A 72,089-nucleotide genomic window follows, 5' to 3' on the forward strand; every position below is an offset into this window, starting at 1 on the left:
GACAAATCACATTAACGACTCCTCGCAAAGTTTTCTTCCCAACTTGCAAAACTTTGTTAAGGACGAAGTGAAATACGATACCCTCCGTTCACTACAAGATCGCAGGCAATTAGTCTGTTTACCTTAGAAAAACAAAAGTACGGAATCTTGTACATTAACTAGATTAATTAGACTATGACAGCGCAGCTATATTCATTTTTTATATTCTTTGCGAAGCACTTGTCTGGGTCGATAAACAACTTAATTTAATTGCATCTGAATTTAAGGATGTTACCAAATTAATAATCCGATTACACGAATTATACACTGTAAAAAATTGGGTGTGGGTGAAAGTAATAAAGGTACGGAGTGAATCCAACTTATTGAATACATTTTCATTCAATATTGTGGCATTTTAATAATTTTACTCACTTGTGATATTTGAACTAAAACTGAGTACTTTCACTCAAATATGTATGTAAAATATGTAAACAAATATATAAATATGTTAAATAAATTCTGAGATAAACTCGTATTTGGTGCACTTGTAGCTAAATGGGAGTAAATGTAATCATTATTGAGTGACCCCACCTAAGTGGTGAATCTACAAATATACAGCCCGATCATGGACACTCAAAAATCATAACACGGAAAACTTACGTACTAAATATCAGTCCAAGAGCAAAATTCATAATTCTACGTCAAATGTATTTAGAGGAAATGTGATTCCTGTTGTATCTCGAAATGGAATTATTTCCAGACATTTGTTAGGTCTTATTTTGACGACTCAAATTCAAATTTTAGTTTTTCCAATTGATAAAACACGCTATTTTTGAAATTTTGTTTAAGAAAAAAATTTTTTCGAAATATGAATTAAACGATATACGGGGTGTCCCTAATTGCATACGCCGATTTTTGTTTGGTGTGAATACTTTAAAGAAAAAAGTTCTTATAAACACAGATCGTAGAACGCTTTGTTTTCGAGATTTCGACTGTGAATATTTCGAAAATTAGATATTTTATTTAATTTCACTTAAACAAATACTTTTGGAGCTATTTTCGATTTATCCGACTATGTCTGAGACTTATTTTAAATTTAAAAGAATAATAATTAAAAACTGACTCGCCTTTGCAATGGAAAACATTTTTTTCTTAGATACACGAATTAAATTCACTTATCTAATTTACAAAATATTCAGTGACGTAAAAATGTTGGGGTTCTTATTGACGATATCTCTATCAGTATTTCCGCAACTGGTTTGACAGAATTGTGTGTCAACTCGGCGAATTTTTTTGTCCAAAACCGCACCATTATCGCAAGTTTCATTAATCTACGTCAAACATTTTAAAAGATGTTTAGATAAATATGACCTATATTTTTTTATTATAAATTCCAGTGATTCCACCGCTGTCTATTTCGATTTTCTACTTTGAGGTGTTTTATCATCAAATAAGGTTTGGCTTATGCAATTCGGAACACCCTGTATGTGTCTGAATTTAAAAATAGGTCCTGTAGATAAAGGGTTGTTTCTTTCTTTAAAAGTAGGTATTCGTAGTAGTATTCGAAATCAAAGAATATATACGCATTGTATTCGATTTTGATTAAATGATTATAATTAATTTATATTAATTTAATGCCCTTATAATTATTATCGAACTAAACTCTTACACTACACAAAACAAATATAAAAAAATAATGAACTACGAAGGCATGTCTAATGTTGTTGTGGGATTTCCAACCATTCCTAACTTCGGAAATTGTATAGTTGCAAACTAAAATCTGAGTCTGAACTAGTTTTATAGTTTTGTTGTATATTTTGCTCGAATTACGCGCACATTGCTTGGTTCACATTTTAACATTAATAGAATTATAATCTGTAACTTCCCCGTGTAGTTAATTTTATGTTATGGATATGGAAATAACAACATAGTTACTGTCCCATATCCTATAGATTCCATATGAGGTGATTCGAATCAATGAATTGTCCTCGCAGTAAATCGCGTTAAAAACTTCACAGGAGGTCTGGCTGGAAAATAATAAATTTGCTGTAAACCATAGTCCAGAGGTCACATAAATTACTCAACAGTGATACCACCCACATGGCAATAAAAGAATAAAGTAGTCGCGTTAAGTAAAAGGACAAGTTTCGCACATTGACGAGGCGTATTGAATAGACGCATCAATGAACTGCCTTTATAGTAGGAGTGCATAAAAATGGAATAAATTTTCCACGCTGGACTTTATGAAAGGACTAGCGTGAATTGACCAGTTCCCTGTTTTCGATTGAAGAATTTTTGTAATAAAATACTGGGCGTTGCTTAAGGCTGATGGCACTTTGTTGAATAAGAAATTATATTCTTGCACCATTCCATCACAATGTATGATTAAATGTGTCGTTTTTCATCTTTCAGTTGGATATCTACAAGATTTTGTATTTTCCAGTTTTGAAATGATATAACAACTGCGAATAGAATAAGCAATTTGTAGTTGCGGGTGTACCTGGTACGACTACAAAAATATGGTTTACTTGATTTATGATTTGGTTAATATATTCATGTTATTTATTGTATAAATGTTTTAAGTAGCATGTTATCCACGCAAGATTGTTTAAACGCGAGAACGTAGTTCGAGCGTTTAATATTCATAAGTGGATAAAAGGCAATTAAAACACGAGTACAATACAACGTTTTATCCATAATCGCATAACAATCATATTTGTGAAGTCAGAATTATTGGAATTTAATAAAAAATATTCACACGACTTGATATTTCTTACTAGTACCTATACTCAATAAAACGTGGTAGGTTTTCTTATACCTACTGGTTGCTATGGTACAGGGTGATTCACTATATTTTGACCCCCCTTTAACTTTTTTGTTTTGAGAGTTATAAAATAATGTTAAATATAAAAGTTGCACGAGTTTTTATTAATTTTTCGAAAATGATAGTAGAAAAACAAATGAAGTTCAAACAAAATGGCCGCGGATGTTAACTTTGTTAACTTAAATGGAACACCCTGTATATTTTTACATATTTAGATAGAACGTTCCCTATCGAGCATAGTCACGTAGGGTTTGTTGGGTCCATCGGTAACAATAAGCGAGATATTATTAAAAAACGAAAAGAAGGTTTTTTATTAAGAAAATAAGACATCTTATAATTTTTAAACCTTTTTCAGGCATTTCTGCCTTTTTCCAATTACGTAAGGATTTACAGNCCACCTAAGTGGTGAATCTACAAATATACAGCCCGATCATGGACACTCAAAAATCATAACACGGAAAACTTACGTACTAAATATCAGTCCAAGAGCAAAATTCATAACTCTACGTCAAATGTATTTAGAGGAAATGTGATTCCTGTTGTATCTCGAAATGGAATTATTTCCAGACATTTGTTAGGTCTTATTTTGACGACTCAAATTCAAATTTTAGTTTTTCCAATTGATAAAACACGCTATTTTTGAAATTTTGTTTAAGAAAAAAATTTTTTCGAAATATGAATTAAACGATATACGGGGTGTCCCTAATTGCATACGCCGATTTTTGTTTGGTGTGAATACTTTAAAGAAAAAAGTTCTTATAAACACAGATCGTAGAACGCTTTGTTTTCGAGATTTCGACTGTGAATATTTCGAAAATTAGATATTTTATTTAATTTCACTTAAACAAATACTTTTGGAGCTATTTTCGATTTATCCGACTATGTCTGAGACTTATTTTAAATTTAAAAGAATAATAATTAAAAACTGACTCGCCTTTGCAATGGAAAACATTTTTTTCTTAGATACACGAATTAAATTCACTTATCTAATTTACAAAATATTCAGTGACGTAAAAATGTTGGGGTTCTTATTGACGATATCTCTATCAGTATTTCCGCAACTGGTTTGACAGAATTGTGTGTCAACTCGGCGAATTTTTTTGTCCAAAACCGCACCATTATCGCAAGTTTCATTAATCTACGTCAAACATTTTAAAAGATGTTTAGATAAATATGACCTATATTTTTTTATTATAAATTCCAGTGATTCCACCGCTGTCTATTTCGATTTTCTACTTTGAGGTGTTTTATCATCAAATAAGGTTTGGCTTATGCAATTCGGAACACCCTGTATGTGTCTGAATTTAAAAATAGGTCCTGTAGATAAAGGGTTGTTTCTTTCTTTAAAAGTAGGTATTCGTAGTAGTATTCGAAATCAAAGAATATATACGCATTGTATTCGATTTTGATTAAATGATTATAATTAATTTATATTAATTTAATGCCCTTATAATTATTATCGAACTAAACTCTTACACTACACAAAACAAATATAAAAAAATAATGAACTACGAAGGCATGTCTAATGTTGTTGTGGGATTTCCAACCATTCCTAACTTCGGAAATTGTATAGTTGCAAACTAAAATCTGAGTCTGAACTAGTTTTATAGTTTTGTTGTATATTTTGCTCGAATTACGCGCACATTGCTTGGTTCACATTTTAACATTAATAGAATTATAATCTGTAACTTCCCCGTGTAGTTAATTTTATGTTATGGATATGGAAATAACAACATAGTTACTGTCCCATATCCTATAGATTCCATATGAGGTGATTCGAATCAATGAATTGTCCTCGCAGTAAATCGCGTTAAAAACTTCACAGGAGGTCTGGCTGGAAAATAATAAATTTGCTGTAAACCATAGTCCAGAGGTCACATAAATTACTCAACAGTGATACCACCCACATGGCAATAAAAGAATAAAGTAGTCGCGTTAAGTAAAAGGACAAGTTTCGCACATTGACGAGGCGTATTGAATAGACGCATCAATGAACTGCCTTTATAGTAGGAGTGCATAAAAATGGAATAAATTTTCCACGCTGGACTTTATGAAAGGACCAGCGTGAATTGACCAGTTCCCTGTTTTCGATTGAAGAATTTTTGTAATAAAATACTGGGCGTTGCTTAAGGCTGATGGCACTTTGTTGAATAAGAAATTATATTCTTGCACCATTCCATCACAATGTATGATTAAATGTGTCGTTTTTCATCTTTCAGTTGGATATCTACAAGATTTTGTATTTTCCATTTTTGAAAAGATATAACAACTGCGAATAGAATAAGCAATTTGTAGTTGCGGGTGTACCTGGTACGACTACAAAAAAAATGGTTTACGTGATTTATGATTTGGTTAATACATTCGTTTTAATATAATAGTTACTTATTGTGTAAGTGTTTTAAGTAGCATTTTATCCACGCAAGAATGTTTAAACGCGAGGACGTAGATCGAGCGATTAATATTCTTAAGTAGATAGAAGACAATTAAAACACGAATGGAATTATACAATAATATTTGTGAAGTCAGAATTATTGGAATTTAATAAAAAAATATTCACACGACTTGATATTTCTTACTAGTACCTATACTCAATAAAACGTGGTAGGTTTTCTTATACCTACTGGTTGCTATGGTACGTTGTTTAGTATCAATTAAGTATTTAATAAACAGTTCTATCTGAATTTGGTAAAAATGCAAGAAAGTAATTGTGTTCCTGGGGCTGTTTTTGAAGAAGCTCAAGAAGCAATTTTCCATTTATTGCCAGCGAAATCTAGGATCTAGAGAACATTACGAAAAAGTGTTCGCCGAATTTAACGAATGGAGGGAAAAACGGTGAGTAATGACAATAAATGAAAAAGTAATGCTATCGTATTTTTTAAATTTGATGAAAGAATATGCAATTTCATCTATGTGGTCGAAGTATTTGATGTTGAAGGCTACTATAAAGGTCTACAAAAATATAGATGTTGGAAAATATAATAAGCTTACTGCTTATTTGAAGACTGAATCGAGAAGATACAAAGAAAAAAAGCTGCAGTATTGGAAAGAGCACATACATATTGAAGAATTTTTTACTAATGCTTCCAATATGTAATGATTAAGGTAATATTAACTTTGAACTATTTTAGGTTGCACTAATAATGGGGATTTCTGGTGCCTGTCGATGCTGCGAATTCACAAATTTGAAAATTAGTGACGTTCACGACGTTGGCAGTTATCTACATGTTGCAATACCTGATACCAATACGGGCATTTCAAGAAAATTTACAATTATAGAAGAAGGATTTTGCGTGAATGCTGTTGAAATATGCAGAAAATATATTTTTAAGATACATCAATCAAAAATGTACTTCTCAGCCTGTTGGAATCTTCGAGCATATAGTCCTAGAGGCAGCCTTCAGTGATGAGAAAGCGCGACTGGTGTGCGAGAGAGAAAGGAGAATAAAAGGACATGCTATCTCTCTCGCTCCGCGAGCTAATTGGTCGGGGCTTAGGTGCAGGACGATCACTGGCATGGAGGAGAGCACGCACCGACCAATCCAGCTCGCGGAGCGAGAGAGATAGCATGTCCTTTTATTTCCTTCCTCTCTCGCACACCAATCGCGCTTTCTCAGCACTGATGGCTGCCTCTAGGAGTATATGCTCGAAGGTTGGAATCAACACAATGCATCCTCAATAGTTGCTTCATTCCTGAATATCGCAAATCCAGAAGCATATACTGGCCATTGTATGAGGCGCACTTCACCAACTTTATTGGCCAATAAAGCAACCATCAAACGGCATGGTGGATGGAAGAGCTCCTCTGTAGCAGAAAGTTATGTTGAGGAGTCTATATCTAAAAGACTTGATATTGCAAGGAAAATCCAAAGAGCTGTTCCTTACCAAAAGAGGCATTCGTAACTTGTGCAAATTCTTCACAAACTTCGGCAGATGTTATGCGTTCTGAAAATGATGGCAACAATGCTACAAGGGTTGTTATTAACGGAAAGGTAGTTAAAGGTGATAAAACAAAAAAGAAAATGTCTATATTATAAATGTTAATGTTAATAAGTAAATAAATTAAATTAGATTTATTATAGGTTTATAACTTTTTCATTATTCTACTAGTGAAATAAGATTACTTTATTCCATTAGTGATAAAATATCATTATAGAAGGTTCATATGTGTGGATAAAAGTCCAATTATAAGGTTGATAAAATAATAAATATGAGATTTTGTTAATAAAATCTATATTACTATGAATCATATTGAGTACCACGGCAATCAATATGTAGTATTTGTAACATTAGTTTTTTTTTATTAATCCTATTTGTAATTAAACAGGTGTCTCGTTAAGAATATGATACTGCTTAAGGAGACTGACATTGACATATTACTTCGTTTTGATGTAGTGAGTGTGAAAGTCAAAAAGCGATATTTGTGTAAAACCGTCATGAGTATACGTAAAACATCCTCAGAAATAAAAAATTTGACCTTTCCAAGTTCATTTTTAATTTGAACACCCTATATTTCGGAAACCATTATGACAAACTTAAAAAGCGCCTTACTAACTTGTAAGAAAATAAAATCGATATCGCTAATTATCTATCAACTAACTTGGAAAGTGGATACGTTACTATGGAAATAAAACGCTTATTTCTATGGCAACACAACAAAAACTATGTCGCATTTAATATATTTGTCACCGACACCACTGTCACATTTTAAATTACTAATTATTTAAATAGCGATGAGCAAAATGTCTTCTTCGCTGCCTTTAGTTTCGGACCACTCGAAGGAAAAATTACAAGACGTGCCGATCAAAGTGCTGGAAATGACTAATCTGAAGATGCTTTTCCTTGAAGGAAATTTTTTGTATAAATTGCCTGAAGATTTCTTCTGGAAACTGCCAAAGCTAGTGTGGCTCGACTTGAGGAACAACCAGTTAGATTCAATACCGAAAAGTATCGCCCACCACGAGTACCTTGAGAATTTACTGTTAACGAACAATAATTTAAAAAAATTACCCAACGAATTAGGTTAGTATATATGTTCATTAAATCAAATAAAAATGTGGCAATAAATGCAATGTACGTAATGTATTTTTCATATATTAGACTATCATTCATAATAATTTATTAGTACAAGTACTATATAATTTACTAATACACAATTGTATTGGTATTTACTAGGCTTCAATGACTGTACAGTCATTGAAGCTGAATATCAACTGTAACCTCCTAATTCATTGAAACTGCATGGATTTGCATGAAAATTTAGAATAAGGGTCATCTTAAGCTCAAGTTCAAAAGTGACATAAGCCCAATTGAGCTTTTCGTTTTTTTAGGGGTAAAAACTACCCCCAAATTCAAAAAAATTGAAAAAATTAAGTTTTAAGCTTTTTATTGATAAACATCTTGTTCAAGCACAAAGATTAGATAATGTTCCTTGTTCTCAAACATGTTTTATGATATATTTGATCATTTCGACCCTTTATTTAACTCTTAAAATCTACTCCTATGCAAAAAATAATGATAAAAAATTACTTTTTAAAGATTTGGAATTATTAAATCGTGCAATTATTTAAAATAAAAGTTACCTTATAGCTAATAAAAGATTTTTTCCCCTTTAACCTCTAAAAACTACCCCTGTATTGACAAAAATGATAAAAAATTACTTTTTAAAAGCTTGGAATGTTTTAACGGTGCAATTATTTAAAATAAAAATTTCCTCATTGCTTATGAAAGAATAACACTTTTCAACCATTATAAATCACCCCTGTGCTAAAAAATGATAAAAAAATACGTTTTAAATCTTGGAATGCTATAATTGTGCAATAATTTAAAATAAAAATTTCCTTATATTGTTTATGAAAGAATATTTTACTTTTGCCATTTTCAACTCTTATAAACTACCCTTTTACCAATATTAATGTAAAATATTTTTATTATAATCGATTTTTAAATATAATCAATCATAAAAAAATTGCTACGCTGCATATAAATAATCACACTAAATTTTTTTACTTATTTTATTTGTATAATATAATGTATAACATATAAAAATGAGAAATCCTATTTTGCTCCGAAAAAATGTCATTGGTTTTTTTACCATAACTCGGTTAATTTTGAAGCTATAGTATCCTACAAAAAAGCATTTTAAAGATAATTTCAAGAGCTGTAAGATCGTTTGCATATAAAACCTTTTAAGTCCTTCGTTTTTTAAAGGGAAAGGCTCGAAGGGCTCGAGACAGGTCGTTTTTTCACTAAAATGGATAATTCAAGCGGCGATATCTCCTTTATTTTCTATGCTATAGGAATAAAAAAAAGCAAAATATTTGTTGAAAAAAAAGGTACATTTTTGTTGTCTATCATTTTGTCACGTATCTATCATAGTTTCAAAGTTATTATATAAATAAGGCAATTTTTTTTTGAATAAAATATGTTTTCAAATATTCCTGTACATTATTAAAAAAATAAGCATTCTAAAATGGTCTAACTTCAGGATCGTATGAAAAACACTAAAACAAAACTAATTAAAGGGTCTACGATTAATTTCAATTCTGATGGAAATGGTACAGCGTCTTCTGCTCATTTTTTCTTAAAAAATATGAGCAACCCATCTGTTTTTAACGATAACTTCTTCAATTTTGCTCTAATTAACTTTTATAAGTGCTCATTTTGAAGGTCTTTTTGAGTACTACAAAAAACTCCAGGAGCGTTATACACGTAAAATTAATCCTTTTTCCGTTATTTGACGTTGAATACATCGATTCGAGTATTCCCAACAAAACAAGTCCCCTTCCACTAACCATATTTCGCTTTGTATAGGACGTACAACACTTTTTAACGATTTTCTTTGTTTATTTATAGCTACATTTTTGTTCATTACACTTTTTTTAATAAAATGCGTAGTTTTTGAGTTATTCGCGAAAAGTACTTTGAAAAAGTGGTTTTTTTCACTCAAATTCCTCTCTCAAAACTCAAAGTTTTCAATCGTGAATAACTAAAAAACTATTGATTTCTCGAAAAAATTCTTCGAATATTTTTTGCTCAAAATATTTGACAAATTTCAAGTCGATCGGTTCAGTTTCAAAGAATTCGGAGGTGAAAAGCTTCAATGACTGTACTAGTTTACATTTTTAATGTTGCTTTTAAAATAGTAATTTCCCCACTTAGATAACTCAGTCGCTGAAGACAGGCAGCCTGTGCGCAAATAAATTTCAGTCTTTGCAGCCTCTATCCCTCCAATCTATTTGGATTTACGTTATTGTGTATTGTTTCTATTCCGTTTCATGTCCAGCTCTAACAAAAATTACAATTTTTTTTAATGCTCTCTTTATAATTTGCAATTTAGAATGGCTCAAGTAGATGAAATGTTGATTTTATACAAAGCTTACAAATACGTGTATTTTAAAAATTGAAAATTGGTTCAAGCATTCAAAATACGATGCTGCTCAAAGTAGAATACACACTTTCTGTAGAATTAAAAAAACGCTATAAGAAACATTGCCTGTTCACTGGGTACATTTCGTACAAATATTGAATGATAAGTTTGCTACTCGGTTTGCTTCAGCGTCAACTGAAAGTCAGAGATTTGACAAACAATGGATTCTCAAACTTTGCGTAGAAATGAATCAAATATTCATTTTGTCTGTCAATAAATCAAAATATTTTTTTCATTATATACCTATGAATTGTTAATAATATAATATTACCCGCTTATTTCTAGATAAATTTCATTATTTATTCCAATAGTATTTAAAGTTCTAAATAGAATGATTTTTTTACCCTTAAGGTTTGCTATCAAAACTGAAAGCTCTTCAAGTATCTGAAAACCCCCTAATATATCCATCCAGAAAGGTTGTAGTAGAAGGAACCAAAGCAATTAAAACGTACCTAAAGAAACAATATGAAAAATCACTCCACGTCACAAAACCGCCAGAGGAATCCAGAAAGGAGAGAAGTGAAAAAGATCAGGAAAAAGAGGAACTGATAAAAGTTCAAAATTTCACAAGTAGCGAAGAAAGTGTGTCTGTCAAACCCAAATACAATAAAGCTAAGAAAAAAAAGGAATCTAGCAAAGAAATAAAGGAAGCCATAAAAAAGAAAATGGCTGACCCACGTGGCTTACAGCCAACTTTGAAAGTCAAGAAGCTGTCTCATACCAGTATATCTAAAACATTGGACAAGAACGAAGGGGAAAAGAAGATCAATGAACCCTTGAAGATTGTTCACAAAATCAGCAGAACTTGTGACACTATTTCATTGACATCTTCTCTTGACAGAGTAGGAATTAGAAACATGGGCAATATTGCGGAAAGTGGCCTCAAAGAAGGATGGTTAAATCAATTGAGATTGATTTTAAGTGACCAAGAAAGAATTCTGCAACAAGAAAGGTATTTATAATAATTGTTATTTAGTACTATAAAGGAATAGTAGGTTGATATATATATATTTTTTACTATATGCAAATAATTATTAAATACATTTAATAACTATAGGCACGGACGTTGTGAAAATAATTATTCTTGTCTTGTTAATAATCTTATACACCGTGTCCACCTAGTGCGCGTAAGTCCAATATCTAGGTTAATAAAATATATAACTTTTGTTCATCAAATTCAATAAAAAAAATATATTAGTTCATTGATATTTATTTTTAGAGGTCGCTCGAAAACATTTTAGGTACACTTCTTTTAAAGTTAAAATAATTATGAGTGAATTTTAGAAATTAAAATATTGATTTGAAATTTTCAGAATCGAGATTTTTTTCAACCCAGAAAATGATAAAATAACGAGAAAAAAATTAAAATAAAAAAAAAATCAATTTTGAACATTTTAAAAAATCTTGAGCGACCTCTAAAAAAAATTTTTTTTGAGCTGGTTTTTTGAGGGGCTCTTAAAACATGATAAACTAACACATTTTCACAAGAGACAAGAAAAAAAAATAATCGTTTTTTTTGGGCCACCCTAATCTACATGAGAGAGAAATTCTGATAATAATAAAGAGAATATGTACAACTGTTGTAAAGAGGCGCCCCTGGTTGGTTTTTGGTTTACAGGCTAAATAGTGATAGATAGAAAAAAATATATAGCTATCTCGTGCTTGTTTTAGGGTTTTATTTAGTGATACACTGTGCTTTAAGGAAAATGTCATATTGTTTGTATCAATTAAATAATTAAGCGAAAAATAATTTTAAAATACGGTGCTTCGATCCACTTCACCTTTAATGTAAACATTTCTTTGTATCTCTAATAATAGGACAACTATTATTGTACTGTCACATTAATATGAAATAGTCCCCAAGCCAGCGACTTTTTTTTCGAACTGATTACAAAAGTCATTAAAACGGTCTGGATCGCTTCGTGTTAACAAGTCTACCACGCTGTAAAATTTTTAGAATATGGGAAGGGCGCTTTTCCGCACTGCGAGTACTTAAACCTGTCGTTCTGGGCGGGTTATCTTTTGTGATTACAACACTCAAATTTTTTATTTGAATTAAAAGAAAATATGTTAAATAAGAAGCAAATTGAGTTGTCCGACAAAATAGTGGGCGCAATTGTCGAGTCCGACATCTCCAACATGTCGCTCTAGCGCGGTATGGTATTCCGATTACAAAACACCCAATTTTCATTTTAACTTACTAAAAATTGCCTAAAAACCGTAGTCCATACCTTGTCCGACAAATTTTCAGGCGCTTTTTTCCAGTTCGACAACCGAAACATGTCGCTCATCGCAGATTAGGTTTTCCGATTACAAAAGTGATACATTTTATATTTTTGGCTTTAGAATAAAATAATAATTAAAAGACAATACTTGTCCGACAAAAAAACGACGCAAATTAATAAAATCTAATAAAAAACATTTTTTCAATTTTTAAATGTAGTAGCCATAGACCAATTAGACTGGCCTATAGAGCGACTTTGGTGAAAACACTTCGGAGCCTGATTTGGAGCCCAGCGCTCAGTCGTGTCCTAGCATTTGACGTGTACGCATCGCTGTGATTTCGGTAATTAGACATTTTATCATGGGCATGAATGATTTCAACCCTTCCTTCTTCAGAAAAGGTAAAAAAAGCCTTTTGACATTTTAAAGAACGTGACTTTCCAAGAGGCTTTCTTAAACTTAATTGAAACTTCACCATCTCAAATTGACATAGAGAGCAACATTTTTAAACGAATGGAGGAGTTCACTTGTATCGAAATGTTCGAAAGAAGTTATAAAATCAATAGTTCTTCGGAGGAAGTTCTTAAGGAGAAAATTAAATCTTTCGACACATCCAGTTTACCTCCTAGTAGTGAAGAGCTTTTGCAGCACGTCAGAAGAACGACGTATATTAGCAGCATTTGGTGTAATGATCACCTAAGAACGCCAACCGAAAAAAAAAACAGAAGAATGTGGCTGGATAATAATAGATGGCGACTATAACTTTTATTGGTTCGACGGTCCTGAAATTCCAAGGCTCCAAGACATATCTATAGGTATGCTATAAAAATTTTATAAACAATCCCAAATTTTCCTTTGTACCCCGCGTAAAAGTGGGATTTTCTTTCTACATTCTTCGTGGGGTATAAAGAAATAGTATATTCTTACGCTAAGTTGCGTACCGTATTTTTCATTACAAGTGAAAATAAATTACTTTCCGCACGTGCGATGAAAAATCATATACAAATTATGGGGAGAAAAAAAACCTTCAATATTATTATAATCCTCGGTTGCGTCTTAGATAACAACCGCGTATCCTTTTTTTCCTCCCTAGGTTCGTAATATAGTTTGATGAATTAAATTTCGCAATTTTATACAATCTTTTTTAACATTATTTCAGATCAAGATAATCCAAGTGATGCATCTGACGGTGACGACGAAGATACCACGAGTTAATCCGATGATGATTTGAGTGGAGACGATTCTGATTAGTCATATAATGTTTTACTTATTTATTTTTTCATTTGAAATGTTTTATTTTTTAACTTTTTCTTATATTTCTTAAAATAATTTAATTTTTTATATATTTCATTTTCAATTATTTTTTATGATGACATTATTAATAAAAAAAATACAAGTCGCATATCATTGTTATTACATTTAAAACTAATTATATGTAACAATAATCGATTTATTAAGTTTATGAAATTAATCGTTTCTTTTTGTCGGACTAGCAATATGATCCACTATTTTTGTCGGACATTGTCATATTTTGATAAAGAAAGTACTATTTTAGCACTTGGTATTTGTGTCCGAAATTTTATAATCGGAAAACCTAACCTGCGATGAGCGACATGTTTCGGTTGTCGGACTGGAAAAAAGCGCCTGAAAATTTGTCGGACAAGGTATGGACTACGCTTTTTAGGCAATTTTTAGTAAGTTAAAATGAAAATTGGGTGTTTTGTAATCGGAAAATCATACCGCGCTAGAGCGACATGTTGGAGATGTCGGACTCGACAATTGCGCCCTCTATTTTGTCGGACAACCCAATTTGCTTCTTATTTAACATATTTTCTTTTAATTCAAATAAAAAATTTGAGTGTTGTAATCACAAAAGAGAACCCGCCCAGAACGACAGGTTTAAGTACTCGCAGTGCGGAAAAGCGCCCTTCCCACACTGAGCGAATTTCTTTGTTACGGTTAGTAAAAATCCACTAACCGTAGCAAAATATCTGCATTAAATAGGCGCCAAGTGAGTTGCCTTCCTTCCACAAGAAAAACTGCTTTGCTGGAAGGAACTCACTTGCAGTAAGTAGACAGTTTTGCTATAATCTCTTTGCTACCTCAAGTAAGTCAACTCATTAACCACAAACGACTCAACTCATTAACCCCAAACGAGTGAACTCATTAACCCCAAGCGAGTCCTCATTAATCCTAAGCGAGTCGACTCATTAACCCCAAGCGAGTGAACTCCGTATTTACTATTTTTCGGTGTTGTTGGCTCTCCTCACTCTTTCGTGCACCATGCAATGCAACTTAAATGTTGTACATATTTTCAAACAAGCATAAAATGAAAATCCCCATTCGAGAAGTAAGAGTTTGTATCCAGCCTGCATTGTGTGCATGTAATCACGCATGCATATAAGTATTATTGCATACCTACGCAAATACCCTAATTGAAAACTTTCTGTCGGTTGTTAGACAACTGAAAACTGACTCAACACTCGATCACAAAACATCTATTTATTATAAAGGACCCATCGACTAACGATTGACGAACGTATATCCAGTGCTTACGTGTTACAGCAAAATGGCGATACCTCTAACTTCTCTATGGACGAAACCATGGTCAGTATAAGGCACGCGTAATCGCGCATGCGCACTGAGCCGAATTCCGGTTTATTCTGGAAATTATTAAGTGAGGCCTCAGTTACAGTAAGTGAGCCCTAATTTGCTACAAATAAGGACTGACTAACCCCAATTGGATCAATTCTAAAAAAGTACATTCACTTACCCGAGCAAAGCAACTCACTTGGGACAGATAGACAGTCGACTAAAATAAAATTTCAACTGAACTATCATATAGCCACAAGACTTTTCTTTGTTGTGGTAGCAAACACGTTTCAGCAAAACGTATTTACTTGTGGCAGCATGAATTTTTTTCTGTGAGAGCAAAAATTTTACCTACTGTAGCTAAAATATCTTAGCAAAGCCCCTCACTTGGTGGATTTCTTTCGGTGCATATTCTAAAAATTTTACAGCGTGGTAGACTCGTTAATACGAAGCGATCCAGACCGTTTTCATGACTTTTGTAATCAGTTCGAAAAAAGGTCGCTGGCTGGGGGACTAAAATGCTTAAATTAAGTAAATTAAATTATTTCCCGAATTTCGAATAAAACGAGTAATTTCACAGATCACTGAGGGCCCTCTCGGACTGGCGCACGAAGAAACGTGCCGAAACCCCGAAAGTGTTCAGAGAAAACAGCGACGCGAATAAACCGGCGCCTCCGCCCTACGCCACTTACCCAGAATACGCCAGGATGCCGACGCGCGAGGCGCTGGCGGCCCAGCTGAACATCTTCTTCAGGGAGAAGGGATTGTCGAGGGCCGGCCTCAAAGACGGGAACACCTTGAACGTAGACAAATTGATAAACGATTTGGTGGAGCAGCTCAAGGAAATGGAACACACGTACGGCGTAACGCGATCGCCCAGATCGGAAATTGAGGAGGCAGAGAGGCAAATTAAAATGGTGAGTCTGGAGGTCTCGGGTGACGCGGAGTTAATAGTTCCGGCGGGTTCACGTTTCAACGCTTATTTAACGCTGTTCCGTATAAACGATACACCCACGAAACGTTATTTAACACGTTCGGGGATGACTATACCGTATTCGCTATACTCTGTTGGATCACTGCTTCCCCGCCAATATTTATTTCTTTTGATTTTCATGTTCAAAACGACTAATGCCCGTTTGCACCATAGTGTTTAATCCAGGATTAAACTTGGATTAAAATATAACATTTTGTTTGCACCGTTTCAAATCTATGTATTAATCTAGGATTGATTTAAACCCTCAAATTTGACCGCTTAAACTTGGATTAATGAGAAAACATAAATGGACACTATTGACAGTACTTAGCTGCTAGTTATAATTTTTTTATTAGGTACGTATTTCTTCCTTTTTCCTGTGGACTGTGAATGAGTGAGTGGTGTTAAGACATCATTGAGAACTTTGAAATGGATTCAGATTCTGACTTTGATTTTTATTTTTTATTCTTAATATGATTTTGTATTTCTAGGAATAATAGTGTATCTCCTATCCAACAATTGCTGACTGCTCTTCGGTTCTATGCATGTGCTGGTCATTTGTCTGCCATTGCAGACTTTTCAGAGATGGCCATATCAACAGTGTCCAGAATAATTGTACGAGTATCAATTGCAATAGCTCGGCTTTATCAGAGATACATAAAAATGCCAAACCCAGAAGAAATAGTTAGTATGCAACATGAGTTCTATAAAATTGCATCATTTCCTAGGGTGTTAGGTGCCATTAATGGTACTCATAGACCTTATAAACTATCTAGGTCTATGATGATACTCATATTAAAATTTTGGTTTGAGAATTTGACTTTGACATATTTTTTCCAAACATAACTAGACATAAGTTAGCAGCATAATAAAATCCCTAAACAGTATTCTTAAAGCCTATAGTTTAATTTAATCTACAACCGGCAGTAAGTGGTGAAAACGCTGATTATTAAAACCTATTTTTAAAATTAAACCATGTGCAGTTGAACTTGGCTTAAATTCTAAACGGTGCAAACGGGCATAAATAACTAATTAATCAAATCAGTATATACAGAGTGATTCACTTTTTATGATTAGGGCTTTAACCACCGGTAGGTCTCGTCAAAATAATGTCATTTTGAAGTATACACTTTATATTCCAAAGGCTTCCGTTTAGAGATATAAGCGTATAAAAAACATATTTTTGTTTTTTATTTATGTTTTCTTAAACTATGAAAGCCATTTTTATATATTTAGTAAGAAGTGTACGATTGAAAACCTCTAAATATTCGTTTTGAAAATTTTCCAGTGGCGTACAAATTATATAAGAAATAGTGGTTTTCAGAGCCCCTTACTGACGCCTATGATTGATCTATATTCACAATAATTTGTAAAGTTGATAGAGCTTTTTATTCGTACACTTCATCCTAAATATAAAACAAATGGCTTTCATAGTTAAAAAAAATAAATAAAAACCAAAAAAAAAATGTTTTTTCAAGAGCTTATATCTCTAACAGGAAGCCTTTGGAAGAAAAAGTGTATAATTACTTCAAAATGACATTATTTTAACACATGGTCGGGATTAGAGAGAACAAACGAAAAATTTTAATTGTTATGAAAACACGGAAAAAATATTTAGTTTATCCATATTTTATTTAATTTTTATTAAAAAATATATTTAAGATGTATTAGTCCACGCATATTGGGTGTCTATATTTTATGTACAGCATAATATGTTATTAAGTTAAATTAAGTTAGAATCAACGAAATTGATTTAATGCTAGTGCAGAATTAGTGTAATACCTACAATACACCAATAATGCGTAATGTAACATATTTCAATATATGTATATACAGGGTGTCCCATAAGCACATGATGAAAGGTACTGCGACATACTTTGACTCAAAAGAAGACTATTTGACCTAACTTCTATTAAGAAGTAATGTCTGGCTTCTCTACTATTGACTGTCGAAGTTCCTGAAAAAAAAATATGTTTTTTGTAATATCTGGAGAATGTTATGATGGATTTTAATGAAACTTGCTGTGGACTTGTTCCTAGGTAAAACTCATGTTTTGATGAAGCAACCGCGTCCATCTGCCTTGGGTTAATGGTAAATTCTTGAGTATCTTGGTACAAGAATTACCAGAACTTTTTATTTGGTCGTTGGAATTAATTCATTTTATTTTTACTGATGCATCAGTCCTTTTTCGAGATTATCGTGCTCTTGGTAAAATTTTGTAACATTCATAGTTTTTACGCAAACATTTTTTTTTTTCAATTTTAGACAAACATTATCACTACTACTCAAGTACAACTACTCACTACAATTGCTACTATCGTAGTAAGCGATGATGTCATTTTATAATAAATGAATTGTCAATCTTTTCACGTTAGTCGGACAGTCCGATACATTCGTTTCGAATGGCGTTTTCTAATGAAGAGATGACCGACTGATCAAAGTCTTAGGGTTTTGTGAAGATAACTTGGGTGGGAGTGTACAATCTACGCGGCGCGATACCCAAATCTACGGGTTCCAGATTACCGATTTACATGGATTGAAAAGAGTTTGCGGGAGACTGGGCAATTTGGTGTTCGAGCCGTTGACCGTGTGGGTTGTCCTCAAGTACGAAATGCAGCCGTTGAGGGAGACGTTTTAAATAGGGTCGCAGAAAATCCAAATATCACTCATGTCATCCTCATATCCTCAATCCTCATATCACTATCATATACTCGCCGTCTGACAGTGGAATTTGGCATATCAAAAAGTACAATTAATCGCATCATAAGTCAGCAGCTCCTCCATCATTATCATGCGACGTCTATTCAGGAGCTTTTACCACACCATTTTGAGAGAAGACTTCAATTTTGCCCTTTTTATTTAAGGAGCGCGGGCAAATGATCCAAATTTCACCTACCGAATTTTATTCACTGATGAAGCTGGTTTTACCAAAAGTGGTATCTTTAATTCACGTAATTTCCACAATTACGCAGAAGAAATCCCTCATGCGAGGCGTATTAACCATTTTCAGGTGGAATTTCAAATAAATGTTTGGGCCGGGATCATCGGTGACATCCTTCTGGGTCCTTATGTCATGCCGCGCCGCTTGAATAGCGAAAATTAATTCAATTTTCTGACGATTATCTTTCCGGTTCTAATGGAAGACGTCCCTCTTGATCTTCGTGCTCAGATGTAGTTTATGCACGATGCTCCTCCGCACTTTAGTGCAAATGTAACTGCACATTTAAATAATACTTTTCCACACAAATGAATCGGAAGAAGAGGGAGAGATGTTCCTGTCGAATGGCCCCCCAGGTCCCCCGATTTAACGCCGTTAGATTTTTTTCTATGGGGAGCCTTGAAGAATAAAGTTTACGCTACTCCTGTGGAATCCCAAGAAGAATTATTGCGTAGGATTCAAAACGAGGCGGACGTAATACGGAATGATCCAAAAATGTTGAGGAGGGCTCAATTCAATTTCAATCGAAGGATCCAGCTATGCATCCAAGAAAATGGGGGGCATATCCAACATGTCTTGTAATTCCACCATCATCTATCGTATCTATGTAACTATCATCTAGTTTCAATAAAGAGAATTATGTCTTTCTCAAGTACGTCTTTACATTTTTTAGTGATAGCAAAAAATAAATCTAATAAAGTAAAATGATATTCAATCCGTCGCATTGCAATAGACTTTAAAATTGCAACCATTTTACTTTCAATATTGATATCCTAGGTAAAAAATTGACAATTATTATTAGAGAATGCTGCTTCTTGTAAAAGGACAAATTTACTGCGATACATCTAAAATTGTTAAGTCGCAACGAAACAGAAAACATTTTTTTGCGTAAAAAAATATGAATGCTACAAGATTTTACCAAGAACACGAACATCTCGAAAAAGGACTGATGCATCAATAAAAATAAAATGAATTGATTCCAGCGACCAAATAAAAAGTTCTGGTATTCTTGTACCACGACACTCAAGAATTTACGACTAGCCCAAGGCGGATGGACGCGGTTGCTTCATCAAATCATGAGTCTTACTTAGGAACAAGTCCACAGCAAGTTTCATTAAAATCCATCGTAACATTCTCCAGATATTACAAAAAACACATACTTTTTCAAGAACTTTGACAGTCAATAGCAGAGGAGCCAGACATTTTTTCTTAATGGAAGTTAGGTCAAATCGTCTTCTTTTGAGCCAAAGAATGTCGCAGTATCTTTTTGATCATGTGCTTATGGGACACCCTGTATATAATTAATATTTGAATAATAAATATTTTGTCTTAACTAATGTTGTATTGAACAAGTAAACCTACTGGTAAAACAAATTGTAGAAATTGGCGAATGCGCTGGTTCTTTAGAATGATTACTTTTCAATAGCTACAATAATTAAGATGGCCATACCCCTGGCCGAGAAATAATCAAATTTCTGGCGTTTTTAGGTACTGAAATCTTGAAAACTAAAACGTGTAGAACAAAAGTAAGCACAAAAATAAAATCCTTGATGTTCTGTTTATTCATTGTTACCATTTAAATTTACTCAAATAAAATAATAACTAAGAAAAAAGCGTTTGTAAAACATGCGTTTGCTGTTATCCTAACCCCACATTTTAAGAATTATTTTCACGTACTTATAAATAAAAGTAAACAATTTTATATGTAGGACTAAGCAAGTAAATATTATAAGAATATTTACATGTGAAGTTGTATATAAAAGTTAGTATTCTCGTAGATTTCAGTACCTAAAATCTTGATGGTTTGATCGTTTTTTACACCTGTTTATTCGTTTTACTGCGGCGTCTTTAAAAATAATCAGATGGCATGACATAACATTCCTATTATTTGATAAGCTTTAGATTATTCAGTTATTAAATGTTTGAAATTATTCGTCTTTGTGGAAAACACTATTTAAAGAATATGGGGCCCTTAAGCAAAAGTTACTTTTGATGATTCTGAACCTTGTGCTAAATGTCCTTGAGCGCTTCGATGACATTTAAGTATAACCTTGACGAATGAGATTACATTCAGCCGTTCCGGATCTCCATGTATTTATATTTTTCTAATTTGAATACCTAACTAAGAAAGCATTATGTTTTTATTACTGTTTCAGATTACTGACATACACAAGAAACTTCTACAACTGAAATCTAGTAATAACATGGCAATCTAAAAGAAAACTAATGGAAGTATAGTAATAAAATTATGTAAAATCTTTGTTTTGTATTGAAATATCAATGTTTCGTTACATATTTACCTATACTGATGTACTAATGTATAATTCTATACAAATACTAATAAAATAAATTGTTAACATACCAAGTTTTCATCTAATGCCTCCCAAAACTCTTATATCCGTAACTGACAACTGCAGTTAAAAATTGAAATCAATTTTTCATACTTCGTCAAAGACCTTACCAAACAAATGTTATTGTACCACGATTTCGTAGGAGATAAAGCCTACTCCTTAAAGATGTAGGTACTTGATGAGATTCTGGACAGAACATGTCTACTAGAATAAGAAGTTTTCAATATAATCTTTCTCGAGCAAGGCGCCTGGTTGAGTGTGCTTTTGGTATAATTACCCGAATGTGGAAAATTTTAGAATAGGAAACTGAAATGTGCCAGGATAAAATAGATTTAACTGTGAAATGTATCTGTTTGTTATTAATAATGAATATGGGCAATTCCTCAATGCTTTTGAAATTACGAAAACTGCATTTCAAAACAAGAAAAGCAAAAAAAAACTTTTGTTTTTTAAATGGTACTTCTGTATATTTGACTTTTTTATTTCTTTCTTTTTTTCTGATTACAATAATATATGCATGTCAGATTATTGATGTTTGCACAATATTTTAGTTTATTTATTTATCCTGCACATAGTTGAGATTGGCATATTGTTATGGAACCACTGTGTAAGTAAGTTTGCCACTATTAAATTTTCTAAACAAATCTTTAAATTCTCTATTAAGAAATTATATTTTGTTGTAGGAAAAGCATGTTTTATACCTTCAGCCTGTTCTAGACAAGACACATATTTCATGCATTTTTTTAATTCCTTGTTATCCACCTTATTTACAATACTAACTTCTTTTAATATTTTCTCTTTTAGATCTTACAAACCATTAGATTTTTCTTTGTTTACTTTCTCTTTCAGAATTCCTTATATAAAGAACTTCATTAGAGAGATTAGATTAGTCTTGCACATCATAAGAAAAATTTAATTAAATAAATGTTCTTAGTCTAGAACTCAATGGAGTTACTATATAGAACACCTTTTAAAGCATAGTATTTTTTTTTCATAATAAATTACTTTAAGATCTGTGTAGTAAATTTAATAGTGGAAAATCATAAATATATGCACGATTCAGTGGCAATCGTGACTTTATCTATTGTGGACGCTCAGTAATAAACAAAAATATTGTGGAAATTCCAATAAGCGACAAATATACAGTATGTTACATAAAAAGAACAAAAGTCTGGTTTATATCTTTGAAACGCAACAGTCTATTGTTTTTCTACATATTTCTAGTCTAGTCTAGTAGTTCTAGTCGGTCGGTAGCCGCACGGTTTAAGGCGTCAGTAGTTAAATCGATGTGTGCTAATTCTGCCCGGGTTCGATTCCCGCGGCCGGTAAACCGTAGATTAGCTATGCTTGTATGGAAGATTGGCACCCTCTGTGCAGGTATGGTAGGGTGAAAGAATGTTGGCTTGGGTCAATGTGAGAGATTGACACCGGCTGGCATTTGACAACCCCCCTAATTAATGAGGTTTTCCAGGTTTCCCTTATTCCTGCCTGGTTAGGGCCTACCAACATAAGTCGCTCCTGGGCGCAAATGCGGCCTGCTTAATAATAATATGCCGCCTCCTCTCCCGCACAAGTCTCCGACTTCTGGGCTAATTCTCGTGGTTAGAATGAGGAGTAGAGATATTATTTATGTGATACTGCAACAAATTTGATACAACTTTGGTCTTTATATTTTTTTTCTAGATTGAAAGGTACAAAATATAAAAATAAAAAATACTCACCTTCATAATTAATTACTCAATTAGGTATTTAAATAATAGAGTGAGACGGGTGTGTGGGGGGAGATAACATATGCGCGCATCATACATCGGATAATATTCAAGTTTTACTGAAGTATTACGCAAATTTATTCAATATTACTCAAGATTGTCCAGTTATTCCTTCGGTTTCTCTCTCATTTTTGTCTGACACAAATGTCATACTTCCATCTGAACTGAACTGATCAAAATAAACTATTTTGGTTGCATCATAAATTCTATTGAAATCGAATAAATAGATTGCAAGCACTGTACATACATATTTGTTTTATTCTGACGGTTGGTAAAATATCGTATAATGATTTGCATATGAATTCGCATCCAATACAAGGTGTATCTAAATAACACCGAAAAAATTAAGGGGCGATTCTCTGATGAAAATTAATAGGAGTCTTTGGTATAAAATTGTTTGTAAAAACTCTCCCCTGAAAAAAAAAATATGTTTTCTTTTTTATCTTCCATGTACTTATATCATGCTAAAGAAACTACAGAGCACCTAGAGTGTACGTTTCCTATCCCAAAACATGGGAACTGCTGAAGTCAAATTGCGGGGAAGTGGAGTGTGCGAGGTAATCTGACCGCGCAAACTTTGAACAGGTCCGGATTAAACAATACATTTCCACTTATGACAAATATTCATTTTTCAAATTTGGAATTCAAAAAATAATATATTTTAATGTCTTGCTTATATTAAATAAACCTATAAAATAATTTAAATATATTTATTGTCCTTTAAGTAATGTTAGTTTATTTAATATTTTTTTCTTTTAGTAGATTTCACTGAATTTAAATATGTTCATATTCAAAAAGATTTTTAATACATGATACACAATTCTATTTTTCTGACGGTAAACCATGAAATCATTAAGTTAAGACATTAAAAAAAGTAAATTCAGCGAAAAATAATTAAAATATATTTTTTGTCCTTTAAGTAATGTTAGTTTATTTAATATTTTTTTCTTTTAGTAGATTTCACTGAATTTAAATATGTTCATATTCAAAAAGATTTTTAATACATGATACACAATTCTATTTTTCTGTAGCTTGGGTGTACTGTTTTTATAGGAGTTATTAAAAAAAAACATTATTATTTCTATTTCTTAAATTGTCATTTTTTTAAACGACAGTTTGCTTACCACTCTTGGTAAGTTTAAAGTTGGCACTTCATTTTTGGATAAATTTCTAATGCCGTTTTTATTAATAATAATAAACTTAAGTAAATCTGCTATTTGTTTGCAAATTTTATCATGTTCAATTTTTGTCATACTTACAGAATGCAAAATTCGTTTCATGATATGGCAAGACAGTTAAATTTGATTTTACTTCCTTCAATAGAAAATTAGTACCTATTTCAAATAGGCTAATTTTCAGTGAGTGGTCATTCCAAGGATTTTGGGCCTATTCATTGTAAAAGAAGTTTAAAACTGGTACAATCATTCCTTAACAATTAAAATATGTAATTTACCCATTTCTTTCTTTAAATTAATGAATATTATGTATTGTTTTTGTTTAAATCTTTGAAACTATTTTTCTTACACAAAAACACATTTATTGTAAAGTAAATGTGGAGTATGCTAAAAGCACATTTTATAGCAGCAATAATACTTATTACTATTAGTACCTACTCATTTTTCTAAGCTAACTAAATCATCCACACTAATGCTAACAATTAAAGGGTCAAAAGAATTTCCGAAATTTTTCCGTGATTTTTTACAGACTGTATTTAAGTGAAAAATGGTCGTATCGAGAATTAAAAAAACATTTTGAACCTCTAAGATTCTAGTTTTTAGATCTTTTGGTCGAAAATTTTTAAGAGCAACGGTTATCATTCAATTCTAAGAAATAGCGGGACAAAAAAATTTTGCATTTTCTTTTTTCCGAGTTCGCGGACTTGGGAAAATTTTCCATTGCATGGACCAGATAGCTTGTTTATTCAGCTTTAATTTCCTTTTTTTAAAATTTCGATATGACCATTATTCATCGAAATATCGGACTTTTAATGGAAAAGGATCCTTTTGTCTTCAATCATAGATATCTCGGCAACAAATGGTCGTACAGAGAATTGAAGGGCAGTTTCAAAAACTGTTATAAATTTCCTATAACATACTGCCGCAACTTTTCGTAAACTATATTTTTTTTCATCCTTTACATGAATTTAAAAATACACGAAGGGTAATTTATGGTTTTTTTAGAAAATTGACGGCTAAATTAGAAATATTCACGAAATGACTAATGTTAAGCATGATTTTTACAGTTCGATATACCCAGAAGAACCCTGTGAAGTTTCATCTCGATCTAACAAACCGTTTCTTTGTTTCAAACAAACTTTTGAAAAAATTAAAGGGTCACGTTTTTTGAGCTTAAACACTTCATAATCATGATTAAATTAAAAAAAAAACTTTTTTTGAGGTTCTCACATTTTTACCGCAAACATTTAAATTGATCAAAAAAAATCTTTTTTCGATAAATTTTTGAAATTTTTTTCAGAAGAAAAAGGGTAGTTTTGAAAAAATTGTTTTTAAGTGATTACAGACTGCACAAAAATTAATTACAAATTTGTCTCAAAAAAAAGGTATGAATCGGGATCGAAATCTAGTTTGGGTCATCAACTTTAATTTTAATTTAATTAAAAGTTGATGAACAGAAGCATAGGACAGAAAAACCGAATCGTGCTGGAAATAATTGGATTTTGTTTTCTTCAATGTCCGGAACATTATTATTTGCGGTTTTGCGGTAAAATTGTAAGAAAACCTCAAAAAAAATTTTTTTTTCCATTTTAATAATAACTGTTTTAAGCTCAAAAAATGTGACCCTTTAATTTTTTTCCAAAGTTTGACTGTAACAAAAGAAACTGTTCGCTAGATCGAGATGAAACTTCACAGGGTTCTTCTGGGTATATCCAACTGTAAAAGTCATGCTTAACATTAATCATTTCATGAATATTTCTAATTTAGCCATCAATTTTCTGAAAAACCATAAATTACCCTTTTTTCCTGTTTTTTTAAATTCATGTAAAAGACGAAAAATACATTTCTTCCGAAATGATATAGGAAATTTATCCGTATTCGAAACTGCCCTTCAATTCTCTGAGATATCGTTGATTGAAAACAAAAGGATCCTTTTCCATTCAAAGTCCGATATTTTGATGAATAATGGTCATATCGAAATTTTAAAAAAAAGGAAATTAAAGCTGAATAAACAAGCTATCTGGTCCATGCAATGGCTTAGCTGAAAAAATTTTTTCTAAGTTCGTGAATTCGGAGAAAAAATTAAAAAATTTGCAAAATTTTTTTTGTCATGCTATTCCTTAAAATTGCACGATAACCGTGGCTCCTAAAAATTTTCAACCGAAAGATCTAAAAACTAGAATCTTAGAGCTTCAAAATGCTTTTTTTTAATTCTCGATACAACCATTTTTCACTTAAATACAGTCTGTCAAAAATCACGGAAAAATTTCGGAAATTCGTTGACCCTTTAATTGTTTGTATTAGTGTACTAAATTACACAAACTTATGTACAATATAAATGTAACTGCCTCTGACGCAAAAGTTACGATTTCTCTCCGTGAATATTTCAAAATGGAATTTCATATTATTTCTCTTAAATACAACGAATTTAGCAACTGAAAACTTACCTTCAGTGATTTTATTGTTTAACGTGTACGATTTAATTATAATAATACGACATGTCTCAGATTTTGACAGAAAAGAATTACGATCAATGTTTATTAATCATAATAAATTCATATAATGTTATATTACATAATTATTTTAATCTAACTTATGTATATATCGATTTTATCAAATTACTATTAATTTTCAAAATATGTATAATACTAAAGATCACAAAACAATTTTATCCTTTCTTACAGTTACATAAAATCTTATATAAATAAAATAACAAATATATGATAAACAGAACATTTTCTTTATAGATCAGTCATTGTCGTAGTGTTGACGTGTTTTAAAATGTACGACCCATCACAATCTTCCCTTTAATCGCCTCGTGTGTATTTTCTACAAATCCCAATTTTCCGTAAAAAGCGTGAGTGTAGCTGTCCGTCACATTCATCACAACGTGTACGCCAAACGAGCCTAAAAAGCAAATATAATCTTATTTTTCGTGGTGTCTCATTTGAGAGGCAAATCTGTTTTGTTGACATTGATACTGGATAAATTTAAATCATAATATATCGGGTATCCCAAAATTCAAGCATGATTTGAATTTTGCGCCATTCGTGTGGTAGTGTTGCCACAAAGAATAAAAAAAACTAGCATGCTAGGTGACAATTGAGGGTTGATATAAATGGACCGCTACACAAAAGAACAATGCATTTTCATTGTTGAGTAATATTTTTAAAATAATGAAGGTTTGGCAGTTATAGTTTGCAATATCCGTAAAGATTTAACTTCATCAACTGTGAACAGACTAATTGAAAAATTCAGAGAGACTGAATCAATTAATGATCTTAAATACTCTGGCTGTCCTTCAACTGACAGTGTTGCTGAGAGTCCAGGAACATCAATTCGATACTGTGGTCAAAATTGGACATTTCAAAAAGCTCTCTACAGCGTATTCTCAAGGAAGATTTGCATCTTCATGCTTACAAAGTTCAGTTGGCACAAGAACTGACTGACACATACGACCACGCAGAACAAATAGAGTTCGTTGAATGGATTATGCAACAAGTGGATGCTGACTTTTTGATGAGGCTCAATTTCATCTTGGTGGCTTCATTAAAAAACAAAATTGGTACATTTGGAGTTCAGAAAATCCATGCTTCGCTGTTTGGTGGGGATTTTGGGCTGAAGGCATGATAATCCAGTCTTTTGTGCCTAAATTGCAAGATGTGGATGCAAACGACATGTGGTTTCAATGAGACGATGACACCTGCCATACAGACTGAGAAAAAATTCAATTTCTGCATGATTCATTTCCCAGGTCGTGTAATTTCCTGTTTTAGTGATCAGAATTGGTCGCCCAGATCTTGTGATTTAACACCGTTGGACTTTTTCCTTTGGGGTTTTTTGTACGAACAGGTTCACAACCACCTACACCGTGAAAAGGAAATTGAGAATTATATCAACGAAATTCATCCGCATTTACATAAAACGGTGAAGAAAAATTTCAACAAAATAGTGCGTATAGCAAAGCAGTGGAAGATATTGACCTGATATGTGATTCCATACATAACCCTATACTGTATACTGTGGGTACACATATTGCATGTGACGTTAAGTATTCCGTCAATAGCGTCAGCTGATGCCACCCGGAAAGGTCTAATGATTGCAATGACAACAGGGTTCCAGAAAAAGGTACACGGCAAACTGGCGCCAAGGACCAGGATAACTACGAACAATTGCACAACACAGGAGACTCTTCAGCGAACGCTTGCTTCGATAACACGTATTCTTTTTCACTAACTAGTTTTCAATAAAAATACTTTTATTTTTCCGTTGAGAGAGAGTTTTATTTGCTGCACACCGAAAGCAACCCTCAATACTATATGAATGAATTAAAAATTAACAATTTTTAATTGAAAAACCTGTGTTTTCTATCAAAATTACTTCTGTGAATTTTAGGACACCCTTTATATTTAAGAAATATTTGAACATAATTTTACTTAGATTAATTTCTTTCAGTAGTACATTTCTGTTGCTAAAGAATATAGAAATTTTAATATTCACTGATTGAATACTGCAGATAATCCGCTACTAAAAATATGATTTTCAAACTACTTTGTCCCATTTTAATACCCCGCTAAAATTATGGTGCCATTAACGGTCGCTTTAAATTTTAACATACAGGATATAAATTCATAATTAATATTTAGCACAACGTTAAACATTAAAATTTTAACATGTTTTTAAAATTTAAAGATGTTAAATGCTTTAATTGCAAACTTTTGACTTTCTTATTCGACGGTCCTCGTTTAACACTGGAAACAAATGACAGACTTACCGTTAGCCCTCAAAGCAGCTAATAAGCATGTAACAAGTCTTTTACTAACTGACTGATCCATAATTGACGGTAAAAGACTACATATCATACTAGAAGGATGAGTTGGACTGCTGACGTAAATTTCATCCTTAAAATCGTGAAAGTACGAAATGGCATCCTAAAAAAATATTTATGTACGAATTCTACCGATAAACTGCATTGTAACTTGATTTATTCACAAGAATCCTTGAGACTTTACCTGAACAAACTTATGTAAGTCCTTGCCAAGATCCGGATGATATTTTTCACACATTTCCGGTATCCAGGCAATCTCCTGTTTCACTCTAAATTTCTTATAGTCCGGGGAAGCACAGGCATACCCGACGACGCCCGCGTCATCCTCTACGACAAAGCAAAATTCGGGATGGAGAGTTAGATAAGGCCCTACCATCCTTTCAGCATGTAAGTTTTTGAGTTCCTTAGGGTAAGGAAGCGGGTCCTCAAGACCATCCTTACACGTTCGAGTACATATGCTGTAAACTATTTCTTCGTCTGTGGGCAGGTAAGGTCGAATGGTGTAAACACGATTGGTAGGTACGTCTGGCACTTTATAAACGAAAAGATCGTTGCCCGAATCCACAGGTATGAGTCTCTGAAATGAATGAGGTAATATTTAAAAACCCAGAAGAGCTTTGAAAATGGCAATAATTGCATAATTAAATCTATCAGCAGATAATTTGTTCAAGAAATCTGCCTAAAGAAGTTTTTTATAACTAAGATTATGAACTATGAAGCACCAGTGAAATGAGAAATAAAAAAACACTAAATATGAAAAAAGAAAAAACGTAAAACGAAAACTAAGCATTTATGGACCCATGGTTATAGGAAAAAAAGACTTGTTTTGACTTCAAAAATACACCCCTAAATTTTTTGTACTAAATTTTAATTAACCCTGTATATAGAGCATTGATAATTTTTTGTTTAATATTACAATCAGTTTGTAAGTGTTTGCAAATGTTAAGGAAATCAAGTATAATAAATTATTAATTTAGTATAATAAAATATAATATAGAAAATACTGAACAAAATAGAAAAAGAAACAAAAATTATATAAAATATCTATTATATCTATGAAAATGAACATGCACAGATGACCAACAATGTAATTCTGACAAAAAAATGCAACTTTTCCAATTATTGTCCGGTTTGACTATCATTTCAGAGAACACAGCATGTATTATATTGTTTACACATTACACATAGAATCAACATGACTTATATCAGTACACAGTCAGCGCCCTAGAATAGACGATCATTGATAAGAGAGGTGCAAAAGTGCTGTGTTTTGTACGATACCTCTTACAGGGAATACCATCACAAAAAGATTAAGAAAAATGGGCGGGATGCACAATATGTTATTTATGCATTTACCAATGCCTAATAAAATAATGATCGTACATTCCGAATAAACTAGAAAAAAAGTAAAAAGTAAAAAAAATAGTCAGCTGCCGACTGTCATATGCGTCCTCATTAAAAGTAGGAAAGGAAGCAAAAAAATCTAAGTAATTAAAAAAATATATTAATCAATAATAAGCGTCGAACAATATAATAGCTGTTTTACATTGGCAATTTATTGATCAACTAATTCATGAAGTCGCTTCATCAAGAAATCGGACAAGTGTAATGCACCAAATTTGCTGTCAAATAACTTCATGAATTTATTCATCAAGTTCTTGACGAATTAGAGCATGTTCTAATTTTCGTCAATTTCTTCGTGAAGTTCGGAAGTACCAACCCAACAGATTTCCAGCCTCAGATCAGTAATGAGGTTATGTTATTGGAATATGTAAATAATTGTGTGGTCGTACTAGTTTTGCATTGTTTTTACTGATTTGTTACTTACAAACACTAATATTTACATAATATGTGTCAAAACGGTACCGCTGTTGTATCACTACAATTATGAGTGGAAAGGTGACATTTTTGAAATTTATTTGCTTCTTTGATTCGTTGATAGAACTGATTCAAACTTGACAAAGTCTGTAGCAGTGTAAAACCACGATTAATTCATGAAGAACTTCGTCAATTTATTCATCAATAAATTGTCAATGGAAATAAGGCACCAATTCGTTTGGTAGGTAGCATTAGGAAGAACAACATAAAATTCAATTCTGAATCAAACAAAATCGGGAACAAAAACAGAAAATGCAACAAAAGTTAAGCAATACAAAGGAAGCAGGGCAAAAGAGAAATATAGGAGGCCATATAAAAATTAAAGTTGAGGAAAGCACGAAGAGTTGGCGCAGAGATGATAAAATACATGGGAAATGATGAAATAGATAAGTTTACAGAACTATATAATGAGATAATGTGGACCACAGAGATACCAAGAGTGTGGAATATAGGAATCATAGTCTCCATGCACAAGAAAGGAGATAAAAGAGTATATGATAATTACAGGGGTATAACCTTAACAAGTACTGCAGTTGTAGGATCTTACACAAATATTATATACCTACTCTATATGTAATGGATAGTGGTAGTGCCGAATGACAAATGACACTGTTACTAATTTTACTAGTATAGGTTGGTACGACGGTGCAAACCTTTTTCATATCGTAGATTCTTATCAAACGAATCATAACAATGATTTCTATAACTATTTCTATCTAACTTGACTCAATCATACATATTCGACATCTCTAATAACCAAAAGAAATATCAAAATAATAAAATCAGTATAAAGTTATGAAAATATTGTAAAAAAGGAAAAATGAAGAGTAAAGAGAATTTGAAACAAAAATAGGAGTCAAGTAGCGATGTGTGTGATTCTACTGTTATTTTCAGAGATTTTAGATAAGGCAGCCAAAAATATCAAAAGAAAAGTTGCAGACTTTAAAACTACTAAATACTACTAAAAAGATCAAACAAAGATAAAGGTAAAGAGAAAGAACTTATGTTCGCAAATAATATGGTTATAATGGTACATTCAGAAAGGAGGTTATGGTGTTGGACCGAAATTAACAGAAAAAAACAAAAGTATAATAGTACAAGGGAAAATAAAACACATAACAAAACTACAAGAAAAGCAAATTGAATAAGTAAACAGTACTAAATATTTGTGATTTATAATTGAGAATAACAAAAAAAATAGACAAAGAAATCGACAATAGGATGGAAAAAAAGGAAAAAAAATACAGAATGAAAATTATATTTTTAGGGACGAAAGAAATGCTAGTAAAAAAGTAGATCCACAATAATATGTAGTAGTGAAATATGGACCATTTGGAGGCAGACACAAGACATGCCTAAATACCATGCAAATGAGATTTTGAGACGCAAAGAAAATAAAACAAAAAGAGGCATGATAATAAAAGATGTATCCAAACAAAACTTAAAACGTTGAACCCATAACCGGTAAGAGTGAAAACAATTACGGTGGTCAAGATGGTGGGCCAGGGTTGTATGTGTCATATGACAAGTGATAAATAAAAAAAATACAGTGAAGTTCCATTATAATAACATCCTAAGAGAGAGTAAAAACATGTTCCTACTAAACGGATGATGTAATGAGCAAACCAAAAATTAATCTGTTTCGAACCAAACTTAAGGAGGTTTATCGGCTCGGCTCGGCGTTCGCTCGCTCGCATTGGATCATTCTGTTTGTTTGGATGGTAGAAAATAAAGAAATTTTTCTGAAAAGGAAAACACAACTGAAAATGTGTACCATTTAAGAGTTTGTGAAGCGAGTGCAGGCAGAAATATATGAAGAGTTTAAGGATGCAAGCAAAACAAAAGTACAAAGCAATCTCTAACCTCAAAGAAGTGAAGAATTAATCCAAAATCGAGGGGCTTTATTTTATTTCAATAAATTTTATTCTTCTTGATTTTGTTTTTCTTCTTTTTCATGTTATTTACAATGCCTAAGCTTCAAATATACATCATTATTGTGTCACACATGCGAATTTCAAATAAGATACTAGGTCGAGAACCGCGGCGTTGCCGCTTTCACGCATAATGGAGGTTAAGTTAGTCAACGACAGCAGTTTGAAGGAGAATTATTATAAATTATGTATCTTACAAGTACCTAATCCATTTCTATGAGCTGTCATACGGTTCCTTATATATCGGTTTCATATTTATGCAAGTTGCTGTGGAAACTGTTCGTCAATTGTTCCGCATTCTAAGTGGAAAGACCAAAAAAATCTGCATCCTCATAAGACTCTGTACTAAATCGTGAAACATTATTTTATTAATATCTCGTCTCTTAGGTATCCAAACTAGTCATAATTCTTTTTGAGGATTTTCTTCATATTAATAAGCTTACATTAATTTTTTTATGAATATTTGTTTGTCAATTCCAAATCAGATAAACCTTCTTAAGGGTAGAAATATGTTGCAATATGCAGTCAGTTATTAAAAGCAGAGTAGTTGTAACGTTGTATATGAAATGTGAAGATAAATAGAAAGAATCAAACAAGCGCGCAGGACAGGAAAAGATAGAAAAATAAGTTGAGAGACCACCCCAACAACAAACTCAATTCTGCTCACCTTAGGAGTGGTAGAAAATAAATAAGATTATGTAAATAAATAAATGTTATCTGTATACAGAACGTAGCATAGCATGAAAGTAACCCAATAAATTACACATTATTGTACTGGAAGTTAATTTGAATGATCTGCATCACAAGAATTTTAACTGTGCTTGTTCGGAAGCTAATACAAACTGTAACTCACCTGCAAATCTGCAGTTAGACCCCCTCTGAACACCCAAGGTTCTTGGTCTCCACTCATAAACGTTTCTTTCCAACCTTTAGAGAACCCTACATATACAAGAAACTATATTAACAAACGATGAATCACTAAAACAATCGCTAACGCATCGCTCCTTGCAGATAATTTACGCTGTGTGCCTAATACTATTCATTAGTGATTAATTACAACTCTACGCAGCGCTGCATATCACAGTACTTACCCATATCAATTAATTCGGCAACCAGAAACTCACAGAAGAAATAAAGAATTTTAAATATTATGGATTATAACTGATCGTTAATAATAATTAATCTTTTGAATTTCTGGTTCCTTTATTTTAGATTTACGCTTTGCTAGTATTAATGAGTTACGCCAAAAAAAAAACTATTACGCCAAAATGCAATATCAGCAGCTGCATATACTAAATTCCTTGGAAGATGCATACATGTATACGTCCCCTGGGTGTACGAAGGCATTGAAGGAGGAAACTGACCGCCAGCTTAGGAAAAATAAATATTGATTAATAATCTGGACTCACTCTGGTTGAATTTCTTGTTGTAGATAAATAAAGAAAAAACAATTTGTTTGGACGGAAATAATTGCTGTTTCTTTATTTGATGCACTTAGAAGTCTATGCTTGTGTTAGAAATAAAAAATACAAAGTATTTTAAAATTCGATTTAGAGAATTATTCTTGCAAAAAGAAAAGCACTAGACAACGAATATATTCATTTTCACACAAGCATAAAGTGCTAACTAGCTAAAATAAAATTACAATGAACAGAAGAAATGCATTTTATAATTTGAAAATTTCAAATGGCATCCGAAAATCTATTACTTTCTGAGCATTTTACTCAGTTACGCTTTAGCAAGGCACACACATTACGCAAACTCAAAACCCTGGTTGCCTCTCTCTTTGGTCACCTCAAGCTGAAACACTAAAATTTCTCTGAAACGACTTTAATAATTACGCACTCTGCTATCGATACACCTTGTATAATAAACGAATACGAGATATAAGTACGCTGCACTCTACGCAATAATCGCCCAAAAAGTAACAGAACGTGATTCTTTCAAGTCAATCGTATGCATTATAAAATACATTTTATTAGCATCGTTACTTCTCAAAAAAGAAATACTTACCTAACCATTTGATATATGCATTGAGCAATGAGATCACGCCCCCAATATCCCAAATATACGAGTACAAATCGTACAGTAACTCTCTATTATTACAGGTGGACATGTGTTGAAAAAGTTTATTAACTGATCGTGTCATTTCGTTCATTCTTTCGGCCCTCGCGAACCATTCTTGGACCTAAAAATACCAAAACTATGGATAGGGAAGGTTTTTTTAATTTACAATTATTACTTCGCATACCTCGGGACTAGATGTGTCTTTCTTTTGATTAGCTGCTATAACTAGATGAGCATTTGATTTTAACCAGTTAAACTCTTGTAACAGCTGTAGTCCTTGACCACCGTGTTCAAAAGGCAGGTAAAATAAATCACATAGTAAGGCTAGATCTTCGTACGTTAGATCTGTTGACTTTCTGTTAAAAAAAAAAATGAATTTTATATGAAATACTTAACTAAAAATATTCTTGTTGTAATAAGAAGCAAAAATATTGTAAAAATAAAACAATAATCATAATAATACTAATTTTAACCGTAAGATTGGAAGAAACTTTATCTTACCTATCGCCGTCTCCATCAACACTAATTTCAGTCACCATTTGATTAGCATCCACTTGCATGCTGCCACTTGAAGTCTACAAATAAAAAATATTATAACTGAAGAAGTTTTAGCCTTTATAGAAACTTAATAGTACATTTTTTTTACAATAAATTTCATAAAAGAACATTCGATTACAATTTTCCGAGTTAAATGAGTCACTATATCAGTCTTATCTTCGAATAATAGTATTTTTAGTATAGTTGTTACGATATCAATTGGAACTTCTCTTGGAATTTTATCCTATGCTTTAGCCATGATCTGTCTCGTAATTTATACTCGAATAGCCACTGGGCGAGTCCGGTATTGGTAGACCAGTCTGCCTGATGTAAAATCGACGGCGGCACTCTGGTCGTCAAAGCAAACCTGTATTGGTCCACTAGGCCGTAAATCATTATTTGCATGGTACTCTATAATTAGTTTGGTGTCGAACGCGGTCCACTTGGCTCTGCCAGTGCAGTGGAAAGCAGTACTTGGCGTGGTATATTTATTGTTGATATAATGCGTATTATTAATTGTTAGTTAATATTATTATTTGTTCATATCGTAACCAGTAAAGGGTAATAGTTATTAAAATATTATATTTAATTATCTAGTAATTTTGTATGGTAATGGACTGAGACAGAACACAGGAAATAATGGACTTCAAGGTCAGGACATAGCCATTCTAAGGAGCTCATGGAGCATCCTTTGAAGGAAAGAGCAAACGATTTACTGAGCTTGAACAAAATCCGGCTCAGGAGAGTGATAGGACTCATAACGGGACACTGTCACTTTAGTAAACATCTACATAAGCTAAAGCTTGTAGACAGTCCGGTCTGCCGAGGATGTGAATCGGCGGATAAAACTTCTCTNAAAAATATTTAAAATTATAGTTATTTAAAATTAAATTGCATTAGTTTCACCTTATCAGTTTGACAACTCCCAGGCTACTTAATATTTCGAAGAAAGTGAGAAATGACTAATATCAAAATGTAATCAAATCAAATATGGCAATATATCAGTGTTAGTAGTATAAAAAAATCTATATATACTTCATTTGAGAAGGCCATTATGGACGCGCCTCGGGATATAAAGGTGCTCGGTAAGTAATAACTCCTCAATCTGAGTACCTGTACTTTATTTATACTTAATTGCTCAAGATTTATGTCCTGAAGATAGAAAAGATTAAAAAATTTTAATTGAAAATTTAAAAAAGCAAGATCTAAAAACTATCTAGCTAAAATAAGAGGTAAAATACTGGAAGTTAATGGTGAAACGTATACGGTATCCCAACTCCAAGAATTAGAAAGGCAATCCTATTTTCAAAATGAAGAGGAATTCCCATCTCCAGTAGTATATAATAAAAGTAATAGTGCGCCCACAACACCAACACCACCGGTTTCCAACGCTGAAAAAGACAATAAAGATATTCTGGAAGAAGCTCAAATCGGTCTAAAGTAAGCGAAACAAAAACATAAAACAAAGTTGCAGGATTCAAAAATAAACACGACTCCTATCGGCAAGAAAAAGGAAGAAGAAAAAAAAAACAATTCAAAGAACAAATTCTATAAGCAGCGTAAAAAGTGACAAATCCGATCAACAATTAAGAAACATTAGGAAATAAACATTAACTTTCTCTTTATTTGTACTATTGTAATTAAAATTAATATTTACATTAAATAATGGATAATTATGTGAGATACTTTGACACTGATGAAATAAAAACACTTGAGGTAGATACGTAGATACTATAACACAGGCAAAACAAATACTTAACGAAATAAATTCTTTAAATATATTCCACACCAACATTAGAAGTATTTCAAAAAACTTCAATGAAGTTGAAGTAGTTTTTAACGAATTTGAAAATATATATGATATAATTGTTTTAACAGAAGTCTGGCATATACATAATGATAATCTATTTGACATACAATTTGATTGTGAATTGATAATTCACCTGATATGATATGACAACCGGATACAACTTTGTAGGTGAAATATTAGTTTTTACCGGAAACGAAATAGAATTGGTACAGTGGCAGTTGAATATTTTTAATTTTGTAGTAAAATTTAAAGCGGTAGTGAGATGTCTTGTGTAGTGTAGATGTATACCCTTACACAAAGGGTGAACCAAAAATAACCGGATGAAATTTGCTGCATGCGCCACTCTTGTAGATCGGGCTTTTCCTGCTAGATGCGTGTTACGTAACCCCTCCTGAGTCAGTCTGCCAAGTGGCATCACTTGAGACGGTTGCAGCAAGTCCCTGAGACAGTTTTCCTGCAATGACTAATTTGAGCTCTTCGATTTTTTAAAATGGTTGAGAGTTCGAGAACAGCGTGTGGCATTGAAATTTTGTTTTCTGCTCGATAAAAATGAATCGGACGCGCGGTCCATATGTTGTCTACAGCTTATAAAGAACATGCCTTGAAAAGAACTCAAGTGTACGAGTGGTATTCGCGATTTGAACATAGGGGCATGTCGGCCCTCCACGTCCAGAACTGATGAAAACGTAGAAAAAATTTGCATGCCTATGTAGAAGGATAGATGACGTACTATTGATACAATTGCTGAATTATCTGGTCTTTCGTGGAGCTCAGTGCAACACAATTTAGCCAATGATTTGCAAATGATACAAATTGCTGCAAAATTCGTCCCCCACTGCTTGCTGTGACTTGTTGGACTACTTGGAAGTAGGCGAGAACTGTTTCTATAAAATCATCACTGGGAATGGGTACGACCTGAGACATAGCAACAGTCGTCGCAGTGGAAGGCTATGAACTCCCCCTCGCTGGAAAAAAACCCGGCAAGTCAAATCGGCAGTGAAGACAATGTTGATAAGTTTTTTTGACGTTCGTGGCATTGTCCACTCAGAGTATTCCCCTGAGCGTCAAATAGTGAACCAATTTTTCTCCCTGAGTGTTTTGAGACAGTTGCATGAGAGTGTTCTATTGAAACTACCCGATTTGTGGCGGAGTAAGGACTGGTTCTTCCACCATGACAATGCTCCACCTCATATAGACATCTCTATGTGTGATTTTTTGGCGAAAAACCACGACACCACTTCCTCACCCACCCTACTCACCTGATCTGGCACCCTGTGATTTATTTTTGTTCCCCCGGATGAAAAGGAGCTGAAAAGGAAACGTTTTGCAGATATTCCGGAAATGAAACGAAAATCGAAGGTGGCGCTGCAAGGCATCAGAAAGGACAAGTGGAAAAAACGTTTGAACCAGTGTATTAGTATTAATGGAGAGTACTTTGAAGTAGTGATGTAAAATAGCATGCTATTTAGTTTTGGGTGATATATATCAAAATATATATCATTATATATATCAGATGAATTTTGTTAAAAAAAAACTATATTCAAATTAGTTTTTTTATATTGCTAATGCCTTGCTGATTAATTTGACACCAAATACATGTCATATATATGAACTTTAAGAAAAGTTATCAAGTGATCTTTTTTTTTTTTCATATTTAGATTGGAATTTTATATTTTTTTTATCATACTGACTTCTAATTTTTGTTGCGTGCTACTGACTGTTTATAAGCAAGTACGCTGTTTATTAGCAATTTAGTTTTATCAACCCAGAAATAAAAAATGGGAAATTTCTAGAACAAGAAAATTTAGTCTTTGTATATCACAATACGTACTTAAAAAAAATTAAAGATAAAAATTGAAATAAAAATTATCAAAAACTTATGATAATAAAGAAACTGCTTTAAAGTAGTACTTAAAAATCTGAAAATTTAGGGGTGTACTATAAATGGGGAGACCTAAGAGCGCACGTAATTTCAACTCACCCCTTCCACCCTAGGGGGTGGGGTGAAGGTTTTTTTTAGACGTACCCTATTTATTTTGCGATTTTCGGATTGTACGCGTAAAACTACCCCCAGAAACGCGTTCTTGGGGGTACGTCTAAAAGACCACCCCTCACCCCCTCTGCACCTACTAAGGTGGAAAGGGCCAGTTGAAATCAGGTTCGCTCTTAGGTCTCCCCACTTATAGTACACCCCTAAAATTTCAGATTTCTATATTTATTTTTGAAGGAGAAAAATGCTCATCGAAAAAACGACAAAATCCATACGAGGGTGGTGGTTTGGTTTTTGTGCGAATTCGGCAAGAACGCGCTTTCGGGGGTAGTTTTACGCATAGAATCCGAAACTCGCAAAATGAGTAGGGTACATCTAAAAAAACCACCCGTCACCCCCTAGGGTGGAAGGGGTGACTTGAAATTACGTGCGCTCTTAGTTCTTCCCATCTATAGTACACCCCTAAAATTTCAGATTTTTATATTCATTTTTGACGGAGATATTCCAGGTACCCAAGAGCTACTACAGTCCAACTCAAGCCTACCACACCACAAGTTTTTAGTTTTAAAATGTAAGGTTATGTTTGAAATTTGGCTTTATTCATGAAATGGCGGGAAAATTGATATATATCAGCTATTAACATATATATAATAGCTGATATGTATCAAAAATTGATATATATCAATTTGTTATATATTTTCACTCACATCACTACGAAGGTAACTGACGCCTGTAATTTGTGTTTAGTGATGGTGCAGTATGTTTGTGTCTTCATTGTGAAAAAAAAACATGTATACAAATAAAAAAAGATGAAACTGAACAGTACATAGCTCGCACAAAATTTAGTTTAATCGTATGTTAATCGTATTGTAACTGTATTGACATTTGCAGTAAATTTAAAATTTGTTATACGGATGTCGCGTGTATAATCTATAAAAATTAAACTACAGCTTCCTAACAATATTTGTAATAGAAAAGTCTTATACGGAAAAGTTCTATTTTTGCGTTTTTTTTTTTTTGTAAATTAAAGTTCAATTATGGATTTATGGATCAAAATATTTTCTCTGAAACGGTCCTGTCCGTGTGCTGTACGATGAGTTACATGCTGTAGACCAGCCGCGTAAACAAATCATCGTTGAAAGATGGAAAGATACTTCTCAATTTTTGGGGAATTTTTCAATGCAAAAGTACAAACTAAGAAAAATAGATATTTAAAAAAAACTGATATTTTCTTATTATAATAATTAATAGTAATTACTGTTCTTGAATGCACTGTTGTTTCTGCAAGAGTTCGCAAACAAAACCACATCCGTAAGCACATCCTGTAGTTGCCAACTGCGTGCACTAAACAAACTCCATTAAAATATGGAACAAAATGAAATAAAACCATTTCTAGAGAAAATGTTGAAATTGGCACCGACGCACCCAATTTTGACGAATATTTTCCCAAATTCCAGGTATTCCCCTAATTGTGTCAGCAGTGTCAAGTAAGTATACGGTTTCACAATTCTTCCACCGTAGCAATTAGAGACCAATGACTTCAAGTGACTTCAAAGATAAAAGTCCATTGGAGTTAGATCGAGTGACCGAGGTGGCCACGGCACAGGACCAAAGCGTCCAATCCATCGCTGAGGAAACATTTCATTCAAAAGTGTCGTTACTTCTTGAGTACTGTGTGGAGGAGCCCCATCTTAAAGATAAAACATGCGTGCCCGAACTTGTAATGCCACATCATCCAATAATTCAGGCAACCAGTTCTCCAAAAAGTCAGCATATGTTGCTCCATTTAGTCGTCCTTCAAAGAAATAGGGACCCACAAGTATATCGCCTATTATGCCAGCCCAAACATTTACCGAGAACCGATGTTGAAAATGAGTTTCCCTAATCTCTTGAGGCTTTCCATCGCATATTATGGAAATTCACTTCATCACAGGTAAATGTCGCCTGATCTGTTAAACAAACATAAGCAGGAAATTCTACTTGATTGGCACATTGCCATAAAAACCATCTGCCAAAACGCATTCACATTGATCACAATCCGGGGGTAAAATCTGTTGAACTGGTTGCAGATGATAGGGGTGCAACAGCTGGTGCCTTAAAATGTGATGTACAGTGGGAAATGACGTTCCTACTTGCTGTGCGAGTCATCGAGTACTAATTGTGGGGTCTTCATCATTATTTTCCAACATTGCATCCTCAACATTAAGGTTCACTTGCTGACCACGTCCTTCTTTTCGAGGAATAACACTTCCCATATCTCGCAGCCGCTGAACACACTGTAGGATTATATTTGCACATGGGGGGTGATGTTGTGGCCAGCGTTCCCGGTACAACTTAGTCACCGCGAGCGCATTTTCTCCCGCTGCACCATACACTAACACCATATCGACACATTCGGAAATAGTAACAGCATTGTTTTCTTGGTTCATTGTAAAACTAGTTTGTGCACAAACTAAAAAATTAAGCAAAGTAAGAAATAAGAATCTCGTTTTTAATGCAATCGACACGCTATTCTTATTTTTTACTTCTTTATAAAAATTACACTGCCACTATCGTGGAATTACAAAATAAAAACTTTTGTCTGGAATCTTTCACTTTTTAACACTGATGGGTCGATGGACGATGCTTAAAATTTAATAGTTAAGTATTAGATTATACCGACTTAAATTATAAGGTTGCATCTCAGGTCGCATAAAAACATTTCCAAAGTTGATAATAAATAACACAGGGTCGGCCTTCATTTTTGTTGAATAAATTAACTTCAATTTACAAAAAAAAAAACACGAACTTTTTCGTATAAGAGTTTTCTAATACAAATATCATTAGGAAGCTGTAGTTTAATAATAATAATAGATAATAGATTATACATGCCATACCCTGTATTAACAAAATTTTAAAAGAGAAATATTAATTTATATTCATTTATATAACTTACCGAATTCTCACTCATGGCCACATCTTCATTCGACCCATTTGAACACTTCGCCCCGTGAGCCGGTGATATATTCGGAGTACTATTACAATCCATCGGTTCCGATGGACTTAAACTAGATTCGTTACTTAAACTAGTATCGGTGTTCATGCTGGTCTCGTCTTTATTCTCTTTTACGTGGTTTGTATTTGTACTATTATGAAGTTGATCGCCATTCAAGGCCACTTCCTCTGGTTTTGTCTTTTCTGGTCTGATATGAGTTCCATTTAGAAGGGTAACAGTCTTGCTGTCAGAGCTGTCGATCGCTACGGGGATGGGAACTGGTGTGATGGGATTCGGTATAGATTCATTACAAATCACCTTCGTGTCAGAAACTAGGGAGTTCATCACGGGACCTGGTACTGGGTTGATTAAGCTCTCTGTACAGGTAACCTTGAAAATTCGGAAAATTAAATGATATTCATATCAACGCTCCATCATCCAATAAGATAAACGGTGCTAGTTAAAAAAATATACTTACAGTACTACATACTTCAGCCAATGCATGCAGTTGATTAGAGTTCACCACAGTGGAAGTGTTTCCTGTAGATGGTGTGCTAGTTGTGGAAGTAATACTCATACATGTGTTAATTGATGGTATTATTGGCACTGGCACAACTGCAATAAATTTGTTAGTTTAGTTTTCGATAATAAATGAGGGTAATTCTTTAGATGGATTTATGTAATTGTTGACACTGCCCACAGTTTTAGGCCAAGCATCCTCAGAAGTGGTGCAGATATGGCGATGGCATGGTTCTGGCGAGTAACAATGCCTCCCGGATCCTAATGGACTAAGTTAGGAAACAAAAATCAGTCTTACTTTAACTTATTAAATAGCATAGCTTATAAAACCAACAGATCATAGAACATGAAGACCCGACAGCAGAAGCCTAGTTCAATGACAGTGTAACAACGAAAAGTAAAGGATATGAAAGTATATAAAAAGAGTAAACTATATTACGACTTGGCCTTCAGGCTTGGTAGATTAATTTTCAGTTTGCTTATTACATTATCCTTTTAACCTGATACAATTTCACTGTCCCTTGGGATGTCGTTATAAGCGAGTTCCATTACATATTTAGTGATTTCATCAACTAAGAAACGTTTAATAAAAAATATTTATTTTTTATGTAGCGTGTATACAGTTTTCCGAGTTAATTTGTGCTTACAAAAACAGTAGAAAAAAATTAATATTAGTTTTAATTAGTAATGGCAAAAATGATTTTTAAAATAATCAATATACGAGGATGATTCAAATATAAACGAGAATGTCAAGGTGGACATCTTGAAAGGACACGGATAGGGAATGTTGGTAGGAATAGGACGAGTGGGGGATCGTAGTCGACACAGCCATAAGACCATTAGCCAAGTAGTGGCAAAGATAAGCAAGAAGGAAGTACACCCATCTGTTGCGCAACCAATTATCATAAAATTTTTGACGCGGGAGGGGCCCTGCTGTTTTGTAGAGATTGCTACAGCAGTTTGCTGAAAACACTCTTTCACAACCCTGTGTGTTTTTTGGCACAAAGCCTTCTCTGAAGGACGAAAGAAGGTTGAAAATGAATCTCACAATCGGCGGCCCAGAACAAGCTTAACTGATGGACACATTCAAGCAGTTTGTGACCTTCTGGAGAACGACCATTACCTGACAGTGGCAGAAATTGCATGTGAAGTGAAGATCAGTGTCCAGAGTATCCATACCATCATCCGTGATGAGCTTGGTTTGTCAAAAGTGTTGGCTTGTTGGGTGCCATGCCTTCTCTCGGGGGACTAGAAGAATGTCCGTCTGCCAACGGCATTTGCAACGGTACCGTACTGAAGGGGACGCATTTCTCATCCGTATAGTGACCTGCGATAAGACTTGGGTCGGCAAGCAAGCATGGAATGGTGAAAAAAGGAGAGGCCGCTCCACTCAAGGCCAAATCGTGCTTGTCAGCGGGTAAAGTTCTCCCTAGAGTTTTTTGGGACTCAAAAGGAATCCTTCTGTTGGATATTCTACACGAGCAGAGAACAATCAATGCTGGTTACTACTGCAGACTTCTTGAGCAGATTAGGGCCGCTTATCCAAGCAAAAGACGCCGCCAACCCATAAGGAACATCATTTTGCTTCACGATAATGCTCAACCCCATACAGCAAATCAAACAGGCCAGAAATTGGAAGAAATGTTCTGGAAAAGTCTTGAACACCCACCCTACAGTCCGGACTTGTCCCCTTGTGATTATCACATGTTCGGGCCATTGAAAGAGGCTTTGGGAGGGCAGTGTTTCGCTGGTGACGCAGAGGTGGAAACATTCGTGCGCAACTGGCTAACGAACCGCCATTCTTCTTTCTACAGCTTCTAATCAGGTGGAAAAAATGTGTTTCAAAGGAAGGTGATTATGTAGAAAAATTAGAAATTTTTTGTGAACTTAATTTTATCAATAATAAAAAAAAAAATTAATTATCGTTTATATTTGAATGACCCTCGTATTTTAATTATTGTAGTAAAATCATTATTTACAGTTGGCAATAATTATTCTTCTTTCTTAAATATGATCAAAGGTAACACTTTATGAGGAGTTCTATAAATTGTTCTTTTTTAATTATTCAAATAATGGACAAAGGGTCTAAAATCTGGTAAGTAGAGTATACAACCAGAATAAGATGGCAGTTATTATATATTATAAAGTACAAAAACAGTTGTTAAAAATATGCAATACATATAACAAAAGACTAATCCAAAGAAATATGTTTATTTTAATGACTGAAAAAACACTAAAATTTACCAGTCACACTGAGGTAAATTAACGATTTTTAAGTAATAAAACATTTAGCCATTACTAGCTTTAACTATATAGTATTTATAGTCAAAGACTGACTGTCTGAAATGCTCTGAATGTTATATCTTTATTTGCTGAGACAGAAATATTTTGAGTCTAAACTGTTATATGAAAAATAGGCAGGATTTGTATTGGGCCCATTAAAATCTAAGTCCTGGGACCTGTTTTTTTAAGTATGTACTTTTCAACTTTTCACTCCTTACTTTTCACTTTTCTGGCTATTTTGTTTTCAAAATTAATATTCAAAAAACAGTTGGTAATCTGCACAGTGACAATGAATAACTGAAGCTTCTTAAAATGCGTAACATTTATATAAAGTACAATTTTTTATAAAACAGAATTATTCTTTGTTTTTCTACATTTGTAAAATGAAAAGTGAAAAGTTGAAAAGTACTTAAAAAAAAATTAAAAAATATGTCCTATATGAGAGTCTTGTGGCACACTTAACATCGCTGTGAATTTGTTCGGTATAAAATTCCCGAAACTAATCATCTAAAAGATACAGATTTAGAAAAAAACCATAAGCTCCAAGTAGACGAAGCTTTTGGATTAAAATATTATAATTTACTCTATCAAAGATCTCTATCCAGCCTTCAAGATATTTGATAAGCAGTAGTGAAGTACTGGAAGACACCTTCACTAAGAACCCTACACTTTCGATTCTGCTAAGTATTTTCAAAAAAATGAAATGGGCTGATCCAATTTGCAAAATACTCAGTGGCATCAAAATTCTGATATTCTTGGTAACTATCTTCCAGTATATCTACCACCGATTCATATTAAATGCATACTTTAATAAATTTTCATCTTCAGTTATTTGTTACAATATTTGTTTATATGTGACAATTTTCTGATATTTTTACATTTTATGTCTTGAAAACTTGACTATTTAGAACATATATATTTAGGAACTTTTTTATTAAAGCAGTCTAAAGAATCACCCCCTTTATTATAGAAGTTTACTTCAGGTCCCTTCCTCCATTTATACCACAATACTGCTTATTTAGCAATAGTAATTTACCACCAATAAGAAACTGTTTGATGAGTTGTCTGTTCTAAAAACATTTTCAACTTAAATATATAAAAGTGCTATATATACCTCACAAATTTATCACTTCTGAAAGTAGTTATAATTAGGCATCCTTACCAGCAACTGCAGGTTGAGGTTTAGCAATTGGCCCCCAAGCTGACTTGCGCTTCTCAAATTCTGGAAGCCATTCATTGATGGCATTCCTTAAAGCTTGACGTGGATGGTACATATTTGGCGATAGAGTAGCAGGTACATCTTCTCCTGACATACCATCTTCAGTCTCAGTCTCTAATTTTATATCTGCAGAAACGGTGTCGTCTAAAAATATTATATTCAACAAAAAAGGTACTTATATAAATTATTTTACAAATGTATATTACAAATATTTTCCAATTTTTTATTTTTGATCGTTTTATATGAAAAATAACAGGTGCAAAATATTTGACTTTGAAATGTTGTGCAGTTTGTTGAAGTGAAAATTAGAACGATTTTTCTAAAGCCCACTTAAAAATGCTCAAGAGTTGAAAGGCCTTTAAGAGCAGCAGATTCGTTCTTAGGCTGAGACATACACGTTAATTTTTGGAAAAGCTTACAAATAGCACAATGGAGCTTCGATTATCAGAGGTAACTGGAATAATTGAAAACTCAAATAAGCTAGATTGTCCTTCAACAGGCATAACAATTATTTTTTCTACTTATTTTGCTCCGTATCACAAATATGTAACACTTCAATTCAAAGAGATGCAATGGCAAATACAATGCCAACTCAGACATGTAGGAAAAGGCACGAAAATCCAAACCCCTTGTCGTAATTTGATTAATGCGAAGTTCCAATAATCAAGTAGTCCTGGCCAGTCCCAATGATGGGATAATCTGAACCTCGGATAACAGGGACTGTACTACTGTATATGGTAAACATATAAATGTAGACTTTTTATTTCAGTAGCACTAGTTCTTATTTAACAATTGCAGGAACACTTATTATGTATTAAATTATGTTCTTAAATATGGGCATGAAAAAGCTACACTGGATGCTAGTCCATCCAAATGTCAAATGTGCATCACCACAACAAATATGTGAAAAAGATAAACTTATAGATATGTACCTGTAAAACAAGAATAAATAATGTGTCTTCAAAGTTTGTTGCAGCAGAGCCACTTGTTCAGAAATCTCTTTCAATATTAAAAATCAGTTTACTGCATTTCATAAATAAAACATGAAATAAATTAAACAATTTCCAATTCAAATGCAATTGAAATTCCTAGTTCTGAAGTTTGCAGTACAAATGTTGTCATTCCCATATTTTCTATTATTTATAGCAACTCTTTTGAATAATAGTAATAACAAAAAAAAAAGTAATTACACTGTTTACTGACTTTATCTTATTATTTTATAATTTTTGTTTATACATTTGACTTATGAGAATGGTTTTATTTGAGAAATAATTGTTTCCTTAACATATTAAAAATAAATGTGTATAGATAAAATCACGTACTTATTGAAGGATCCCTTTGGGCATCTACATTACACCTTGACCACTGAGCTAAAGTGTGTATTGCTACGAAATTGGCCCCATATTCACAATTAGGGTTTGTCAAAACACCCCTTAATTTTGGGATTAGATCAGGCGATCTGCCTGAATAAGGCCCTAGAAAAACTCTCTTCTGGTCATAATCATTGGCATGCAAATTGTCCCATATAACCGGAGGTCTACGTAGAACCTCTGTGATTTCCTGAATGTTTTCTTTAGAAAGTGTCCTAGAAATTACTTTTTGCCCTAAAAAAAAATTATAGCATATTGGTAACAATAATGACGATCATACCACCTCAAAGCTTTTTCACCAGGCTTTCATCCCATATTTAAAACCTTTAAAATATTATCAAAGAACTGTTATAAATCAAGTTGCATTAGCACATCTTTAGTTTAATAGATAACTAATTGAAAAATATGTCTAAAGAGTGGAAATATTTTGATTTGGCAGGAAAAAACCTTAAAGTTTAATTATGGAATATTACTGAGGAATATGTTAACACAAAATAGTTGCATACTAAATTTATTTATATCTCATGATCTATTTTCGTAAACAATTACCCAGCTATTTTCGATCATTTCTGAAAAACTTACGTCACTATAGCTGTGGCCTCGGTTGTAACCGTGTAAATGGCATATCATCCACTTTTCTGTAGTAAACCGAAAAATTATGGTTCAGTTTTAAGTAATCATAGTTCTACTTTAGTTTTCATTGCAAAAAAGTATATATTTTTTATAATGAAAATTAGTAGTGAACAATTGCTTTCGTAGTAATTTATTTTTATAGATTCTTACTTTTAAATATATTTTCTTTTTGTGAAAGGACCATGTGCCTAAATGTGTACTAAAATAGTTTATCGGTACAGGAACAATGAATTAATGGTAGTAATATATAGAAACACTTGTAAACAGAGTAAGTAAACTATCAGTCAGCATTAAAAAAAATATTTTATATGCGGAAATTCTTTTTACCAATTGAATTTCTTACTTTGGTTTATTTACTCTTCAAAAATCCTCTCAAAGTTTGTAAACACCCTGTATACAGCTTAAAGATGTTTTATACAGGGTGTTTCAGGATTAAGTCGACAAACTTTATGGAGATATTCCTCATAAAAAAAATAAGAAAAAAATCAAGTATAATTTTTTTCCAGAGACGCTTCATTTTCGAAATATGGAGCGTTAAAGATTTTAAAAAAATTTTGAATTTTTTAAATAACTTCTAATTGAAGAAGGCTATTTAAGCCAAATTTGGCATGACACATCTTCTTATAAGATACCATTTTTCCATAGAAGTAGAAGTCCCGCAAGCAACAAGTGGCGGAGTTATGGGGACTCAGACTCATTAAATTTTAGATAGAACAGTTTGTTATTGACAAAAAGTGTACATTCACTTTTTTTCCTAACTCATAGTTTCATGGCAAAATTGATTATTCGGAAGGGTGCTTCTGGATTCTGTCGATAAACTTTAAAATGAACCTCAACAAAAATTTCCGAGTAGGCTGCTGTCAAGCAATGTTAATTTGATGTTTTAAATGTTATTTTGCGAATTGTTGCATAAATTATCCATTAGATAAAGCGTTCAAACTAATAATAAAAATAAGTTTAATAATGCCGTCCATATTTTCAAACAATGAATATGCTGATATGGTCTTTGTATATAGTTTCTGTGATGGAAATTCCACGGCGGCTCGCCGTGAATATGCAGTATGATTTCCTCATTGCACACTACCATCAAAGGAAACATTTTCAACGACATTCAGTCGTCTCAGACAAACAGGGTCTTTCGGTATTCCAACTTATGCTGATGGACATTTTGCACCACTTCAGGACGAAATAAGATCGAATACTATTTTAAACCATTTCGATGAAAATTCATCCACGAGTGTCAGAAGATCTAGCTATGAGCTAGGTATTTCGTAAAATTCCATTTGGAGGACTCTTCGGGCTGATGGACGCCATGCGTACCATATCCAGCATGTGCAACATTTATTGCCTCAGGACATACGATGCAGACGTGTGTTTTGTGACTGGATGTTAAACCAAGCAGATAATGATGATCAGTTTATGCAAAAAGTAATGTGGACAGATGAGGTAACATTTACTCGAAGGGGAATTTTAAACCAAAGGAACAACCATATTTGGTCTTATGAGAATCCACGGGCGGTAAGGGAACATAGTTTTCTGCATGAATTCCAATGTAACGTATGGTTGGGTGTGTTGGACAACATTATAGTTGGTCCCTACTTCCTTCCGCATCGGTTAAATGCTGACATGTATACAGAGTTCCTTGAAAATGGTTTTCAAGATCTGTTAGAAGATGTTCCGCTTAATACTCGAATGAACAGTTGGTTTCAACTAGATGGTTGTCCTGCCCATTATGGTAGAGGTCCTAGGGAGTGGTTAAACATTAATTATCCCAGGAGATGGATTGGTCGCGGAGGACCTGCAGTGTGGCCCGCACGTTCACCGGACTTGACACCGATGGATTATTTTGTTTGGGGTGCTATTAAACAAAAAGTATATGAGGTGCCAGTTGATACCCTAGAAGATCTAAGACAGCGAATAGTCCAAGCGTGTCGAGAATTAACTCCAATTCAGTGTCAATCGGCCACTACCTCCATAATTAAAAGATGTCGTGCTTGTCTACAGTCCGGAGGCACCCATTTTGAACAAAATATTTTTTAAATCATTTCATTTTTGATTCACTTTTCACTTTGTCTAGGTATAATATTAATTGATAATTTTTTGGTTGTTTCAATTTAAATAAATTTTCATACATTATTTGCCATCTTATTTTATTTAAAAGTACACAACACAAGTAAATGTAGACTACAAACCGCCTGAAAAAAATTAGGAGTATTGCAAGGGTCGTTACTTTGTCGCATTAGACATAATCACATTAGATGTTAGGTACTTAAACATTTCCATTGTTTTCTTCATTTTTTTTTTCTAAAAAAAAACGCCCTATATCTCAAAACCGAAGCATCTCCTAAATAATTTTAATACTATTGGTTAAACCCAAGGAAAGGGGAGACCAATTTTAATAGGTACTATATTTTTTTAGGTTTTATGATTTCTAAAGTTTATCGACAGAATCCAGAAGCATCCTTCCGAAAAATCAATTTTGCCATGAAACTATGAGTTAGGCAAAAAAGTGAATGTACACTTTTTGTCAATAACAAACTGTTCTATCTAAAAACAGCATCATTTTTATTTTCAGTAGGGCCGTATTAATTTTTTTTATAATTTAATGAGTCTGAGTCCCTATAACTCCGCCACTGGTTGCTTGTGGGACTTGTACTTCTATGGAAAAATGGTATCTTATAAGATGTGTCATGCCAAATTTGGCTTAAATAGTCTTCTTCATTTAGAAGTTATTTAAAAAATTAGAATTTTTTAAAAAATCTTTAACGCCCTATATTTCAAAAATGAAGCGTCTGGAAAAAAATTTATACTTGATTTTTTTCTTATTTTTTTATGAGGAATATCTCCTTAAAGTTTGTCGACTTAATCTTGAAACACCCTGTATATCACAAAAATTAAATAAATGTCTAGTACTTTAACAACAACCATTAAATTTATATAAACTGTTTTCTGTGTTTGAATAAAAAAATAAATTCACTCACCAGTCCACATTATATCAATCTCTTGAGCTAATTTTGAACCTAAGGTGTTTAAATACTCGGAGTTGGTTACATTGGGTATAGCCCTAGTTGAACAGTACTGCGTTGGACACAGTAAGAATCGTGGTTGGCCTAAATGCTGATAACATTCATTTGTAACGGAGACCTGGGCTTGTGCGAATGACTGAAAAATTTCTTTATCTGCTTCAGACATTTCAGGTTCTATATCATCGAACAACAAAGCAAAAGCATTACAACCAAATTGGGCCACTTGTTCTAGTTTCCGTTTTAGGGCAGTTACTTCTTTTGAACTACTGTATGTTATATCTAAACCGGGAGACAAAGCATAGTAAAACATAATATTTTGATCTTTAGCTGCTTGAATTAAACCAGTTAGATGCTCCGCTTCCTCAACCGTATAAAGTTCTCTCCAGTAAGCTCTATGTTTATAATCATCTTTCGGTGCATATACATATGAGTCCATTCCCCATTTTTTCATCCTTATTAAAAGAAAAAAATTATATAAATGCATTTAATGAAAAATTATGTGCTACTTACTTTTGAAATAAATCTTTTCTCTGTTCTGTAGTCCATGGTCTTCCATAAAAACCTAAAATAATTGGAAATGTAATAAATTAAAGAGCCAGTTGAAGGACCATTTTTTATTTGTTTATGTTTGGAATTCTTCAGTGGCTCTTTTAAATTAACGATTTCTATTGCCCAAAGGAAAATAAATAAATATTTATATTCTACTACAGACCTTCTACAACGCCACAGATAAAATTTCCATTTTTTGTATTTAAATTTTCTGACACTGGTAGGTTAGAAATTTCAGCCATTTTTTCTAGAATCCGTCGTCCTCAATTCGCGGAAAGTAATGTACACAAACACAAATTGCAACAAACGTGAACAAACTGTTTATGGCTGTCTCGTCAACTTCATAGAATAAACCTTGAATGAATATTTTTTAACAGATCCTTGATTTACTCTATTTACAGAAAGGCGTCACAGTAGGCAACCAAATTTACATGTTGTTTAAATACGCGCCATCTTTTGATTATATTTTTTATGTCTTAAGTTTTTATTATGGTTTCTACTTTCATATTTACTTCTAAAATCCCTCAAAAATATTTTTGTTTGTATTTTTGTAAATCATTAATTATCAAAATTATAAAATTATCTTTTTTTTTTATTTAGCTTAGTATGAAGAAATATTTGAAAAATATTTGTTAATAATTTTTGATAATAAAATAGATAGGTACCTAAGTACTAAGTACAATTATTGAAAACAGATCTAAGAATTGTATCTTAAAAAGCTTTACAGAAATGAAATATCTACGTAGAATAAGATCAAATAAAAAAATTTGGTATATTTATTTCCGTTTTGCTCATCAGTGAAAAGCGCTTGATATTTTCTCATTTAGTGTCACTTTTATATGCGTATTTAAAAACTATAAATCAGTAACAGTTTTAGATAGGTAAGCATCTAAACTTATACAACTTTTATGATACTCTTTATTTTTTAAAATAGTTGTTCCTTCCTGCCCTTTAATATAATCAATGAAAATGTTATGTTTGCATCAATAATCTTTATTTTCTTATAATATAAGAATAATAAAAAGAAAATGTCTAGGAATTATTCAAAATATTGCACATGTTTATAACAAATATCTATAGGTATATATTTCTCGGTTGTTATTAAAATTGTAGAAATTTGTCGGCCCTGTACAACTCATGATTGACATACTGCTTTGACATACTACTTTAGCTAACTCATAAAAATAATAGAACTAATAGAAGATACAATACAATTATACCACTCACAACAGTCATGTACAATGTTTTTGCTTGTTTCTGTAAATGAATGAGAACGTATAGGCACAGTAAGCAGAAGAATTGCATTCCCATCCCACTCGTTTAATTAAGTTTGCTCATCGTAAAAATATTCTTCATTCCAATGGTATTCAACTCAGATTCATTAAATTTGAATTTGTACTAAATATTTGCCTAGAAAAGAAGAAAATCATGAATTTCAAACAAAAGAATTTCTTTACGAAGAAAACGAAACTTACAAGTTCTAGAGGAATAGGTATTTCCAAACATCTCAATTATATATGAGTCTCTTGAATTACGAAGAACACATTTTATCTGTTGATAGAGTTCCTCAAAATAAGAAAAAATATGCATATACAATGATCGTTTCAAATTTCTTTTTTAGGTACGAGCCCGTCTCGCACTATTTGTTTCAATGAATATAAATTATGTTTAGTTCCTTATTTTCATAAGAGGTTAAATAAAAATATAAGGATATAATTGGTTTTCTTCAAGTCATCAGTAACATCTAAACTCAAAATTATGCAAAGCACAATTGAGTTACGAGATAAAGTGATAAAACAACAATAATAGTAATATCTAAAACAAAGTTTTGACTGACTATCTACTGATCAGCAGTACCACTATACAGGGTGTCCCGTTTTCATGTTTCAAAATTTACCTGCAAGTTTCTTCTTCTTAGACGCCCTGTTTTCGAGATACAGTGTGTTCAAGTTTTTACTTTCCAAATGGTTTTCCTTAATTATCTTTAAATCAGCTAAAGATAAAAATGTCAAAATTTGTACACGAGTAAACATCAACTGTGCATTAAGAATAATGTGCAAACGGTTTCTCTCTCAATGTCCAGTTGATGTTCATTCGTGTACATTTTTTTCTTTAGCCGATTTAAAGATAATTAAGGAAAATCATTTGGAAAGTAATAACTTCAACACACGGCATCTCGAAAATAGGGCGTCTAGGAAAAACACGTCATATGAACTACCCCCACTATTTTCCCATGAGGAACTTGCACACAAGTTTTTTTTAAAACATGAACGGAACACCCTGTATGAAAAATATCAAACTAAATTAATTGTCACACCGCAGGGCGTTTGTTTCAAAGCTAAATAGTTATTGAATTTTTACTAGGTACGTCTGCACTACTTACTACATATAACTGTTAGTAGAGATCGGAAATGTTAAGGCGGCTGTAATGTGGTACAGGGTTGGCTGGGTTCTTTTTTATGTAATTTTATTCAAACACAAAGTGACACAACCGTTGCCTTCATATAACTGCTCTCTTTACATTATAAGAATATTTGTAAGTATTTGCATAATATTTAGTATAAAACAAAAAGGGGTAGTGTCTATTTTTCTGCACTCAACGGTTCACATGGAACTGACCATAAAAAATATGGGCGTAGTACGTAATAAAAAGTACCAGTTAACAAAATTATAATTTCTTACTCATAAGGAAAATGATCCTAGAAAATAGTTAACAGTTGTCCTAAGTATTCCACGGTTAATTGTCTCCGGGGATCGTTAAATACCCATTTCAGAAACGAAAATGATGGTTAACATTTACCGAGGTCACAGGTGCATATCTAAAATAGTCGAAGTTTTTAATATATGCTATTTTTACTAATGATGGCGAAGCATCAACTACTTCACATTTTAGTATTCCCACCATCCGCGTCATTGTACAATAACATATCTGACTGTAATCTGAAGCTTCGCATCGATCAATTTATTCGATACGTATCTAGCGGCACCCTATAATGCCTGCCCTGGCCGTACCTTTCACTGTCGTTTGTGCGTGTGTAAGTTTGACGCTTTACTTGGTCGAGTGTTTTTATGGCAATCAGTAGTCTATTGTGAGCATAGAGTGGCACACGGCTTGAACACATATTTAGCCTATTTCTGCTACTACAACGCTTATTGCCGCTTACTAGCAAAATACAGATTACTACTGTTTATTTATTTGATTGTCGCCACAAAGTTTCCAATGTCCAGTTATTAGTCACTATAAATTAAAAAATATTAAGATTTTTTTTGTGGAAATTAATAAGAAACTTGCCAACTTTTCAATTTTACACGTTATAAAACAAAATGACAATTAAAAATTACACAGGTCAACAAGGGTCAAGAAGCAGACACATTAATATACATTCCCGAAGGATTTTGGTGCGCTGAATTCGAATCTGGCCGCAGCATTGCTCTATCACGTCAGGTTTTTGAGATATCCTATCCTAAAAGTGCAAAAACACTGTTTTTCGTCATATTTGAGTTTATGTAGTAATGCCATCTATTCTTTAAAAAAAATACATATAATTTAAAAGTACAAGGCTCCCTCTTTCGAATGCCGTTGAGTTTGCTCAAAATATCTTTTTTTTTAACTCAAACTCACAAACTCCAAATTCACAAACCCACAAACCCCAAACCCACAATCCCTAAACCCACAAACCCCAATCCCACAAAACCCGAACCTACAAACTCCACGCTTACAAACCCCAAGCCCACTAACTCCAAATCCACAAACCGTATGGGTATGAAGTTTCTGAATTGCAATCGACTGCTTGATGTCTAAGGAATCCTTAGTAGATTTTCGCATATTAAGAAATTGAGAAGCTTAAAAATTTCAACATGTGATATCTCAACGAAAAAAAAAAGATATTTGAGCAAACTCAACGGCATTCGAACGAGGGAGCCTTGTACTTTTAGATTCAATGTATTAGTTTTTTGAAAAAGAATAGATGGCATTACTACATAACCTCAAATATGACGAAAAACAGTTTTTTTTGCACTTTTAGGTTAGGTTTTAGGATATCTCAAAAACCTGACGTGATAGAGCAATTCTCGGATTCAGCGCACCTAAATCCTTCGGAAATATATATTCAAGTTTCTGCTTTCAAAAAAAAGTTTAATTTTGATGGTGTGTGTTATGAGCGAATGAATGAATTGTGAACAATATTTAGGAATGAAAAAAACACACGGAGAAAAAAATAGATATTATTTATATTAAATAGTTATATACTGTATATAAGTCTATATTACTTCTTAGGGTTATAATAAAGAGTTTACTAAAACCCTTTTTCCAAAGTTATACTGTAACTCAGCCTTTTATATAAAGTTATATTTTGCTATATAATAATTGAGTTAAACTTTCTACTAGTTAATATTGTATATTATAGGTAATTGTTATATTAGGATACCAATAATACGTGAAATATTGTTTGTTACAAGAAAAAATTATCCACATTTGAAAAACAGTCGTGATTACTATTTTTTAAATATGAGGTAAAACAAATATTTAACAAAAACATCTAATTAGTAGAGATTTTGTTAATGTATTTAAAATTTTACCTCATCTGTTTTTTCACTTAAATTAATTAAATAACAAATACAATATATACGGGGTGTTACAGTTTAAAAACTTTCCTATTTTTTAAATTACAAAAAAACACCTAAGCTATTCCTTTAAGTTCTCAGGTATTTCAAATAGGACTGACTATTATGATGGACTTGTAAAAGGTTGGAATGTACTATTTTCGAGGTAAATGACAAAATGTCATGTCATGTATAGGTATTGCTAAATGCCACATCAAGTTTTATCGTAATATAATAATAATATAGTATTATACACATAGTTTTCTTGAATTGTTTTTTCAACTTGAAACAAACCAAACCTCTTCATTCATTTTGCGAATCTTACATATATCTCGAATACGAATTGTTCTCGGGCACATATTTTACGTTTCTTATTAATTTGTGATATAAATTAAAGTTTGGCTAATTGTTTTGGTTTACACCTACTTACCCACAAATTTTTAACTTACATACAATAAGGATAAACTATGAACTTTCGAAAGACCCTTTTTATTGTTATCCTGTAATATTTTTGATGAGAAATTTTTTAATAAGGTTTTATTATAAGGTTTAATTTGAATAAACTTGAATAATTCAACGGTAAGTAAATATGTTATTAATATGTATTCTCTAATAAACCAGTGCATGAAAAATATGTACTAAACTGAAGACCGTGTAAAAAGATAATAAAAAGCAAATAATACACCATTTTGCATACAAATGGGATTTTAAATCTTCATCATGTTTGGCCCATTTCTATTTATATCAAGTGCATATTAAAAGTTTTCATGAATATTCCAATGTGTACCTGCCTGCATAATGTATTCAAACTGTTCCTATCCAGGATTTCTAACTACCCCATGCCTCATTTCCCTTAATACATGCAAAACGGCAGCAGGATCAGCCGATAATTGCACAGGACGATGGCCATAAAGGAAAAATTAAACGCCTGCAATGTTTCTAGGAAAACAAAGTGCGGGATACAGAGTTATTACGGGGGTGTATAAAGAGTTAAAAGTGGGGGTAAAATGTTAGAGAAAAAGATAGAAAGCATTATAACGTTGTTTCCAACCCCTCATTTGAAGTTGCGCTGTGCCGGTTACAGCATCAACATAGGAGATTCGACAGCCAGGTGAGTAGAAAGTTTAATTATTCGAATTCAGAAATTTCGATTACGCATTGTTCTGTGAAGTTTGAAAGTTTTATTATGGCTTTTTTACGACTTGATCGACACTGAACTTCGGTTCTGCAGAACGCGGTAAAATTTGTGAATAGTTGCGCGACTGCTGTAGAAGTCGCAATATCGAAGAAAACCAGTTTTAAAGAATGAAAATAGTAGTGAGAAAAGTTAATGAGAATGAGAATAGATATTTGTTTAGATTGTTATTTATTAATAATAATAAAATAACTGGCTATTTTATTTTCGTATTAACTATCGTTCAAAATAAATTATGATTTACTTCAAAATTGCGAGTAATATTTTGCATTTTTAATGTTTATGGATTTTTTTTCACAAATTAAAAAGAAAACAATATACCCTTTTATCGAAGGCACCTTTACCTCTTTTGTCATTTATTAAAAAGTTAAATTTCAGTTTATATTTTTCACTTTGTAATAATTTAAATCAAAGTTTCGTTTACATTTACACTGTATGGTGTATTTTTTTGAGAGAAAAACTTCAAGTTAAAACAGACTGTTTATATATTTTTTTTTTGTAGATACTTATTTACTACCTGAAAAATAAAAATTTAGATATTTTCTGCTGCAGCGATCCCTATTAACTTTTTTTTTCTGAAATATTGATGCTTCATCGTATAACATTTTTTTGCGTACAATTCAGAGGTGTATTTATTTTTTTATAATAAATTTTTTTTATTTATAAATATAGTTTGTTATATATATTTCAAAAAAGATATATTTTTCCCAAATAATAAAAAAGATACTTATAGTGTCTTTTAACTAAACAAATGCGACTAAACATAATTTGTTGCCATTGTTATATATAGGGTGTTTGTAAATAAGTGCGAAATATTTTAGGGGGTGGTTGCCGGAATTATTTTGTGAAAAAAAGTTCATATAAACGTAGGTCAAAATATGCTACGTTTCCGAGATACAGTGTTTAAATTTTAATTTTTATTTATTTTTATTAATTATTTCAGTTTTAAAATATTGACTCGAAATTTGAAAAACGCTTTGGAGAGATAAATGTGCATTTTTTTGAGGTGATCCGAATATTTCTATTTGCACCAGTGACGTTCATGTGAGAATGCCACAACCTTCTTTTAATAAAAAAATGGTACGCCACTGATTTTTTCCCGTTTTGATTTTCTTTTAGAAATCCACCATTAATTCTGAATTAAATTGGTCTTTCAATTTTTTTCGTAGGATGCACCGTTTTTGAGGAAAAAAAATAAAACATACCTATTTTATTGCAAGTTGTGTATTTTTAATTTCTATTGATACATTATCTAGTAGGATGCTGTCAATATTTCTAAATAAAATACAACCATCGGATTTCGAATCAATATCTTTAAAACTCATTGAAATAATTAATTAATTTTTTTCACAAAATAACTTCGGCGACCACCCCTAAAATATTTCGCACTTATTTACAAACACCCTGTATAGGGTGTCACGTATCATTATGTACAAATTTTAAGATCTTAGTTGTAACCGAAAAAAAAAAACAAAAAAAAGTCGTAAGTCGATCCTTATGTGTATACTGAGTGCAAAAGTTTATCCCCAATGCGGCAACACATTTTTGCTTTTTTTTACAAAACTGAATTTATTTATTTATTCATAATTACAGATTTCAAATAAAGATCGATCTACCACTTTTGTGTATTATAGTCTTCACTTGAAGCTCATAAGATTTGAACATAACGATAGGAAACACCTTGTAGGTATAATTGGCTATGAAGAAAAACAAATTACTATAGCCAGTGAGATAAATAGATTACTCACAAGTTGGGCATTTTGCTTTTTCTTTAATGAAACATTGTTTACTTATTTAGTAGCACTGAAGCTAGAACTTTGATATTTATAAAAACATATTACATATTTTATGCACTACGTCTTAAATTTCTTAATTAATTGTAATTTAATGTATATAGTTTTTGTTATTGATTATTTTTTTTTCGTAATGTAATTTCTTCTACTTTTTATTATGTTTTTATGTTATTTCGTTTTATTTTTATTTTTTTTTACTTTTATTATTGAAAACTATGGTTCAATTTGGGGGTATTTTACAAAATGAAACTTTGATGCTTAAGAACAAATTTAATTAAGTTTTCTAATAAGGTATATTCATTCCAAACTTCCTGCTATCGTAATATTATCATTATTCATTATTTTACAAAAGATTGGAGATTAACGTCTAAAAAAAATCAATATGGTGTATGTTCGCATATACCAAGTCAATATGGCAAACATTAATAAATAACATTTTTTCAGAATGCTGGCTTTTTGGTTTTTAGTTATTGTGGTTTCCTTTTCAAATGCTTTTTTGGTTACATCGGTAAACGCCAAAGATGCTTGGTATGCTCCTGGATGCCACAAAGTAGGTAAGTTACATGTTTCGTACATAGCTTATTAGTTAGAAAATATTAAGTAAGTGGACTTTTTCTAAAACATGTTGCTTTACAATATGATGAAATAAGAAATTTTTAAATTTATGTGAAGAATTAGAAATGGTTAAGGTGTAAGAACAGTATATAACATACCATGCTCTCAGATGAATACATTTCTAATATTTTTCAACCGGTCATTAACTATCATAATTAGTACAAAAAAACACAAATTTCACAGGAAAGATGTGACAGTCAAAACCGCTGTTGTCCGAATATAAATTTTATTGAAGTATAAAGATCCTTGTTTTAAAAATTTTATCAGAACAGTTGCACAGCAGTAATCATAAATTATCAAAAGTGGGGAAGAAACGCATTCAATAAATTATTGCCTTCCTGTTATGCCATTAATATCTGCCGTTGGAAATTTAAAATGCCCATTAAGCTAAGTATTGATAACGATACTGGAATATATTAGTTTTATCTGGCAAAGGTGTGAACTGTGAAACCGGAAATTATTTGACTCATACATTTTGTCAGTGCCAATTCTCGATTGGGAAACAAGTGCTTTAAAAAATAATAGAAAATAGACGGAGCTTTTTAAGTTTATATATTCGAATATTTCTTACGAACAATGTATCTAAAATCAGTGGTTTTTGTGATATATTTTTGAAAAAATATAACATATCTGCAAATACTTCAGAGAATTTTTGATGAAATTTGGACTAAATATAAAGTACCTACTACTTATTTTTTAACTAATGATATTGCAGGAAACAATCATCCTGCGAACTAAAACTATACAAGATATTCTAATATTACATCAACAAAATTGTACAGATGAGATGGTTCTATGACCAAATACTTCGTTTTTAAGAGAAAGCTTGATAAATTTTACTTTGACGTTAAAAAGTATTAAACTAATTCAAATCAAGTCTAAATAATTTCCTAAAATTATCGATTGATAAATGATCTTCGACACCAGTCTAGGAGTTCCTAAAAGCAAATTTCAAAATTAATTAATAGCTATCTCTGTGATATTGCACAAAACAAGTACTCTGCGGACTAAAGTCCCGTCCATCATTGATTTACAATCACAATATCTAGTAAATAACTAATTGTATTCGTTAGTTATAGACCGGGAGATATTAGACTGACGTCTTTCTCGTTTATGCCTCTGAGAGTACTGAAAGGTAACCGAGAGACAAGTACAATAAACTAAATTTAAAAGATGGGCTGCGGGACACCTTTGTGAAAATTCAATTTTAATTTTCAAAAAAATAATGTGTACAGCGACGTATTTCTCACTTATGCCATGTTCATAAGTTGAAGAGAAGTATCGATTTTATCACAATTTTTTTTTGCCATAAGTGTCGCAAGGGACCTAAAAATGGAAAACTTTGTAAGTAAATGTGAAAAACATCTTTATTTGTTTACCAATTTCTCATTAATGCCAATTAGAAATATGGCATTATTATATTCGAAAATCTCATAAAAAACATAGGCATAAGTCCTACTAAGGACTAAAGAAAATAGGGCCTTGGAAAAGCTGCGGAAAAAGAAAATTAAATTTTCACATAGGTGTCCTGGCGGGCACATCGGTTTTTTCCATAATCTTACTTGTCTCTAATGTATCTTTCAGTACCCTAAAATTCATGAACGAGAAAAACGTCGTTGAACTTCTACGAGTATCTCCCGGTCTATTAGGATCACCAGGCATAGGTCGGTTGGTTCTCATCGGTAGGTATGTCATAAGTGATGGTAGCGACGAATGATCTTAATTGTCACAGTTACTTAGCACCAACCTCTAAATTTTGCTTTGTACCTAGGTAGTGAGCATCCACTATTATTATTTTTGTTACTACTACCATTTATCGATCGCCTTACCTATGACATACTGAGGAGAACTAATAAGTTCGAAATAAGAGTTTGTAAGTTATATCTCGCCTATATCTTTATTTAATTCTAATCCAAGTTTGTCAGTTTACGTGAAAAATCATCTGAAGTATTTAGAACCTCGAAATCTGAGGGGCTTGGTTCACTAGGGCTTTTGAGTCTAAAGTAATTCGAGAAAAAAATCTTATGTCTTTGCATGTGGAACAATGTTTTAATACTGATAATGTAATTCACATCATTTAGAACTTAGATTTCAACATATACATTCTTCTCTCCAACTCCAAACAAATTCTTAGTTTTTGTAGAAATATTATTAATATGACGATCTAAGATCACCTTGGAATCGTGTTATAATTTGATTTTTGTTTCTACTACAGTCCGAACGATATTTGTTGAGATAGAATTCCTAGAAATGAATAAGCCAATACAATTCTGGAAATACTGTAACAATTTACCGCGACAGGGGGGTGCCTTGAAATTTTCCGCTAATGTTTTCCTAGCTCGAATGTTGAATGGGTTATTCCGCAGGGGTCTTCTGGGAATTCTATCTCAACAAATATCGTACGGTTTGTAATTGCTATATGATGACATTTCCTAAAATTTGTACATATGCTATTCATCATAGAATTTTTTAATTAAAACTCCTTACATTAATTCAATTTCATAAGTTTTCCCACTTAATGAAATGTAATAAATTTTTTAAACATAATTGTGTATATAGCATCTACATATAATTTACGGTTCGTATTGCAAAAAATGGATATATTCTGCAGAGATAAACAAATTACTGTCTACAGATCTCTTTTCTCATAAACCTACATTGTTCTACATATATTAAGCAAATTTAATCATAATAATAAGAAATTACGGACAATATATTCAAAATGATTGACTGCAACAATATACAATTTTGATACTGATTAATAGCTTTCAATACAAAATTATTAAAGAAGAAAAATAATATGTACGTTTTTGTACATATTAGAAAAATAAAAAAAAATAATTATTATTAAAAATGTAGAATAACGAATAGGAGATGCCAGACATCAATACATTGCTTTAAACAAATTCTGACATGATAATTGGTAACACGATTATTATTATGAATAAATAATTATTATTAACTGACATTCAATTATATTATATAAGGGAACTATATTTCAACCCAGCTTTGGTATTTGATTGAGATTGTAATTCTTCATCATTTTCAAAATCATCGTCGTAAGTCATTCATTTGCTTTATTCTTCTTTATTCGTAATATCAATAACTTTAAAAACTCTGTTTTTAGAAGACAATTTTATTAAATGGCGAATGCGCCGGTAAATATGACTGAACTGGAAAATGTCACTTGAATACATTTTCATTTTTAAATTCTTACTGTTGTTAACAACCTTTGTTTGATTTAATAATTCTGAAAAATATGCTTCGTTTGTCTTTACTACTAAATAAATCATGTCGAAGTCTATAAGCGAAGAATTGTTTAGTTTTAGTACTGGCGACATTTGAAAAAATGTTAATACCTAAAACTAAAAAAAATGCTACTACTAATCTTTTGCTGCTAAGAACTTAGGTCTATTAAATAGATGTATTTTATTTTTAACAAATACTAATTTCCAAAATTAATTTCTACTTGACTGCATATATCTTATATCTAATGTGAGGAAAGGCGTGCCTTGTAAAAATTGAATGCATAAAAAGTCTATGGTTAATTTAGTATAATATACTTTTTCAATTAATCTCCAAGGAAACTTTTTAGAACATTATACGTACTTTATTTTTTCTTCACTTCTAATACAAATTAATGGTTCTCAATAAATATCATGTAATAAGTACGTTTGCAAGCTGCTTATCTTCTATAAAAAATAAGAAGCTGTCAGATTTAACTGTAGAAAATTTATTGTTGAAAAAAATAACCAATCAATTTTTAAAACTCACCCCAAATATACAAAATGTGTCACGTTTAAAGTAATAAACTTCAGTGTAAGAAATGGCACATTAAGCTAAGTTTTGAACACTGTTTTAATGTTTTTCTGAGATACAAGGCTCTGACTGAAATTGTAATCCGCTATAACAGTGCAACCGCTGTATATGTAGAAAGTACCTAGATAAAATGTTTTTGTACGAATATAGTACTCCTTTGGTGCAATCAGGAGTCTATTTTATTATTAAAAAGGTCCAGATATGACCCCGAACTTTTAACACTTTAAACTTAATATCACTACATAAGTTGCAAATGTTTGGAATGCTTTTTTTAGACATGTTGATGATATGTTAATCTTTAGTTAGAATTTCTTATTTGCATGAGAATGGTTGTGGTTTAATCAAATGCAACACAAGCGTCGTCGCTCGACGAACCGTATTACCTTCGGGCAAAAATTTATTGCTCTAATACCTCTTAACTCACCGAATGTCAACTTTTGATATAAAAAAAGTAAAAGGATATTTTCTATTTGCTCCTTTATTATTTCTTTTTATTGCAAGATGCTTTTGTAATTTATTTTGTATAAAATTCAGAATGTTTCAAATTTGACAAAGTTTATGAAACATTTAAAAAATATTAGCCTATGACATTTTTACTTGTAAATAATAAGAAACAACCACGAAGCTCACCATCAAATATTATGGCATTATCATATCCATTGGCCAATCACCCTTTTCGATGTCAGAAGATGATATACTGAAGATAACGTTTAAAAAACCCTAGTCCGGCTCTGGAATTTTTCGTAGGATATTAGGTTTCTAATTCGGCCCAATGGAATAGCATATTTGTATTAATTTTTTTCCAACTATATACAGGGCGATCCAGAACTTAAGATTAGTTTACCAGTACAGGAAAATGAAAAAAGTAAATACGAAACCACAAGGATCTTTATGACACAATGTTATGTGTATTTAAAAAATATATGGAAACAGTTTTTTAATAAAAGTTGCTGAGGAAAATAAACCCCTCACGTAATGAAAAAAGATATTTATAAGATTCCATATACAGCACGTCATAATTATGTCATTAGAGATACACAATATGACTACTTTGATATTAGATTGCAAAATGCTGTTTTTGCATTGGATAATCAAAATTTTTGGAGAATGCAACAGAATTTGGAAATCCAGAATCAATTTATTAAAAAAATATATTTTCGAAAAGTGCCATAAAAGTTGATTTTTGCATGATATTGTCAAAATATCAGTTTTTTGTCTACAAAACGTACATCCAGGATGTAACAGACTTATATCCAACTACGAAAATCAGTGAAATTAGATATACGAGTAAGTAGATGATAGAATCAGTTCACCAGTTTAGGTATTTGTTATTATTAACGAAATAATAAATTATATCAATAATTTATAACGAATTTAATATTAATCAGTTTAACAGGTAATCAAAGAATATTTGATAATAAAATTGTAGCTGACATATGCTCTCTCAAATAAATTCATTTTAAATGTCAACATTTTTTTCGTCACATTTTTAATAATTTTTTAACTTCGAAAAAATTTGTTTGATACTCGATTGCAAAATTATTTTGCATTCTCAAATGGAAAAGTAGCATTTCGCGATATAGCATCGAAAATAACTATATGAATTTTGGAAAAATAATTTTATTGGCATTTAAACTTAAAGAGATGCAATCTTAAACTAAATGTTGTTAACATAAGAGTATATAGATTTGCCCTTAGGGTTTCCTATTTCATCTTTAACAGTACCGTGTGTTTGAAATAGATGGCGCATTACAATTTCAGTCGACAAAAACACCCTGTACCACAGAAATGATTGACATTAATGGATAAATATGGAGTGGTTCCAAGTTGGTTAAAGTGTATTTTAAACTTACTTTAAGCCTAAGACACAGATGTGTCTAGATTTCTTATGCATTTTCTGGCAAAATGCCAGTCTCATTAGCCTAAGAATTTATAAATTGGACGCTTATATTTATCTTGCAGGTCATACGAGAAAGATCAGCATCCCCAACTGTGTGGAATTCTACATGACAACCAACGCATGCAGGGGCTACTGCGAAAGCTGGGCCGTACCATCTAGCCCCAAAACCACCCCCAGCCAACCCGTTACCTCTATCGGACAGTGTTGCAACATCATGGAAACCGAACCTGCGGAAGTCAAAGTTTTATGCGTAGACGGAATTCGGACTCTGACCTTTAAATCCGCCGTTACTTGCTCATGTTACCACTGCAAAAAGGATTAGAGTTGTATAGAACGCATTTAATACAAGTTTAAGTGTATCCTAAGGCAACTGTAAATGTTATGTACATTTTAAATATATAATTATTGTATATATTATACTGACTGACTGACTGATTGTAAACTACCTTCATTAAATTTTCTTTCTTAGAATTGTGCAGTTTCATTTCCTTTCATCTATTTTTTTTTGCTTTTAGTTTTGAAAATACTATATACTATTTTTTCAGGAAAGTCTTCCTTATAAATACAGGGTTATCCAAAAGTCCCGGTACGGCAGAAAAACTTTCGAAGAAAGCATTTTGCGAAATGTTTCAGACAAAAGTGTCAGGATTTTTCCCTGGCTATCCGACGGTGACGAAGTTTTTCTGCCGTACCGGAACTTTTGGATATGTATAAGTGTAATTTTAATAATTAAGGTAAGTGGAAAAGTATAAGATATTTAATTTCCAAAACTTGTCAGTAGTACCGCTTTTTCTACAATAAAATCAAACAAATATTTAAATAATTTGCATATTTTTAAAGCGATATTAATAATTTTAAAAAATATTTCAAATTTTTACAAATGTATTAGCCGCTTATTTTCAATATCACCGTTAGAATAGAAAGTGTCAACTACACTCATAAAAATTTTATATAAAATTACACACTAGATTTGGTTATTTTGACGCCACAGTAAGTAATGTAAAATTACATCATACAATTACAAATATGTAAAACGCCTATGTGAATTTCCACAATTTTTATCAGTGTATATTTCATACAGATATTAGTTATTGTTGTCTGACTTTATCCACATAATATACAAATCACAATAGCGGAATAATTAAATTAATTTTAATATTTGGTAATTATTCTTAATACCCAATTTTGCTTGAACTATATAGGATGTTCCTTTTAAAACTTTCCAGCCCAACATCTTGAAAACAAATATCGACATTTAAGTTATGTAGTAAATGGTGTGTCGTACTTTAGAAAGTAATCTGCATGCAAGAACCTTTAAATTCAGTGTGGTTCACCAGGACACCTTTCTTTTTTGTGATTAACGATTTTTTAAAAGTAGTTATTAAAAAAATCACTTTAGAGAATTTTTATCATAAATCTTGAAACATAAACATTAATCAGCAAGACTTAAACACCCAGTATCTCAGTTTTTGTCGATTTGTAGTGCAGAATAGTTATTGATTAAAAATTTAGGAAGCTGTAGAACTGCCTAAAGATAAATAATTATAATTGGTGGTTAATACTTGTTTATGTTATTTCCACAATTTTCAGCGTAATCTACAATGATCAGTAATCAGGAGAGCCATTAATTGGCTAATTTTAAATCCTTAGGGATTTGCAATAACTCCTATATTAAAACAGAAAATTTATAAATTAAAGTAAAATTAATTAAAGTAAATAATTAGAAATAAAAGCCTGTATAAAAATTTTTTTCATTATAAATTAATGATAAAATTAATTGTGAATAAGGTAAATCCTTGATGATGATTCAAGCTATGTATCTAATTTTTTATGAAAGCATCCCTAAAGCAACTTTCCGAAAAACAGTTTTCAAAAAAATATGGTATCAGATTATTGTTCATCAGTTGAATTATCGTAACTGATTCAACAAGTACATCTAAAACTTACTGTAGGTACACATAAAAGGAATCATTCAAATCGCACGTCGCAAGAAAATGTTAAAAGAGTGTAGTGTACTGGTATATTTGCAATATAAATAATTTTCGAAGAATTAAAGTGATATTTTACCGAAAATATTGCTATAGCATTTTCAAATGTTGTTTTAGAACAAAGGTAGTGTGGAATTTGTTTTAGATTAAGATGCGCAGGTAATAATGGAAATAAAAAGATAGGGACCTATGTTCGATTATTACAGCTATTGAGAATAACCTTTGAAATAACTTTTTTTATAATTTAAAATAGTGAAGTTTCGTTACAGTTTCATTAAAAAGAAATCTGGTACATTTTTATTACTTAATTAATAATTATTAATTATAAATTTTTAATTTAATTTGGAAAAAGTTTCAATGTGCACTTGCCCTAAAAGGAGCATTTTAAAAAAGTTGTTAGGTCTGTTAGGTGCAGTAGTTTTTCTAAAGTTGTACACAGTAAATCATTTTTTCAAAATTTAATGGTTTTCCATGTGAGCCTTATTTACCTTATATTTTTCACAGCGCTAAATAAAGTATATCAATTACCGACAGTTTGTTGGGACGATCAAGTTTATACTTAATATGCATAGACAAAAAGGAGCAAGTAAAATGATTTGTTAGCAAATATTACTCTATAAAAGTCAATATGAGTGGCAATTTATTTATTAATTACTTCTTTGTCCATGTTTATCCGCTACCAAAGCTATAAACTGCTCATAAATTGGTATCCCGCTCAAAAGGTTTTTGATGTTTCATGTACATATATTTAGTTTATAATACTGTGCAAATATAAATACACTATTAAAAATTTTTAGGGTGTATAACAGTCCCAGTTTCGTTCAACATAAATAACAGACAAGTTTTCATTTTATTAACTATTTTTTTATCTAGCTGCAGGTTTCCTGAACTTGATTTAACGTACCCAAAAATAAACTGAAAATAAATATTGTAAAGACTGTCTCAAAATTCACGCAAAAGGTAATTTTTATAGAAAATACAGGTTTTTAATTAAAAATTGTAAATTTGTTACTGATTCATCAAATATACTGTATAGGGTTATGCATGGAATAGCATATTGAGTAAATGACCTCCACGGCTTTGCTGGAACATACGCATTCTTTTGTCGAAATTTTCCATGACCTCTTTATATAAATTCGGCAAAATTTCGTTGATACAGCGCTCAATTTCCTCCTTCAAAGCGTAAGTGGTCATAGGCCTGGCCTGTTGGCATAAACTTTAGACTTCAAAAAACCCCAAGGAAAATAGCCCAACAGCATAATCTGGGCGGCCAAACGGGAAATTACAAGACTAGTAAATGAATCATGCAGTAATTGAATTGTTTCTGGGGCTATATGGCATGTGACATTATCTTGTTGAAACCATATGTTGTTTACATCAATATATTGCAATTTAGGCCGAAAAACTGGATTATCATATCGCGATAGGGAGCACCATTGACTGTTATTTTCTGACCAGCCGCATTTTCGAAGAAGAATGGTCCGATGACGCCTCCATTCCAGCCCAAAATCCGCATCAAACAGTGACACGTTGCAGATGCATTTTTTTTCTCAACAATTACTCGTAGATTTTCTGAACCCCAATTTTGTCGATTAAGGAAGTCATCAAGATGAAAATGGGTCTCATCGCTGAAGATGATTTTGTTCTAATAATCAGCATCCACTTCTTCCACAATCCATTTAACGAATTCTCGCTCTGCGTGGTCAGCAGGCTTCAGTTCTTGAGTCAAATGAACTTTGTAAGCATGGAGATGCAAAACCTTTAGTTTTTTCCGTTGGCAACACTTTGCACAAAAAATTCTTATTTATCATGTCAAAAAACAAAATAGTGCCAATTTTTTTGTTCATGCACTGACAGTTTACAAAATTATTCTGAAATTTCGAAATAAAATTCAAACATTGAACGCCCCGTATCTCTGAAACCAGCAACATTTGCATAAGGGATATTTAGCCCAATCGACTTATTTCGCCACCAGCTTCGAGATTTCCCAGGCTATTATAGACACCCTGTATATTTACTTATTGTTACCAGAAAATTCAAAACAACTTAAATATTGATCACCCCTGCGTGGAACGTACGTTCGAATGGCATTATAGCGATTTATAAGGCTTTAATGTATGCGAATGCACGTTATAGTGATTTGGAGGTATTATAAGACTCGTTGTTGCTGAAGGTGATGTTGAGCGGTCTGGTGGGTTCAACCATTAACCGCGTTTCAAGCACATCCTTATGTAATAAAAAGCGTCGTTGAGCTTTATTTTTTAATTTTTCTAAAAGTCTCAGTGGAAGTACTATGGACTATTACACCGCCATCAAGTAAATTGCACCAATGGCAACAATGTGAATAATTATAGTGATTGATAAAAATTGTTTGTAAATTCTCGGGCTTACGCGAGAAGTGATCAATAATTGTTACTTACCAATAAACGAATTAAACAATAAATTACCTGTCATAAGGAATTTCCTTTAGTGAAATTATGAAACCTGATGTATGTTTTCTTTATTGATTTCTCTTCCTACTACATCCATTAGATTAGGAACAAGGCTCTAATCAAAGAAAATAGAGAAAAAATAATGTACTATGTAGGTAGCGAATAATATTTTAGAAGTAATTTCCCCAGCTATTGATGACCGTAGAAGTGAAACTAATAAAGCTATTATTGTTGTCGTATGGAGGCATTAAAGCTCAATGATATGGGCAATAAAATGAATTACAGAGTACACATTGCATGTTAAACCACTTAAATGCTATATCTCTGAGGATGTATACATTAATCAATATTTTTTAAATACTGTGGTTAAGATATTGCCTCTAATTATTATTTATTTGACATTATTTCTTAGACTTTTATAATTTAAAAATTCGTAATAAATCACCCTTTGTTCATCGTAATATTTTTATGCAACTCTATCGTAATTTTAAATAATAAATCTGATTAACTGATTATTTATAAGGGGGGCAAAGTATACTTCGACGCTTTAGTATGAAAACATGCTATCTCAGATTTCGGTTGGAGAACATGCTATCTCAAATTTCAGTTGGAAAACATGCTATCTCAAATTAAACTTGGAAAACATGCTAACTCGGATCTTTAGGTAAAAACATGCTATCTCAGTGTTATTAGAAATTTAAGTTGGCACATTGAATGATTGAAATCGTTCATTTATAATACACTTATATAATATATTTTTCAAAAAGTAAGGAATGTTAATGTTCAGGTACACTGTTTATTTTATTTTTTTTAATCAACATTTTTCAATTAATTTTGTTAAGTTACTGTTATAAACGACAAAATTGTTAATTAAAAAAATAGAATAATATGCAGTATGATGCAACACGTACATTACTCGACGTTTTTTGAAATAACAAATTATAAAAATAATAGTGTATACCTTAATATATAAAAATGTTTGTTATTACTAAAAATTATTCAATTTTTTTCATACAAGTTTGCTGTGATATCAAAATTAATAGCGTACTCTTATCTGATGTTGAATAAAAACAAATAAAATAAACAGTATACCTAAACATAAACATTCCTTACTTTTTAAAAATATGTTATGTAAGTTTATTATAAATGCACGGTTTCAATCATTCAATGTGCCAACTTGAGATAGCATGTTTTTACCTAAAGATCCGAGTTAGCAGGTTTTCCAAGCTTAATTTGAGATGGCATGTTTTCCAACTGAAATTTGAGATAGCATGTTTTCCAACCGAAATCTGAAATAACTAGCATGTTTTCGTACTAAAGCGTCGACTTGTTTGATATCCATAAACCTCCCCAATTTCAAGATATTCACAACTGCTTTGCCGATTATTACAACAATAAAATAAAATTTATGAAATAAATAAAATATCTAAAATCAATCTTTAACATCCCGTATCTCTTAAAGGGGCAATATTTTGTTAAAGCATATTTGGCTAAATGTCATTATTTTCATGCCTAGAATCTGTAGTGACTCTATGGTTCAATCATTACGGACCACCCTGTAAAGTGCTAAAAACATTTTTTTCACAACCTACATACAGTATTGTCTGCACAATCACTACGCTTACAAATTAATTTAATTCCGAAATAAAAGGTAAAACAATACCCCTTAAACCTACTCCCAAGTGACATGGTAGTAGGAAAAATACCAGTATCGCTGAGGAACATACAGGATGTTGCAATATTTCACCAATATTTTTTAGCTAAAAAATCTCGAAGAGCTAGAAAAAAATTGCTTAAACCTACGTCTTAGTTTTCGAGATACAAATACATTTTTTAAAAATCTATCTTATGCAGATATGTACAAAAATGTTCGACGTAAAT

The 72,089-nt window shown here is 32.1% G+C and overlaps 3 protein-coding genes across 6 annotated transcripts; 2 read left to right on the plus strand and 1 right to left on the minus strand.

The window, feature by feature from the left end:
* The first annotated feature begins 7,542 nt into the window (after window positions 1-7,542).
* Window positions 7,543-21,171, plus strand: LOC108904625 (leucine-rich repeat-containing protein 27-like). The gene is made up of 4 exons (XM_018707258.1): window positions 7,543-7,822; window positions 10,581-11,181; window positions 15,625-15,961; window positions 21,112-21,171. Exons 1-4 carry the CDS (start codon window positions 7,543-7,545, stop codon window positions 21,169-21,171), a joined length of 1,278 nt encoding a protein of 425 aa, XP_018562774.1.
* A 5,688-nt stretch (window positions 21,172-26,859) lies between these two features.
* Window positions 26,860-52,266, minus strand: LOC108904637 (protein O-GlcNAcase). 4 transcript variants are annotated; one of them, XM_018707273.1, is made up of 15 exons: window positions 52,028-52,266; window positions 51,826-51,877; window positions 51,271-51,767; window positions 47,609-47,890; window positions 46,230-46,412; window positions 42,744-42,880; window positions 42,227-42,655; window positions 35,456-35,529; window positions 35,130-35,310; window positions 34,901-35,075; window positions 34,204-34,257; window positions 33,741-33,826; window positions 29,263-29,655; window positions 29,025-29,181; window positions 26,860-27,157 (listed from the first exon to the last, which is right to left on the minus strand). In XM_018707273.1, exons 1-15 carry the CDS (start codon window positions 52,104-52,106, stop codon window positions 27,027-27,029), a joined length of 2,910 nt encoding a protein of 969 aa, XP_018562789.1. In that variant the 5' UTR covers window positions 52,107-52,266; the 3' UTR covers window positions 26,860-27,026. The 4 variants fall into 4 exon arrangements, with proteins under 4 accessions (XP_018562789.1, XP_018562788.1, XP_018562787.1 ...); XM_018707272.1 differs by having other exon boundaries at window positions 35,139-35,310; window positions 46,230-46,430; XM_018707271.1 differs by having other exon boundaries at window positions 46,230-46,430.
* Window positions 52,267-59,899: 7,633 nt separating this feature from the next.
* On the plus strand, window positions 59,900-66,110 carry LOC108904634 (thyrostimulin alpha-2 subunit). The gene is made up of 2 exons (XM_018707268.1): window positions 59,900-60,008; window positions 65,851-66,110. Exons 1-2 carry the CDS (start codon window positions 59,900-59,902, stop codon window positions 66,108-66,110), a joined length of 369 nt encoding a protein of 122 aa, XP_018562784.1.
* Window positions 66,111-72,089: the final 5,979 nt, after the last annotated feature.

The sequence above is a fragment of the Anoplophora glabripennis genome, unplaced genomic scaffold (assembly GCF_000390285.2).
Source record: "Anoplophora glabripennis isolate ALB-LARVAE unplaced genomic scaffold, Agla_2.0 scaffold96, whole genome shotgun sequence".
NCBI classification, from domain to species: Eukaryota; Metazoa; Arthropoda; class Insecta; order Coleoptera; family Cerambycidae; genus Anoplophora; species Anoplophora glabripennis.

Bases quoted from the DNA above. Each gene is read 5' to 3' on its own strand.
- LOC108904625 (XM_018707258.1), top strand. From the start codon at position 7,543: ATGTCTTCTTCGCTGCCTTTAGTTTCGGACCACTCGAAGGAAAAATTA. The intron at 7,823-10,580 runs GTTAGTATATAT...TTTACCCTTAAG, and splicing joins AAAATTACCCAACGAATTAG to GTTTGCTATCAAAACTGAAA. The intron at 11,182-15,624 runs GTATTTATAATA...GTAATTTCACAG, and splicing joins AGAATTCTGCAACAAGAAAG to ATCACTGAGGGCCCTCTCGG.
- LOC108904637 (XM_018707271.1), bottom strand. From the start codon at position 52,106: ATGGCTGAAATTTCTAACCTACCAGTGTCAGAAAATTTAAATACAAAA. The intron at 42,881-46,229 runs GTAAGGATGCCT...AATTTATTGCAG, and splicing joins ACCTCAACCTGCAGTTGCTG to TTGTGCCAGTGCCAATAATA. The intron at 35,076-35,129 runs GTAATAATTGTA...TGGTATTTTTAG, and splicing joins CTAGTCCCGAGGTATGCGAA to GTCCAAGAATGGTTCGCGAG.
- LOC108904634 (XM_018707268.1), top strand. From the start codon at position 59,900: ATGCTGGCTTTTTGGTTTTTAGTTATTGTGGTTTCCTTTTCAAATGCT. The intron at 60,009-65,850 runs GTAAGTTACATG...TTTATCTTGCAG, and splicing joins TCCTGGATGCCACAAAGTAG to GTCATACGAGAAAGATCAGC.